The sequence below is a fragment of the Drosophila melanogaster genome, chromosome 3L (genome assembly GCF_000001215.4).
Source record: "Drosophila melanogaster chromosome 3L".
NCBI classification, from domain to species: Eukaryota; Metazoa; Arthropoda; class Insecta; order Diptera; family Drosophilidae; genus Drosophila; species Drosophila melanogaster.
Window position 1 is genome coordinate 27,963,231 of NT_037436.4, and position 72,089 is coordinate 28,035,319.

Here is a 72,089-nt window from a genome sequence, read left to right on the forward strand (position 1 = left end):
TATGAAGAAATTGCGTGGTTTTAAAAAATATCAAATTGGATTAAAAATAAAAAATAAAACTGAAAAACAACTGAATGAACAAAATAAAAATTTTATAAAAATAATACGTAGTAGAAAATAAAAATTTATAAAATAAATCAATTCTGATCGAAGAAACGAATTTACACATTTGGTGAGTTTTGGCCAATTTCGTAGCAATATGATGAAATTGCGCGCTTTTTAAAAATATCGAATTGAAATATTTTTAAAAAACAAAAAAAAAAACTGAAACCGAAACCGAAAAACAACTGAATCTAATATGCATTTTAAATAATATATTAAGTGAAATTACTTAATAAATATACTAAATAATTAAAGCAAATACGAAGGAAATTATTATAACTACTGTAATTTGAAACATAAATTTTCCAAAAAGAAGACATTACATTGAGAAATAAATATTTCATAAAAATAATACGAAGTAGAAAAAAAAATTTATAAAATACAAAAAAAGAAATATTCTATTGTCTTTGCTTTCGTCATTTCTTGAGGCACGAAGAGCGGACACAAGCACTCAACAATCATTTCCTTATTAATTTTTCACACGCCGCAAGATGAATACTTTAATGGCAAATTTTCTAATATAAAGTCATTTTTGAAGTTTATTTTCTGATAATATGTACATAGATTTGGCTATTTTTAATCTATTTTGAAATAATAATAACGTTAAGGCAATGCAAAACAAGAATTTTTCGCATGGTGTTAATCGATCAAAAATAATATAGATTTAAAGTCTAAGAACTTCTAAGGTGAAGGGCAAAGGTCAAATTTACAATGCATGAGCATACGTGTGCACACATACAGTTGTCTGCTATCACGGTATGCGTAGAAAAGAGCTGTTCGCTGTAGCGCTCTCCGCTTTCGCGCTCTCGAACAAAAATTCTTGAGAGCCTGGAGCTACCTCTAGAGCCACGGCGAAAAAATCACATCTTGTTATTCTAGTGTCTTTGCTCATACTATGAACTTAGACACTGATAGTTCCATTAAGGCAGTGAGGTCTGTTATATCGTAATTCCACTCCCGACTTATCGCTGACCAAGGTCGTAGTTTTCGGCATTCCGTGATTTCTGCTCAGCACAGAAAATGGATATACATTTAATTGCCACAGTCATGTCAATGGCCAGGTGGAGCGAGTCATAAGTACTCTGAAGTCCATGCTGACCGTAGTTAAAACTGGCCCGGGATCTTGTCAGGATTCTTTAGATGAGATTCCGCTGGCGCTTAATAGCACACCCAATGAATTACTAAAGTCAGTCCATTAGAGATACTTATTTGCAAAGAAGCAACGCCCTTTAATCTTACACCTGTTGTAAATGAAGAAAATATTGTCGATGTTGGCTTAGTTAGAGGAATGGCAAAACGTAACACGGTAAACGATGCCAAAATTGATAAAGATTCGATAAAAATAAAGCTTCTATTTTAAGAAGCATATTTTGCTTAAAATGAAGAGCGTCATCAGACCTAACTATATCCTAATTTAAAAGGTACATTTGTAGCGGCCAAGGTAGACCAGGAGATCGATATAAACTCAAAACATTAAATAATAATCGAACTTATAAATATTCTCATGAATCTTTGTGATATATGCCTGAGAAGAACCACAGTGTTTGAAGATGAAGGCGCAGAAGACGCCAGTGAGGGCTGTGATCTTGAGAATGACTAAGAATTCGAAAACCTCCAGACCTATTCCAAATGCGACTTTCTCTACCTAATGGGTGCCCCAGTTATTTGGTTCGCCATTTTGTTGCAGTTAAGTTTAAATTTGGTAACTGTTGGTGGTGTGAGTTCGTTGGCCGGCTTATAGACTGCGTCATCTGGATCCCACGTATGTTGACCGGATTGTCGAGTTGTAAGCTAGGCTAACAAAAGATGGACTGGGCGGTTTGAAAAACTGTGCGCTTATAGAAAAATGTATTGAAAATCAAGAAGAAGATAAAATTATGAGTGATTGATTGAAAGTTGTTGGTAATCCGCATCTCATGGCTTAAATGTAAAAAGTGAAATATTTTAAATATTTGTGTTGGTTTGCTTTGAAAGCATAAAGAATGAAGAACAACTTTATATTTTGAAAAAAAAGAAAAGAGAATAAGCCTTTGAAAAATTCTGTTTAATTTTTCTTTGAAATGAAAAAAAGGGGTTATAATAAATTAATAACGATGACCGATATTAAGGGATTGCTAGCACACGATGATGTGTGATAGGTCAGGAAGGCCGCGTCGCAGGTCATTTACATTTAACATTTCTAGCAATTGCGTGGTTCTGCTTGGCACGCGCCTTTTCTGTTCTTTTGATGAGCGGCAGAGAACCGTTAGAGTTTCTGCCGAACGTAGTCTGTTCGCGGGTAGGAGCGGGGGAAGTAGATGTCTGCACGAATAACGGAAGCGTACAGAAAAATGCAGTTTGCATTAGTATTGGTGTATGCGGACTAGAATAGGTCTCCAAAATGTGTTGATATTGCGTGTAGAGTTGAGAACTACGCATAATTCTGATTTTGTGAAAAGAGATTTTCGATCATTGCGCAGAACAGACATGCTTCGCTTACACGCCAGAAAACGTTGCACAGACAATAACGAGAGTAATGAAGAGGAAGAAGGGCATCCTGATGACTCTTCGACATGTACTTTTCAAGGCTCTTGCTGAGTCGTTGCAAGAGTCGTCGACGTCTTCTTCATCTTTTTCCGTTTAGCGGCTGCTGTTGTTTTTTTAATTGGCCGCGCTTTGGCTCACGCAGCCGTTCTACACCGCTCGTGGTCTTTACTTTTCAGATTTTACCTGATAAACTTTTTAGCGCGTTTTTGTCGTACGTGTGTGCGTTGTACTGGAAACTGTTATCCGTGCTGCGCTTCTCTAGTTCCGTTAGTTCTACTTCTACTTTTTTTTACTGCGCCTTTTCGGCGAAATTGCTGTTCTACGTTTTGCTTTTGTGTGGTCACTCCTCCTGCCTGGGTGAATGTCCTTTTTGCCTCTGCTACTGGGGAATCCACGTCAGCACTCCAAAGGTTTTCTACGGGCAATGCTTTTGCATTTTCCTCTTTCGGAAAATCAATTTTTTTCAAACAGTTTTACTATATTGCCGACCGTGATTTTTTTTGTTTTTTATTAACTCACGGGAATTTCTTGGGCACAATTTAACCAACGGATTTTTTTTTTCCAAAATTATGATTTTGCTCTGCGACTTTTGTCTGTCGTTCGCGTTTATTTGTTGGTCCCTGTTCGGGCGCCGAACAGTTACAGTTATTTTCCTTTAGTTTTGTAGATCGCAAGCGACCGTTTATTGTAACTGATCATTTGAAACTGAAACTAACATACCAAATATATTCCAAACTCCCTAGCAATCATGTGGAGGCGTCAGCAGCGTCGCAGCGGAGAAGTGCTGATGTCGCACTTTAACCGTTCGTTGGCGTTAATGGCAGCGGAGACTATGCAGACCTCTGGTCAGCATTTTGAGCACTTGTGTTTACCCAGAAACAATGCTGAAACGCTAGATGTGGGGCAATCACTTGAAGGGCAATAACTTATATATACCATGTCATCACAGTTTTAACAACCACTAACCTTTTGGAGCTTACTTTCTTCGTAAGTTAGGGCTTCAGAAATAATCTTAACTGATGTCATCTAGACTGCCTTTAGTAAAGCATTTGACTCTGTTAATCATTCTCTTCTAGTTTACCTGATAATCTTTTAAATTGGATTTTAAGTATCTGAATTGCAGGATGCAACGGGTTTTAAAAGTTATCTTTCTTGTATTCTCCGAGTCACATACGATGTTCTACAAGGGATCCACCTTGGTCCGCTCCTTTTTACCTAACTAATTAACGAGAAAGGCCGTTACATTCGCGTGTACGCTCCATATGTACATGTGGACGAACATCAAATATATATCTTTTCGTTTTCAACCAACAACTTATTAAGACTACTTACCCAAAATTATATACAATGTATAATATAAAATATTGAATTGTATTGCTTTTTTTAATTTTTACTTTATTTACAAAAAATTTGAAATACAGCTATTTTTTAAGAGTTCAAGATATTTTTGGAACGATTTTAAGAAAAATTGGTTATGATTGCAGAGTGTCATCCAATTCTTCTTCTTTTATAATAGATTGTGAAGATGTGCGTTTTAAAACTTTCAAAACTACGTCATTTAATGAGTCTCTAGCACCAGATTCTAACAGACCTGAAATTTTTAAAAAGCTCGTATCGTCAGATCTTAATCTCAAAATGGAAATTAATGCTAGTTCTGAATTTGATTTCACATAACCATTTTTTTCTTTAGTTCCATTTACCAGCATAGGCACCAAATATTTCAAAACATCAATGCTACTTTGATTTGCTGCCAAATTTTTAGAAAGGTAGGTACAACTTTGTGCAACAAGCTGTTTAACATCGTTGCTAGAATGATTCATTGCCCTAGATAACGCCATTACAATTTTAATAGGGGGTTCATTTTGATTGACAAGGTAATAGTCCAAAAGGTAAGTGGCAGCTCTTACAGCATTGGAGGCAATTGGCACTTTTTCTGATAAAATATTGATTAATACATAAGATGTAATCTTTTCAGGCAAATCTAACACAAGTACTTCGGTGGGGCATTCTTTTAGTGCAACAAACAATACTATTGTGTGTCCATGTTTCACTATTAGATCATCTGTATTATTCGTCAGTATAATATTATTAAACAAATCATATACATGTCCCGAAGCTATGTACTTTAATATTGCTCCCAAGCATCCTCCTACTGCGCTTCGAGTAGCGTCTTCGTGATGTCCGATCATACTCAATAAGGTAACATAAATTTGTTTTTTTATTGGTTCCGACATTTTGTCTCCAGATCGACTGACAATACTTCGAAGTGCATGGAGCATTGTCTCTCTGACAGAAGAATCATCTGAGTTTTTAATTCCATTATGAATTTCATTAAATAATGGCTCTGCTCTAGAATGAATTGCCACTAACTCAGACAATGCTTTTCCAGCTTTCATTCTAACGTTTCGATTTTGATCATGTAATGCCTTAAGAAAAGTGGTCTGAAGCTGTGGTAAAAACTGTTTTAACATAACACCAACTTTATGAAGTAAAATTGACAACGTTTCCAATACTGCAGCCTTAACTGCTGCGTTGAAACGGTCTCCTAGTATTCGAATCAATGGACCTGTTATGTGTACTACTGAAGGCTGCAACGATTTTGCGTTAGTTAGAAAAATAACTTCACCGAGTCCTTGTGCCGCGTTTTCTTTTTCCTCTGGTAATCCATTTAAAATAGCTTCCCGAAAAACCGGTAATAGTGGAGTAATTCCTTTTGGAAGACAAAATCCAGGAAGCTCTGTTCCTTCAAGTTCGCTTGCTGCAAACCTAACGGCCTGGCGAACATCAGATACGTGACATATTTGTTGCGCAGCATTCATGCCTTTAATTACAGCGTTAAGAGCCTCCCAAGATTTCTGTAGTATATCTTTATCACTTTCTACTAACAACTTAAGTAAACATCTTAAAAGTTGAGGAATGTATTCATAGTAATTTCCGGGTGAATGAATACAAAAAGCGGATAGTAAGCTTGCCGCAGACTTCCGAGTGCATAGGTCAGAGGAATTCGCTGAAATAAGCAATGTATCCATTATTGTCCTAATTCCAGTTTCATCTGTTACTGACAATATAACCGTTTGGCAGTACTCATTTTCTTGTGGTTCATTAGGATATCCGTAGGCGTCTGATAGAGCCTCCAATAATGATGATAATATTTTAGGCAAATATTTGATTAACGCTTCTCCGGCGACAGAGACTAGTATAGATAAGGCTTTTGTATTCACTGGTGGGGATGTTAGTTGCGGCACAAGATATGGCAAAACAACTTTTGATTTAATAGACATTACCTGTCTAAGACCGTCTAAAGTATTCTCAGCAACAAAGGGGTCGGCATCTGAAAGACCTTGCAGCATAAATGGTAGAATTTCATCTAACGCTCGAGATCCCACTGTGCTATGTAAAGACTCGAATGTTTTTGCTGCTGCTTCTCGAACTTCTGGTAAGGGATCGCACAAAGCCTTTCGGACTGTAGGGACCAGACTGTCAATAAACGTAAGTACCATTTCTTTTGATGTAGAACCCATTATTTCAGACAAACCAATGCATACTCCCTGACGTTGATCAGGATGATCAGAGTTTAGACCATTTTCAAGAATAGGAATTATTTCTGGTAAAACTCGTTCCCCAAGTTTTCTCACCAAGTCTCCCAAAGTTCGAGCCGCCACTTGTCTCTTATCATAACTTGTGCTTGCCAAACATCCAAGTAGTAAACCGAACAGTGTTGGTAGAATCTCACGCAGAGTCCGCGGAGTATTTGTCACAACAACTTTCCATACATGCAGTGCAGCCTGTCGCACCATCAATGAAACGTCACTACGTCCCATGTAAAGCCCTGACAATACTCTATTTCTACGTTCATCGCCCAAAAAGTGAATAATAGCTGTATGTGAATGTTCCGTACCAAAATTATCATCTTCGCTTGCTGTTTCCGTAGTCATTTTTCCAGATACTCCAGATATTCGATACAACAGGTCTCCAAGTAATTGAACAGAACTATATCGAATCCTCCAATTATCATCGAATAGCCCTTTTTCAAGCTCCGGAAGTAAAAGTGCCACAGCAGTTTCTGCGTATAAATTAACAATACGTTGACCTGCCTTTAAAGCAGTATCACGAACGAATTCACTTTCGTCTGCCAAAGCTTTTAAAATCGGATTGATAATTTGTCCGATATAAGGTGTAAATTCTTCTTGGAAAGCTCCAGGCATATATATAAACATCATTATATATCCATCTTTAACATGTGCAGCGATGTCTACGCGTTCTGCAGTCGAAATTATTTCCGGCATAAGTTTATGCATCTTTTCAACGCCAAGTCCTCCAACTACTTCAGAGAGTCCTTGTGCTGCTCCACTGCGATCCACACTGCTAGACTCGGAAGTTAGAGTTTCCATAAGCCAGGGTAATAAATTTTCAAATGAACTTTCACCCATACCTTTAACCATAGCACCAAGCGCACGAGCTGACACAGCTCGCACTTCAGGGACTGGATCTAGTAATGATGATTTCAGGCCTGGAATTATACTTGGTAAGTAGGGCGCCAGATCTTTTTGATCTGTTAAGGAATACATATTTCCTATTATTTGTGCAGCCATTTTTCTAGTCTCTGTGGATCGGTCCATAAAGGCACGTTGCACCACTGGCATTATTAGAGCTAATGAGGGAGCATCAATAAAGTGAATAAACTTAGTTTTTAGCAAGCTTTGCAAACAAGTAGATGTATTGTTGGATGGATCCTCCAATGCATCCAAAAGCACGGGGACAATAGCTTGAATTTCAGGATTTTTTATAACAGATCCAATTACCTTAAGAGCTTCTCCACCCGATTCTTGTACTTTAGTGTGAGAATCTCCAAGGACTTGAATTAGTTTTGGAACTATACTTGGAAGGCAAGATGAAAGTTGCTTTGGTGCACAGAATGCCATTGCACCTAACAATTCAACTGATGCTGTTTTTGTTCTCCATGAATCTTCGTCAAGAGCTTCCAAAAGTGACGGAAGCACTAGCTTGACACCGTGTGCGGATAGTTTTCTCATAACTACTTTAGCTGTATCATCAGCTGCCTGTCTTACGTACTGCGATGGATCACCAAAACATTGTAACAAATGTGGCAAGACATGAACTATATAAGGTTCAAATAAACGACCAAGTGTACTACACAAAACTTCAAAAGCAAACAAAGCGCCTTCTCTGGACCTATAATTTTTTTTGTCTTGAATAAATGCGGTCAGCTTTGACATTATGTCTAGTTGCTTTAATGATAAAATCCCAAGACCTTTAACTATACCGGCAATGCCATACGCAGCTCCACGCCTTTCACCATATTTTTCAGACTTCGCCAATGAGTGTAAGAGTTTTTTTATCATTGAAGGGGCCTCATCCTTTACGGATGGCATAAGATGAGGTAAGCAATTCGAGACCGCTTCCTGAACTTGTTGTGATGGAGTAGACAGTGATGTTATTAACCTTTTAACAATTGGGTCAATTCGTTTGTCATCTTTTTCCAAATGACGTGCTAACGAACCCATTAATATCACAACAGCTTGACGTATGTTGTCGTAACTTTGGGATTTTGGCGCTTTATCGAGAAAATCTTCAAATACTGGTAGCAAATTTTCAATTGCTTTATTTCCGTGTAAATCAACTATCTTTAATGCCGTAGCTAACATTTCCTTATGTACAACATCTTCTCGGTCACCAAGTCCTTGTGATACCATAAAATTCATAATATCGTTTATATCTTCAATAGATAATAGGAAAGCGATAGTGGAGAATGCAATAGCAATACCTCTTCGCGGTTTCCACTGATCGATTGCAGGCTCAATTTCGCGGTCAAATTGATCCAATACCGGCGGTAATAGGGACAGCTTCGCTTTGTAAATAGAAAATAACTTTTTTATAACGCATTTTTTTAAAACTTCATCGCCAGCTAATAGCGGTATTAGGGATTCTGAAGCGGATTTTTGGATGCAGGTCTCGGAGTGTGTGATATCATTAATAATATCAACATATCCGGGTAAAGGAAATTTCGCAGTGTTCCACAAAAATAAAGCCAGTTCTCTGTTTTCTTCCTCTGGATCATGTTTGGCAACCCAAAATCGATTTATAATTACCTTTTCAAGACTGTTATCCACTTTTATGTGATTTACAATTCCATTAACCATTATTTTTAGAGATTGCAATGCCACTTTTCTTACAGCGTCAGAACAATGTTGCAATGCTTGCAGAAATATGCTTATAATATGGTTATCCGGACTAGAACAATTATCCCCATTTGAACACTTCGCAACTTGTAAGATGGCAGCTGAAGTTTGAGCCCACAGTTTATTGTTGTTCTTTAAAAGATCTAACAACATTTTAAACATACCAAATCGAGGCATAAACTGTGGCTTACAGCAAACACCTGCGCTTGTATGGAGTGCTAATATCTGTATTCCTTTAGAAATAAGATCAAAATCCGAATCGGTATTTAACAATAATAACGCCCGCTTTAAGAACTCGAAGGCATATGAAAAAGATGGCGAGTCAAGATAGTTTGATTTAACGTGATTGTCAAGGTCAATTATTATATCATTAATAGCTTGATTTACATTAAAAGCTTCAAATTCCTTCTTTAAAACGCAGGACGGGCTTTGAAGTTTGATTGTCGCTAATGCGATGGCACGTCCAAGTTTTGGCTGGAAAGTAAAGCACAGATTATGCAAAAATATGTACAGGTCAGTAAGAACTTCGGCACATAGGGGACTTTTAGAAGCATTCAATATGCCGTCTAATAAAGAATAAAAATGTTGGGCCATTTGTTCTCCATTCCCAGAACATGATGCTTTTAGTAAGCTTATTTTCGAAATAAGTTTTTCATAAAGCAGTGTAATTCTTAATTTTATATGTAGTTCTTTTTCCATTTGATTTTTAATTTGTTCTTCTTGCTTCTGAGTATACCTTATAGTTTTTAATTTGCCTTCTTTTTCCCTTTTATCGTCAATTTCACGCCGAAGTTGAATCTCTTCTAATTGTTCCTTGTAGCTGTAAACTTTATTTTCTCTTTTAAGTCGAACTGTTTCATATTGCGAGTCTATATGAGGTATTACACTTTTATCAAATAACTCTCCATCCGGAGTCAAAAATATTAAATATTCTTCATTAGAAACATTATAGTTTGAGAAGTTACTAAGATAGTTTTTTAAATTATTGACAACTGTTGGAACAATAAGATTCGGACAAATTCGAATCAATGCTGATATTGTATTCTCATATTGCGCACTAGCTATATAGTTGTCAATGTATTCATTAACAATTTCATTTGTTTTAGCTAGTATAACATTTTTTGCATCCAAGTTTAAATGCTTTTGTATGGTTGTTTCCCATAGGTATGGCTCATTCGATACAATTGCAGGGTGATGTGATATAAGAAGTAGATCTATAGCAACATCCACAGAATCTTCATATGTAATATGTTTTATGCTTGTTAAAGTGAGAAGTGCGTCTACATACACTTGATTCGAAGTCCCAAATTGATCAATTAAAGGCTCCCCGTCCGTTTCAATATTAACTAAATTAATACGTTTACCAAACTCGCATAAGGCTAATTTAACAAACTCAATTCCGCTTGATGAGTTTATTATTTGTTTGACCTGCTTAGCAGTATATACTCGAACTTTAACTGAATTACAACATAAGTTAGAAACTAAAGTTCGAGCTAAAGGTTCTAGTTTGCCTTTAATTTTTTCAGGATATGAATTTATCAATATTCTAGCCATTAATGATATATTGCATAACGTGGGAATCGGAGCTGTTGTAGTAAACTTTTCATTATAAAAAATTAGTTTTTTCATATCGAACACTGTGGTCCAAAAGAAGTTATAGTTTTCAGATGGTTTTTCCAAAATAAGCAATATACAAGCAATGCATGCAGCTTCAGACAAATAGCATGATTGTGATGAGTTTTGCAAAGCTTTAGTATAAAATGAAATAAGATCCTGTATAATAGAAATATGGTTATTAACCTCCGCATTTTGAATTGACAATAGAAGCCACTCGAGATAACTTTGCCGAATAATTTGATTTGTGGTTTTCAGCCGCATTCCAGATGTAAATATATTGATAACAACATCTGGTAAATTGTGTATAAATTTTTGAGTCCACAACCCAAACATCTCCAAAGTACAGCAAATAACTTTTTCTTGCGTTTCACACTCCAGTGCTTTCGAAAATAGGGTAACCGCTTCATTTAAAATATTGGGCATATGATCTTGATCTATATTGTTGAAGCTTAAATTTCCGGCTCCCTGAAATATAAAATGCAATAAACATTATAATGTTGGAAAGGGAGATAAAATGGCAACGAGGGTTTAAGGAACAATATTTATTGTTTGGGTGACCCACCAACACAAACTTAAATTATATGCTTTTCAACTGAACAATTGTTAAAGGTCCAGTTCTTTCCTACATTCTAGCGCGGAATTACCGTTTTGGGAAGACCTTTTAACTTCTAAAAACCAACAATTTCTAACTTTTTGCCACGCCCACTCTAACGACATAAAGCCGCCAAACCGGTCATGTCTACACTTCTAAGCACTTTTTTAAAAATTTTTCCCATTTTGTTCCCCAATATCTATTGATATCCCAGAAAAATGAAGAAATTTTGCGTTCGCATTTGTACGGGTATCGACTGTAGCATTCTCTATTGTTAATTAAGTAAAACGACGTCAACCCCATACACCAACTTATGCCAACAACGAGCGAGAGAGGGCGCGATATTGCTCACCATCGAAACCAACTATGACCCGAAGAGAACTGATGATACCCATCATAACCAACACGTCGACCTCGTTCATCACTGCATTACAAACAATAACAAATACTGCACGGAATCGGCCGTATGCACGGTGTGTCGACTGCAACGCTCGTTTCTGCTGAAAAACTAATAAAGCCAACAAAGCAAAAAGGATTGGATCGCTATAATTGAAAACGAAACAAAAATCAAACAGAACAATCAAAGTCACCGAATTGAGACCTAAGAGATCACCAGTAAATGTGGAATAAGGATGTGGATAAGGATAAGGATAATTTCCACAATTATGGCAAACTGCATTGAGGATTCTTAAAACTCCCCTCAAATCAGGGTGCAGGAGAGCTGCATAGAAACAGTGAAGAAGGCTGGAATGCGAAAGGAGTCAAGGGCAGCAAGGTCAAACGGCCGGCCAAGGGCACGGAGGGCAAACGGTAACGGTGTGGACTTTGGACGAGAACAGACAGGACGAACAGTGAACTAACGGTATTGTGGTTGAACTATGTACCCAGCGGGCCGTCACAAAAGGGGATATAACCGGATCCCCGCGGCCTATAAATTTTAGTAAGAGCACACGAGGTGCCATACGTACGCGAGGATATTAGAGGAGAGTGCATGCGCTAGTCGCGTATTCAGTACGCCGCCTCGGTCAGAAAAGTCAGTCAAAGCAAGCAAGGAGCCATGCGTACGCCTAGATAGTCGAGGAGAGTATGGACGCGAGTCGCGCAGTCACGAACGCCACTCGGGTCAGTGTGGTAGAACACGCAATTGAGAATGCTCAACAAGAGATCCGCGAGTCAGAACGCACAGCCAGTGAACAAGGAGTACATGTAGTCAGCCGTTAGAGAAGCAACCTCGAACAACCAGTTAGTGTGCACCTGGAACCGTAGTACGAGGACGGTTACTGCAAGTCGAGCAGGGCGGCGATCCACACGGCGAGGACAGAGAAAAATACGAGGACCTGGTGTGGTCAGAAGAGACAGTGAGTCTTTGGTCAGCAAAAGTGGTTCGGGGAAGAGCGCTGACTTGACCTAACATCTGCTACCATAACATTTTAAGCCCATTCGAGCCGGCACATGGTCCGCCGTCAAGAACGACGCGGGACAACAAAGGAAGGACGACGAAGGAGTTACGCCGCGCAGCAGACGGCGAGGACTTAAGGGGTTATTTATCAAAGTGGCCTGACAATAAAGTTAATCTAATCTGAAACCTTGTCTTCTCTTTGGTCGGGCAATCACACAAATCGTAAATTTGGTGGGACATAGGACAATTGCCGTTGCATTTCGTAGCAAAAAGAACGCAAGAAAACCGACTTCAAAAGCAGCAATTATTTCCGAGCAACGTCTGCACGCCCCCACAACGCACAGAATAAACCCTCACCTGCGATCACCTCCCATAACCTTCATATCGCCGCACCATCAACGCTATATTGAAACCATTATGCATACTTTGCAGCAGAATATGATTGAATTCCTGTCGTTCATTCGGACCATATGCAGAACCAACATCTCATGGAGATGCTAATATCACAACGATCCAAATAATCCACGGCTGCCCTATGAATATAATTGTGGATACATATGAATAAGGAATATAATCATGGCATAAAATATATATAACCAAATTCCATCATTACAATCATATTGACTTCACCTTTCTTCTGTACAACTTGCCAATAATCGGCTTTTTGTTCTACGTAACAAATCATTCACACACCTCATTAGAGGTGGAGAACTTGGCTACTACTACCGCGACAAGCCAGAAGACGATGGACCACATTGTCGTGCCATTGCAAAAGGCGAGAGTAAAGTCCCCAGCTCGATCCCCTCATCAGTCTGCGAAACTGACCACGAGTCTCCAGAGCGAGGACCTGGCAAGATAAAAATCCTGTTATTCGCAGTTGAGACTCAACGGCACCTCACAAAAGAGTCCAAGCGCGTAGTTTCTGAAAAAAAGCCTACCAAAAAGGCTTCCCACAATGCGCAGGTGCTAAAGGGGCACGTGCGCCCAAGCCGAGCAACCACACGACTTGTAGCAGCGGAGAAGGAAAGGCGAAATCTAGAGCAAACGAGACCAAGAATGTTAGCACGGGTGCAAAGTGGACCAAGTCGAAGCCTATGCGCCTTCGTAAAAAGCCTGAGGCACTAATGCTGAACGGCGGACGGAAGCCGGCGTTGAACAACGACAGGGTTAATTTATTGACGATATCTTTATCAGCAGAGGGCTTGTGGCTAACAATTACTAGATGGTCCATGGCGTCGTAACGCTGAGCGACCACGCTCTGATTTCAGTCTCTCTCCGGAGGGCACGCCTTGGAGACGGCAGAGAAGAACAGCCGGGCAAGCACGGGACACCAGGAAGATCGATGAGGACATGCTGGCATATCAAATCAATTTCCTGGTAATCCCAAATGGGGATGCAGAGAGTATGACGGCTGATCTCATGAATATGCTTGGTAGAATTTGCGACGCGAAACCATGCCAAGGAAGAAAAAAAATCTGACCCTGGGGTCCTGGCTAATATGGTAGGGGAGATATTTCTAAAGCAGACCACACAATGGCGGCCAACAGAAGTAGCCCCTGCCCCAGATTTCATACAGAATCTTCACAGAACTTCGTCGAGGCAGCCAAGCACATTTAACCCAATAAAGGCCCAGGACTAGATGGTATTCCTGGAGCAGTTGTTAAAGCATCTTCAGTGCCGAATCTGGACCGAATCTTTTCAACAAGGTGGCCAGAAACTAATTTGTTGCCAAAACGCAAGGTTCCAGTACATGCTGCAAACAAGCTACCGGCCCCTATGCCTACTGGATATAGTTAGAAAACTGTTCGTATCTTGTATACTTAAGTAGAGGCAATCAACAAGAGCATCAACGGCCTAGGAAGTTAGCAATATAGCTTCCGGAAGGGAAACGGTACCCTGGACGCTCTCTCGGCCGTCAGTAACATCGCCAAGACCGATCTTGCTGGTAATAGGAAGGAATACTGCGAAATAGTGACTCTGGATGTAAAGAACGCCTTCAACACCGCCAAATAGCCCGTAATCCTCAGAGCCATGGGATCCTGGAGAACCTGAGGATAGTCGTTGGCAGCTACTTTAGGGACCGTGTCCTATGGTACGATACGGAAGGTGGCCAAAAAAGATACCGAGTTTCAACAGGTGTTCTCCAAGGATCGGTACTTTGACCAATCCTGTGGAAAATCATGTACAATGGGATCTTCGGCATCAACAGGCACTTGGGAGTAGAGCTGCACTGTTTTGGAGACGATGTGGCAATTGCAGCAGTTGCCGAAACAATTGCAGAGTTGCAAGATAAATGTAGCCATACGATTGGCTCGAGAAAGCCTGGCTAGCAATAGCGTCGAACGAGACCGAGGCAGTTCTACTAAGCAGCATATAAAGGTGGAGACTATTCTGGTCTCCGTCAATAGACACAGGCGACCACACGAAAGTCCCTAAATTACCTGGGAGATATGATAGACCACAGACTATCGTTCAAGGACCACGTAAGTTACGCCAGCAAGAAGGTTCAGCCCTTGTGGCTTGTTCGCGGCTATGTTGGCGAACAGCGAGGCATGGGAGCTGGGACACAGTCTAATCATTAATCAGCGTTCCGGACTTGTCGTAAAAGGCGGCTAAAGGGTTAAAGGAGGAGCGCTCATGGCCTGCACTGAAGGCCAGTCATTCATTGACTGGCAGACTGCAAGACTGAAGAGAACACGGAGGATTTTGTTTTAGTAGATAGGCGTAATTCCACTAGGTGGTTGGTGGCATCTTTAGAAGATTTTAATTTTCCTACAGTAATTCCTAGATTCCTAGAATCTGCAGCAAACACTCCAAATAGCTTCATAGACCGCCAATCGCAAGGCAGAGATTGTGCATCACATAAACTTTCCAATGACCTTAAGCAATAAGATGAAAACAACGAACGTCGCTATATCGATCAACTATTAACATCCAGCAGTAAAAACTCGCTATGAAAAGCTCAACTTACTCAAGCTCAAACTTATCCACACCAGCACTAATTATCTCACCTTTAGGAAATATCGCAGGTGGATGGGTCCGAAGCGATAAAGACGGAGATATCACATTTGCAACGCCACTTAAACATGTGTTTCAACAGAACCCTGTTAAAAATTCGTTTGTACTAGCGACGGTAACAGCCAACGACCAGCACCACATGTTGAACATAAATTATAAATTATAAAAAATCAACTAAATCCGAAATAATCCGCAGGATGTGACCTAAAAACTCTGAAAAATTTCCCTGCAGCGTTATTTCCCTGCTCTTTAACTATCACAAAACTGGGGTACTTTACAAAGAGATGAAAAAGTCGATCATAGTAATGGACCATTTAGATTCTTCATCGTACAGACCCATTAGCCTATTGTCTTGTCTTGCCAGACTATTTGAAAAATACCTGATGACTACACAGCGATTTTAGGTCAATACAAATGTAAAAGCAACAACTCAACTCAATTCAAAATAATCGAAGAAAAATTTAAGCATGTAACATTCACACTCAACCGGCAAGACTGCCCCTCGATCAAAAGGACAACGAAGAATTCCGGATAGAGGATGGTAGACTCTACAAGATAACTGGGAACCGAAGAGACCAACAAAGAGGATGAAATGCAGCGAGAGCTCGAAGAAAACCATAGCACGGATGAGGCGGGCCACTTAGAAACCTTCAAAACACTGGAAAGAGTAAGGGACAGATATTTAGACAGAAAGAGCCGGGGAAAATTCTGATAAGAATTTCGGAAACCCTGTGCGTCGACTTTGTACGACCACTACCACGGACCAAACATGGGAACACTACTTTGGTGGTTGATAGCTTAGCTCTCAGTAGAGGAGCAAACTAATGCGCTGGCGTACAACAGCAGTACCTCGGAATCAACAAGGTACAGTCCAGTACTGCTCGTATTCGGTAGGGAACTACTACTACCGAATGCGCTGATTGATACCGTAACGCAGGGGAATAAAGGCGGAAAACGTAAAAGTGAGGTGAAAAATACTTGAAAACATACGCAAGGAGGCAACAGCGCACAAAAAGGATGCCACAGAACAGAAAAACACCATTATAATTTCCGGAAATCGGAGTGGAAACTTAACGTCGGTAATCTGATCTGGTGCAAGACGCACTTCCTATCAAAAGCGGCAGACAAAATTCAATGCCAAGCTGGCACCAAAATATGACGGCCCATGGAAGGTGTTTAAATTTATATTACCAGTGATAATCCCCGCAACAGACACAAAAACACGGTAAAGAAAACGAGCATGTATTAGGGACACAAAACCATATTTCGAAAGCCTAACATAGAGTTATAACCACAATAAAACCTGGAGGGTGACGTTCTCGCGCGCCAAACTAGTAATGAAGACACATTTCAATTTAAACAAGCCGTGCGCGGGTGCCTAGTACGTTAAGAGAGGGTCACACTGACCAAAAAGTGAATCGGGCACACTAATGTGGACAAAATGAGTAGAGAACCAGCGGAAAGGAATAGCAACTAAGGACCAGTGGTAAGGATAACTATCTAACTTTGGTAGACCTAATCGGCCTCGACACTGACAGATTGTCATAAGTGCAACAAAAGAACGTGGCGATCAAAAAGTTGGGCACAGCAACAACCTGCAAGCAACCGGCAAATAGTGTTGCCGACGAGAAGGTGGTATGTACTTCGACGGTCTGGTTGATACCAGCACTGGGACCAAATCGGAGGTGGTTCTGAAGATAAAACGAAAAGAGCATATGCATGTCTGGCCCCGCCAGGCGTGATTAGAAAAAAAGGATAAAGAAAAAGAGTTCTACGCGTTTTGTCCAAGAGATTTTTGTGATATTTTTTATCAACACGTCGACTTAAATTTAATAATACCGATCGTTAATCTAAATTATTATCTTCTCCAAATCTTCTCCGATTATCATCTTCAAATAATCTACATTTGGAAATTAAACACAACAAAATCGTTTTTTTAGTTCTCATATGCTAATGAGAACTTAAACACTATATGCAGCAAAAAGAACGCATTTTTAAAATATTTGATGCATACATGTATATCGGACGCATCGATGTTATTATTGAGTTTATAAGTCGTTAAGTACCATCATATATTCGGCATTCCACAGTCTTCGGGTGGAGACGTGTTTCTTTCAAGCTACGAATAGCAAGTTCTAAAAACTACAACAGTATAGTGAAAGTTAAACACAAAGTGTAAAGTGCAGTTTGCACAACTAACAATTATTGACTATAGTAATTATTTACTAAAATAAATAATTATTCCATATTGTTCTGGTAATTGTTATATGTGGACTTAGAACAATGAATCAAAACGACATACGTTCTCAGCGACAATGTGAACAAGACGAGCGCCGGCTCTCTTTACAACGCAACAATGCATACTTTTCTTTCGTCTCACCGCAAATCGGTGATCGAGCACCCTCACCTTCAACTAACTCGAAACTTTTGCCCTCAGCGAACGACAGACCGCGTTCTTGCTCTCCCTCTCTGCCTGCTTCGGCTCACAAGTCGTGGAGCGAAGAGACCGCCTCTCCTACCCCGCTCCTCTCGCAGCGCCAAACGACCGTCCCGGGTAACTGTAACACTGCAATAACGAGTGCAGTGACCTCACTGGCAACTGCCACAACATCAACTTCGTCAGCGGCCCAACTAATTATCGCTGTGCCAGCTGTAAATAATTCAGCAGCACTGACCGTTTGCAACAACAATAATGCACGTAAAGAAGAATCAAAACAAAAGCAGAAGTCGATTTCGACTGTGCAGACTGGCATGGATCGCTACATCCAAATCAAGAGAAAGCTCAGCCCTCAAAACAATAAGGCAGGTAATCAACCCAAAATCAATCGAACCAACAACGGCAATGAAAACTCTGCAGTAAATAATTCAAACCGATATGCTATCTTGGCTGATTCTGCGACCGAACAACCCAACGAAAAAACGGTAGGGGAACCAAAAAAGACCAGGCCTCCACCAATTTTCATACGAGAACAAAGTACAAATGCACTTGTAAATAAACTCGTTGCTTTGATTGGTGACAGCAAGTTCCACATTATCCCACTTAAAAAAGGAAATATTCATGAAATAAAACTACAGATCCAAACAGAAGCAGACCACCGTATAGTGACTAAATACCTAAATGATGCTGGTAAAAACTACTACACATACCAATTAAAAAGTTGCAAAGGGCTACAGGTAGTACTTAAGGGCATTGAAGCAACAGTGACACCAGCTGAGATAATTGAGGCTCTGAAGGCCAAAAACTTTTCTGCAAAGACAGCTATTAATATTTTAAACAAAGACAAAGTTCCGCAGCCACTATTCAAAATAGAACTCGAACCAGAGCTCCAGGCACTAAAGAAAAACGAAGTGCACCCAATATACAATTTACAGTACTTGCTACATCGGAGGATCACCGTGGAGGAGCCGCACAAACGTATCAATCCAGTTCAATGTACTAATTGCCAAGAATACGGCCACACCAAGGCATACTGCACCCTTAAGTCCGTATGTGTTGTCTGTAGCGAACCTCATACTACCGCAAACTGCCCCAAAAACAAGGACGATAAGTCTGTGAAGAAATGCAGTAACTGCGGGGAAAAACATACTGCAAACTACAGAGGCTGTGTGGTGTACAAAGAATTGAAGAGCCGCCTAAACAAACGTATTGCCACAGCACATACATACAACAAAGTCAATTTCTACTCTCCGCAACCGATTTTTCAACCACCCCTAACTGTCCCAAGCACTACTCCAACAATTTCTTTCGCTAGCGCCCTAAAATCCCGACTAGAAGTGCCCGCCCCACCGACAAGAACTGCTCATTCCGAACATACACCGACAAACATCCAACAAACACAACAAAGTGGCATCGAAGCTATGATGCTATCCCTACAGCAAAGCATGAAAGACTTCATGACGTTCATGCAAAATACTTTGCAAGAGCTCATGAAAAACCAAAATATCCTGATTCAACTTCTTGTATCTTCAAAATCCCCATAATGGCTTCCCTACGGATATCTCTGTGGAACGCAAATGGCGTTTCACGGCATACACAAGAGCTCACACAGTTCATTTACGAAAAAAACATCGACGTAATGCTACTATCAGAAACGCACCTCACAAATAAAAACAATTTTCATATACCAGGATACTTGTTCTATGGTACAAATCATCCAGATGGTAAAGCTCATGGAGGCACTGGAATACTCATCAGAAATCGCATAAAACACCACCACTTAAACAATTTTGACAAAAACTACTTACAATCTACGTCCATAGCCTTACAACTCAACAATGGTTCAACGACTCTAGCCGCAGTCTACTGCCCACCGCGCTTTCCAATCTCTGAGGATCAATTCATGGAATTCTTTAACACACTAGGTGACAGGTTCATCGCAGCGGGTGACTATAACGCCAAGCACACCCATTGGGGATCTCGACTTGTGTCGCCAAAGGGTAAGCAATTGTACAATGCGCTTACGAAGCCAGAAAACAAGCTAGACTATGTATCCCCGGGTAAGCCTACATACTGGCCAGCAGACCCAAGAAAAATCCCAGACCTGATCGATTTTGCAATTACTAAACATGTCCCCCGCAACATGGTCACCGCCGAAGCACTAGCAGATTTATCATCAGATCACTCACCTGTTTTTCTAAATATGCTAACTCGCCCCCACATCGTCGACCCACCGTATAGACTCACAAATTTTAGAACAAACTGGCCAAGGTATCAAAAGTATGTCTGTTCACACATAGAACTAACGACGGCATTATCTACAAAGGAGGATATAGACAAGTCAACGGAAACTCTTGAAAACATTTTAGTTTCGGCTGCAAAGGCTTCAACCCCGCCAGTGACGTATGCAAAACCAAACTACATCAAAACTAATCGCGAAATCGAGCGGCTGGTATTAGATAAACGACGCCTACGAAGGGATTGGCAGTCTAATAGATCACCAATTACAAAGCACATGCTTAAGATAGCCACACGCAGGCTTACCAATGCTCTCAAACAAGAGGAAAAAAACAGCCAACGTTCATATATCGAGCAACTCTCTCCCACCAGCACTAAGTACCCTCTTTGGAGAGCTCACAGAAACCTAAAGACTCCAATAGCGCCAATTATGCCACTACGAAGTCCCTCTGGCACCTGGTTTCGAAGTGATGAAGAAAGAGCCAGTGCTTTCGCTGACCATTTACAAAATGTATTCCGACCAAATCCCTCTACCAACACATTTATTCTCCCTCCTTTAATAGCAGCCAATCTAGATCCTCAAGAACCCTTTGAATTTCGACCATGTGAACTAGCAAAGGTTATCAAAGAGCAACTGAACCCAAGAAAATCGCCTGGCTACGACCTAATAACTCCAAGAATGCTCATTGAACTCCCAAAGTGTGCTATTCTTCACATCTGCCTGTTGTTCAACGCAATCGCCAAGCTTGGATACTTCCCTCAAAAATGGAAAAAGTCGACCATAGTAATGATTCCAAAGCCAGGAAAAGATAAAACGCAGCCATCATCATATAGACCGATAAGCTTACTAACATGTCTTTCAAAGCTGTTTGAAAAAATGCTACTCCTTCGGATTAGCCCTCATCTTAGAATAAACAACACACTTCCAACACATCAATTTGGCTTTAGAGAAAAACATGGAACCATCGAACAGGTCAACCGAATCACGTCAGAAATTCGTACTGCTTTTGAACATCGAGAATACTGCACAGCCATTTTTCTAGACGTCGCGCAGGCATTTGACAGAGTGTGGCTCGATGGACTTTTGTTTAAAATAATCAAGCTGTTGCCCCAAAACACACATAAGCTACTGAAGTCATACCTATATAACAGAGTGTTTGCAATAAGATGCGATACAAGCACTTCACGCGATTGCGCAATCGAAGCTGGAGTGCCGCAAGGCAGTGTACTGGGTCCAATCTTATACACCCTGTATACGGCGGATTTCCCCATAGACTACAATCTAACAACCTCCACGTTCGCTGATGATACCGCGATACTCAGTCGCTCGAAATGCCCAATAAAAGCCACGGCACTCCTATCCCGACACTTAACATCTGTAGAACGATGGCTTGCCGACTGGAGAATTTCAATAAATGTTCAAAAATGCAAGCAGGTTACCTTTACCTTAAACAAACAAACATGCCCACCACTGGTCTTGAATAACATATGCATTCTACAAGCCGACGAGGTAACATATCTGGGAGTTCATCTGGACAGGCGGCTCACTTGGCGCAAACATATAGAAGCCAAATCGAAACATCTTAAACTTAAAGCAAGGAACCTCCACTGGCTCATAAATGCTCGCTCTCCACTTAGTCTGGAGTTCAAAGCTCTTCTATACAACTCCGTCTTAAAACCTATCTGGACTTATGGCTCCGAGCTGTGGGGCAACGCATCCAGAAGTAACATAGACATTATTCAGCGAGCACAGTCAAGAATTCTGAGAATTATCACTGGAGCGCCGTGGTACCTTCGGAACGAAAACATACACAGAGACCTAAAAATCAAATTAGTAATCGAAGTAATAGCTGAGAAAAAAACGAAGTATAACGAAAAGCTGACCACCCATACAAATCCCCTCGCAAGAAAACTAATCCGAGTATGCAGTCAAAGCCGGCTGCACCGCAACGACCTCCCAGCCCAGCAATAAACTTATTAGGGCATTAATGAAAAAAAAAAACTATCACTAAGTGAAAGTTAATTAAGTTAGATTAAGATTTGAACACTTATTGTTAGTCTCTTAACACAAAGGGAAGATTCAATAAATAATAAAAATTAAAATAAAAAAAAAAAAAAAAAAAAAAAAAGTACCATCACTACTGAATCATTGTCCTGTCATCACTATCACTATCATCACTAATCATCACTAATGAAGAATCAGAACAAAGAAGTAAAAGATTAGTAAAATACCCGTTACTCATCTAGTGGGAAAGTTTTGGGCGGTTTATAGGCGTCAGAGGGGGCTTGGCAAAAAGTTTTTTAGCAAATACATAAAAATTTACAAGGCTAATAAAATGATGAAAAAAATTCTTAAAACGGTTCAAAAATGTGGGCATGGCTGTTTTGGACGGTTTAAAAATATTTTGTTTTCCAAATCAATATAAATTTACAAGACTAAAAGATATGAAAAATTATCAAAGCATTTTCCAAAAAACTGGGCGAGTGTGCTTGGCAAAAAGCATCTTAACTCTCTAGCTTCTATAGTTTCACGAACGTGATTTCATTCGTTGTTCTTTTTAATAAAGCTGGGTCAAAGACACGAGAATAACAAGATTCGTAACGCCAAACTATTTTTTATGCGTGGCTTTAGAGATGGCTTTAGGCTATCGAATTTTTTTTAAAGAGAGGAAAGCTATACAGCGAACAGCTCTTTTCTACGCATACAGTAACAGCCGACAACTGTATGGTATGCTCATGCATTGTAAATTTGACAATATATGCCCTTCTTAGACTTATATATACATACATGTATATGTATTATTTTTGATCAATTGGCACTATGTAAAAAATTCTTGTTTTGTATTGCCTTAACGTTATAATTATTTAAATGTATCTCAGAAATAGCCGAATCTATGTACACAATATCACAAAATAAATTTAAAAAAATGTTTTTATATTAGAATATTTGCGACGTGTGAAAAATTAATAAGGCAATGCTTGTGAGTGGTTATGTTCGCATTTCGTTCCTCAAGATATGACTTTTGCAATAAACAGTTTTCAAATTTTTATTTATGATATAACTTTTTATTTTCTAAAACGTATTATTTTTATGAAAAAATTTTTTTTTCAATGAAATGCCTTTTTTGGGGAAATTTATGTTTTAAGTTACAGTAGTTATAATAATTTCCTTTATATTTTGTCGTTTTGTTGCAATAGTAAAGTAGGGAAATATAAGCGCAAATAGTAAGTAAGTAGTAAAAAATAAACGCGAAAGTCATATAAATATAGGACCCATTACAATTGTAATGGCCTACCCATGGTGTTCCCTGGGTACCGAATTTTACTTATATTACAAATAATTAATTAATAACATAATTATAAATATGTAAACGGTAGCTAATTCGAGCGGCGATTTTAGTAAACGAATATTAGAAAACTTTAAAATTATATTAGTCACGGCGTGAATTTATTTCTAGCACAACGACACACACGTATACACGTTCTCGTCTATTGTTTGTACTCACACAAGCAAGCAAATTCTATTTTTAGATTTCTTACACTCTCAGCGTAAGCGAGCGGAGGGAGAGCAATTTTGGCCGTCACTAAAAAAGTGGATGCATAGTGCAAAACCAATATGTATGGCCGTTACGCATCTTGTTATTCTTGTGTCTTTGGCTGGGTTCTTAGTACAGACCAGAGAGACCAGAGAGACACTAATAATATTTAGTGGGCAAACGATCAAAATTAATTTAAAAGGGGATAGGCAAACAAAATTATTTTTTTTAAGAGGTGTCCAAACGAAAAAACTTTCTTTAAAGGATGGGGAAACGATAAAATCTAATTTTAAGAGATGGGCGACAAACGACAAAAACTTATTTTAAAGGGTGGGTAACAGTTTTTTATTGAAAATATTTATTTTTAATAAGTGTCCAAACGATATAAATTATTTTTAATAGTGAGCAAACGAAATAATTTATTTTATTTAAATAAAATAGTTTTTAAAGGAAAAAACGAAACAATTTTTAAACGTGCCTTAAGGGTTTTTTAAGGGTTTTATATTTTCTAGAGTATACATTTTTTCAAAATTCTAAAGGGTGTTTTTGGGTGTTTGACTTTCAAAAATGTTTGAACTTTTTCGAAAATTCAGATCTCAAAAACTGGACATGTGCAAAAAAAAAAAAATGGACAAACATAATGGCCAAACGATTCCAGCTTTCAAATTTAAAGAATTGATTTTTCCGGCCCCAGCTTCTTTGAGTTGAAAACTTATGTGATGCAGCTCACGTTTGCCTTAGTTTGTGGATTTCTCTCGATCATTTTATTTATATTTCATTTTCATTTTATATTTTGTAGATAAAATTGCATACTTGTTAAAACATGTACTTTTTAAAATTACCTGTAGGATATTTATTCTATATTCGATCACATTAATTTTGCCGTCGGATCCATTTAGAACAGAGAAAATACGTTCTAATAATTCCTTTACGATAATCCAATTAGAACATTTTGTTGACAAAAGCTTTAAAGATTCAAGTGACTCTTGTCGTGCTATGTCACCTTTACTATATAAATTTTTAATGAGAACTATTCCAACCTTTTGAGCATATCGACTGCAATCGAAGTTCAACATATTAAAAATTAATCCAATACTCTGAAGTGTATTTTCAGGGCTTCGCAATATAGACCTCTGTAAAGATGGATATATGTAAGAATCAAATTCAGCATCGGTGAGGGATTTCAATAATGGACTGCAAGCTATAATAAAGGACTTGTCAGGTTTGTGTTTGCATGAAATCATACTTTTCACGAAGTATTCTGAAAGCTTTTCTGTATATTGGTTTAATTTTAAAGCGTTACAGTTTTTATATTTAAATTGAAACATGGCCATACAAAAAATTGTAACATTACTAGTTGATTCCATTTGGAATAATGTGTCCATTGTTTCATTAAATATTTCAGTATTATTCCATAGATCGTACAATATTTTTGTTCTTGCGTCTGTAACTCTTTGGTTTGGTGATATTACTGTTATTTGATATAACAGTGTCTGATACTCAATCAATTTTTTTTTCTCGGTTTTAAAGATATTTGATTCACGTTGCGCTTGTTTTTGTATGATAGATATCCATCCCAATGCTATAACTGCCAATTTACACGATTTTTGAGGTGACACACTAGCGAATTCTTTATATATAAAGGCTTTAAAAACGTTTAACATATGTTCAATTGTTAAATCGTGATGAATAGTTACAAGGTCTACTATAAGATCTCTAACAATTCGTTGCGATGTAGGATCCTTATATTTCGTTATCGTAGTTCCAATCACCTTACATATGCCACGAATAATTGTTGAATTTATACCTAAAATAGAAAAATAATTATTACCAAACCAGCCAATTTAATTATTTCACAGAACAATGAACAATAATGAAGCACTTAATTGATTTCCATACTAAATGCCATCTGTGCAGTATGCGTAATTATAAACAAATCTTTGGCAACGACACTAAGCCATTCTTGAAAACAAATCTTAAACCCTGACGTAAGCAATTTTGCCTAAACAAATTCCAACCCCGTTTAATTTATTTCTTAAAAATTCAATTTCAGCGTTATCCTTATTCTATAAATACCAGCAATTAAATAGACTCAACAATAAATAATCGTAACCTATTGGAACGATATCGAAAAACTGACGCTTTTAGACATTCATGAGACGGTGTTAAGTTAATGCAGTGTCAACAGCGAACCAATTGTAAATCCAATTGGTTACTTTAAACCCCCACAAAAATAGATATAGTGTGAAAATAAAGTCTAAAATAAATTAAAGAATAAAGTAAAATTAATATTTAACCATATTGAATAAAATAAATAAACAAAGGAGAATACTATAGTAGAGTTGCCTGACCGTCAAATTCCCGTTACTCTGCTAGTGGGAATGTGAACGCGAAATTGCATTATTACACCAAAGACACTAGAATAACAAGATGCGTAACGCCATACGATTTTTTGGCACACGATTTTTTCGCCGTGGCTCTAGAGGTGGCTCCAGGCTCTCTCGAATTTTTGTTAGAGAGCGAGAGAGCGGAGAGCGCTACAGCGAACAGCTCTTTTCAACGCATAAAGTGATAGCAGACAACTGTATGTGTGCACACGTATGCTCATGCATTGTAAATTTGACAAAATATGCCCTTCACCTTAGAAGTTCTTAGACTTTAAATCTGTATTATTTTTTATCAATTGGCACCGTGCGAAAAATTCTTGTTTTGCATTGCCTTAACGTTATTATTATTTGAAAATAGATTAGAAATAGCCAAATCTATGTACATATTATCACAAAATAAATTTCAAAAATTACTTTGTATAAGAATATTTGTCATTAGAGTATTCATCTTATTTATATATTTATTTCTCAACGTAATGTCTTCTTTTTGGAAAATTTATGAAATTATGAAATAGTTTTAATAATTTCCATTGTACTTCCTTTATTTAGTATACTTATTAAGTCATTTGACTTAATATGATGTAACATTAACATTAAAAGCGGCGATTTTAACAAACGAATTTAAAAAGCTTTAAAATTATAATAGTCAGGGCGCGAATTTTTAAAAATTATTTTATTTTATCATATTGCTACGAAATTGGCAAAAAAAAAACTACCCTAATATGTACAATGTAAATTCATTTCTTCGATCAGAATTGATTTCGGCCCGAAAATCGTCTTCTAGCACAACACGCACACATATACGCGTTCTCGTCTCTTGTTTTTACTATCACAAGCAAGCAAATTCTATTTTTAGATTTCTTACGTTCTCAGCGTGAGCGAGCGGAAAGAGAGCAATTTTGGCCGTCACCAAAAAAGTGGCTGCATAGTGCCAAACCAATGTATGGCCGTTACGCATCTTGTTATTCTAGTGTCTTTGGTATGATACTTTATCGGTCCAGGGCTTTTTCATTTTGCTTTTGCTACTGAATTTTCTATTTTGAATCAAAGCATGTAGCAGATGGGGAGAGTGAATCGATGAATCGTTATACTCTGTTTAAGAATGTCAAAAGAGTAGTCAGACAAAGATAAGGCAAACTCTTCGGCTATATTAAATGATCCAGTTAGATATATTTGAACGGTGTGGGAGAGATGCCCGCAAGGCGTTTTATATCGGACCAGACTTTTTTTGTGGAGGATGCTGGGTAGATTTTGGACGTACATTTTTCAAGGAAGTTACGCTTGAACGAAAGTACGCCTCTTTGGTAAAGGGCTTTTCCTTTTTAGTACATATCTGATGGCGTTTATATAATTTTGATTTGTTTATTGCAAAAGTCATATCCTGAGGCACGAAGTGTGGACACAAGCACGCAACAATGCCTTATTAATTTTTCACCCGTCGCAAGCTGAATATTTTAATGACAAATATTCTAATATGAAGTCATTTTTGAAATTTATTTTGTGATATTATGATTCGGCTATTACTATTTGTAAGCTATATTTAAATAATAATATGGTGCCAATTGATCAAAAATAATATAGATTTAAAGTCTAAGAACTTCTTAGGTGAAGGGCATATTTTGTCAAATTTACAATGAATGAGCATACGTGTGCACACATACAGTTGTCTGCTATCACGGTATGCGTAGAAAAGAGCTGTTCGCTGTAGCGCTCTCCGCTCTCTCGCTCTCGAACAAAAATTCGAAAGAACCTGTAGCCACCTCGGCGAAAAAATCGTTGCTTTTAAAAGAAATCATAGCACGATAGACGCGTTATTGCCTATCCAACACTTCGCGTCGAACGCTCTTTCGTCCAAAATTAACGTCTCTATCTTGGCGACGGATTTTGAAAGAGCACTCTGGCATTGGTCCAAGTCTTTTTAACCTAATTTAAGCCTTTATGAACAATCGATCCTTCAGGGTTAGAATAAACAGTGTCCCATCGAACTCCCACATTTTACACAATGGAATTCTGCAAAGCTCGCCACTTTCGGTGGTTTTATTTACGATACTAATTGAAGAAATAAATTGCATAGTAAATCACATCTCACTTTACTCAAACGACGCCATCTCTACAAAAATAAAAAATATTAATACAGTCTTAGCAACATTTCCCAACATTGGGAATAACCAAGAAATTAAAGCAACCTCTGGGGCCTTTCTTGCCATTGAAAAATGCCAACTATTACATATTTGTCGGAAACAACGTTGTAACCTTTCCGACATTGACTTTAAAAGCCGCACAATAAAAGATGTAAACTTTATAAAAATCTTGGGGATAGCTTTCGACTTCATTTCCCACATCTCCAGTAGCGTGCACATTCGCAAATTCCGGTCTACATCAAGCAACTAGACCTCCCTCTGCCTAACCCCAGAAGGTTCTTCAAACGCCAGCGCATTGGGGTTCCAAACAGCCTAATATAAACCTTCAAATCTACAATGCTACTAAAAAGAATACATCAAACGTTTTTTGAGTGCAAAGAAAGATCTTGGTGAGAAAACCTGGATTTACACCGATGGTTCTAAAGTTACCGACTCAACCTCGTTTGCGATCTTTGACTACAACCGTTAAATAATTGCAGAAGTTATGCTCCCGTCATACAAATCCATATTCACAGCCGAAGCTTTCGCCCCACACACATAAACAGACAGACTCTCCTCTCTTTCCGCTATACGCAACTGGAATTATAATGACCCCACAACACAAGAAGTTACTCACATTCTAAGTTCTCATCCAACGAAAATCATCTTACGCTGGGTTCCCAGTCATCAAGGAATTCATGGAAATGAACTCGCTGACAAAGCCGCCCAAGAGATGAGATTGACACCATCAATCCTTCTCACTCCGTTTATTTAAGTGCAAGGATATCCAAAGTCGAATCAGCTATACTTCAAAGACAAGAAACTCTCCGAATGGGCACTTTTCATGCACAGTTACCAGATTATTAACCCAAATTGCATCATGTCTAAGCCAACACCGAACGAACATAAACGGGAATGCGCGACCTACGCATCGGGTGCACAAAATCCACACATCAACATATACTGACGAGAACGGCGCGACCAACATGCCAACTATGCGGATACGAGCTCACCGTTGACCATATTCTCGACGCCTGCAATCGATTGCACTTAATTAGATCTATATTATTTGGTACACGTAGTCTTTCAAATTGTTTAGGTAACCCCTCTTGTAAAATAAATCTCAAAAATTAACAAATTTGTCTAAAAAGCTCAGTTTATTATATAATGTAATAACCCATAAGTCTCGATTCGGAGGGCCCCGTAGCTAGTACTCAATAAATTTTATTAGGTCTTGTAGTGTATACTAGATTTAATTTTGCTAAATAAATAAAATTTAATAGAAACAATTATCTTTTTAATATTGTAACAGTATACTGTTAATTAAAAATGCATTCATAAAGGCATACAAATTACACAATAAATGCTTACTACAAAATTTTGGCAGCAGGGCTGATTATTTATAATCAATTAAAAAAAGAAAGGAAGAAAAGGCACCATAAACTGTAAAACCATAAATTGTAAAAAAAAAAACAATATGCCAATTGATGTATGAATGATTAGGGATATAATTTGAGAATGTTTAACATAAATAATGAACAAAATATTAAAATAAAACAAAACAATAAAAAAGGAGAAGAGAATATACGGTTAAAGAAGCATATTCACTAGGGACAACAAGAATATTAGTAACAGAATATTAAGCGATATAAATTGACTGGAAGACATTAATAAAAGATCTTAAAGAGACGAAATCGACATTTGATAAGTCATACAATTGTCTCACACAAAATAGACAGGTACACAAAGGCATGTATATAACCATGCCTGTATATTGGTAGAATGCTTTAGCGAAGCACGCCAATTATTACATAACATAACAGCAACTAGATAGATCAAACCTAACACGGGCAGCGAAGTTACTAAACAGTCTTCGCAAATTTTCTTACTATAAAACTCAGATATAATTTAAACATAACTATCGAAATAGATGAACCCGAAGATTAATTAGAAGAGGATTTCAAAGAAAAAGATCTACACGATCTAACAATACCAGCGATAATAGAGTTAACAGAAATAGAAGAGGAATCTTCTGAAAGGATATCATTCTCCCTTTAGCACAACATGACTTTATTAACGGCTTGCGCGACTTATCGTTGTCGCAAGTTAATTATATTCGAAACTCTCTTGGTCGACTGTTGGATCTATGTCTTGTAAAAGTAACAAATCCTGAAAGTGTGTCTCTGTCCAGGGTAGCACCTCTTACTCAACCTGAAGATCCATATCATCCTACTTTCGAGGTGGCAATCGACATATGTACGGTATTAAAAGTAAATTCAGAGAAGTCAAATAGAGATACAGAGGAAACCAAAACAGATACAACAGGAATGCCGTCAGAAACATTCATGGCAGTTCAACATTGTTTTCATCGAGCTCCGTATAAAATCACTTGATTTAGCGAAGTAAATAGTTAATAACATAAAATATATACACAAATTGAAAGCGAAAGAGACGCTATTGGCAATGTTAAATTGCTATACTATAAAATTTTCTGTGTGTGGAATAATAAAGTAAAACCAAAAAACATATAGACAAAGAACAAATTACAATCGTGGATTCGCATTCGAGATTCGCGGACGTGTTTCTTTCAAGCTACGAATAGCAAGTTCTAAAAACTACAACAGTATAGTGAAAGTTAAACACAAAGTGTAAAGTGCAGTTTGCACAACTAACAATTATTGACTATAGTAATTATTTACTAAAATAAATAATTATTCCATATTGTTCTGGTAATTGTTATATGTGGACTTAGAACAATGAATCAAAACGACATACGTTCTCAGCGACAATGTGAACAAGACGAGCGCCGGCTCTCTTTACAACGCAACAATGCATACTTTTCTTTCGTCTCACCGCAAATCGGTGATCGAGCAGCCTCACCTTCAACTAACTCGAAACTTTTGCCCTCAGAGAACGTCAGACCGCGTTCTTGCTCTCCCTCTCTGCCTGCTTCGGCTCACAAGTCGTGGAGCGAAGAGACCGCCTCTCCTACCCCGCTCCTCTCGCAGCGCCAAACGACCGTCCCGGGTCGTAACACTGCAATAACGAGTGCAGTGACCTCACTGGCAACTGCCACTGCTACCACAACATCAACTTCGTCAGCGGCCCAACTAATTATCGCTGTGCCAGCTGTAAATAATTCAGCAGCACTGACCGTTTGTTTGCAACAACAATAATGCACGTAAAGAAGAATCAAAACAAAAGCAGAAGTCGATTTCGACTGTGCAGACTGGCATGGATCGCTACATCCAAATCAAGAGAAAGCTCAGCCCTCAAAACAATAAGGCAGGTAATCAACCCAAAATCAATCGAACCAACAACGGCAATGAAAACTCTGCAGTAAATAATTCAAACCGATATGCTATCTTGGCTGATTCTGCGACCGAACAACCCAACGAAAAAACGGTAGGGGAACCAAAAAAGACCAGGCCTCCACCAATTTTCATACGAGAACAAAGTACAAATGCACTTGTAAATAAACTCGTTGCTTTGATTGGTGACAGCAAATTCCACATTATCCCACTTAAAAAAGGAAATATTCATGAAATAAAACTACAGATCCAAACAGAAGCAGACCACCGTATAGTGACTAAATACCTAAATGATGCTGGTAAAAACTACTACACATACCAATTAAAAAGTTGCAAAGGGCTACAGGTAGTACTTAAGGGCATTGAAGCAACAGTGACACCAGCTGAGATAATTGAGGCTCTGAAGGCCAAAAACTTTTCTGCAAAGACAGCTATTAATATTTTAAACAAAGACAAAGTTCCGCAGCCACTATTCAAAATAGAACTCGAACCAGAGCTCCAGGCACTAAAGAAAAACGAAGTGCACCCAATATACAATTTACAGTACTTGCTACATCGAAGGATCACCGTGGAGGAGCCGCACAAACGTATCAATCCAGTTCAATGTACTAATTGCCAAGAATACGGCCACACCAAGGCATACTGCACCCTTAAGTCCGTATGTGTTGTCTGTAGCGAACCTCATACTACCGCAAACTGCCCCAAAAACAAGGACGATAAGTCTGTGAAGAAATGCAGTAACTGCGGGGAAAAACATACTGCAAACTACAGAGGCTGTGTGGTGTACAAAGAATTGAAGAGCCGCCTAAACAAACGTATTGCCACAGCACATACATACAACAAAGTCAATTTCTACTCTCCGCAACCGATTTTTCAACCACCCCTAACTGTCCCAAGCACTACTCCAACAATTTCTTTCGCTAGCGCCCTAAAATCCGGACTAGAAGTGCCCGCCCCACCGACAAGAACTGCTCATTCTGAACATACACCGACAAACATCCAACAAACACAACAAAGTGGCATCGAAGCTATGATGCTATCCCTACAGCAAAGCATGAAAGACTTTATGACGTTCATGCAAAATACTTTGCAAGAGCTCATGAAAAACCAAAATATCCTGATTCAACTTCTTGTATCTTCAAAATCCCCATAATGGCTTCCCTACGGATATCTCTGTGGAACGCAAATGGCGTTTCACGGCATACACAAGAGCTCACACAGTTCATTTACGAAAAAAACATCGACGTAATGCTACTATCAGAAACGCACCTCACAAATAAAAACAATTTTCATATACCAGGATACTTGTTCTATGGTACAAATCATCCAGATGGTAAAGCTCATGGAGGCACTGGAATACTCATCAGAAATCGCATAAAACACCACCACTTAAACAATTTTGACAAAAACTACTTACAATCTACGTCCATAGCCTTACAACTCAACAATGGTTCAACGACTCTAGCCGCAGTCTACTGCCCACCGCGCTTTCCAATCTCAGAGGATCAATTCATGGAATTCTTTAACACACTAGGTGACAGGTTCATCGCAGCGGGTGACTATAACGCCAAGCACACCCATTGGGGATCTCGACTTGTGACGCCAAAGGGTAAGCAATTGTACAATGCGCTTACGAAGCCAGAAAACAAGCTAGACTATGTATCCCCGGGTAAGCCTACATACTGGCCAGCAGACCCAAGAAAAATCCCAGACCTGATCGATTTTGCAATTACTAAACATGTCCCCCGCAACATGGTCACCGCCGAAGCACTAGCAGATTTATCATCAGATCACTCACCTGTTTTTCTAAATATGCTAACTCGCCCCCACATCGTCGACCCACCGTATAGACTCACAAATTTTAGAACAAACTGGCCAAGGTATCAAAAGTATGTCTGTTCACACATAGAACTAACGACGGCATTATCTACAAAGGAGGATATAGACAAGTCAACGGAAACTCTTGAAAACATTTTAGTTTCGGCTGCAAAGGCTTCAACCCCGCCAGTGACGTATGCAAAACCAAACTACATCAAAACTAATCGCGAAATCGAGCGGCTGGTATTAGATAAACGACGCCTACGAAGGGATTGGCAGTCTAATAGATCACCAATTACAAAGCACATGCTTAAGATAGCCACACGCAGGCTTACCAATGCTCTCAAACAAGAGGAAAAAAACAGCCAACGTTCATATATCGAGCAACTCTCTCCCACCAGCACTAAGTACCCTCTTTGGAGAGCTCACAGAAACCTAAAGACTCCAATAGCGCCAATTATGCCACTACGAAGTCCCTCTGGCACCTGGTTTCGAAGTGATGAAGAAAGAGCCAGTGCTTTCGCTGACCATTTACAAAATGTATTCCGACCAAATCCCTCTACCAACACATTTATTCTCCCTCCTTTAATAGCAGCCAATCTAGATCCTCAAGAACCCTTTGAATTTCGACCATGTGAACTAGCAAAGGTTATCAAAGAGCAACTGAACCCAAGAAAATCGCCTGGCTACGACCTAATAACTCCAAGAATGCTCATTGAACTCCCAAAGTGTGCTATTCTTCACATCTGCCTGTTGTTCAACGCAATCGCCAAGCTTGGATACTTCCCTCAAAAATGGAAAAAGTCGACCATAGTAATGATTCCAAAGCCAGGAAAAGATAAAACGCAGCCATCATCATATAGACCGATAAGCTTACTAACATGTCTTTCAAAGCTGTTTGAAAAAATGCTACTCCTTCGGATTAGCCCTCATCTTAGAATAAACAACACACTTCCAACACATCAATTTGGCTTTAGAGAAAAACATGGAACCATCGAACAGGTCAACCGAATCACGTCAGAAATTCGTACTGCTTTTGAACATCGAGAATACTGCACAGCCATTTTTCTAGACGTCGCGCAGGCATTTGACAGAGTGTGGCTCGATGGACTTTTGTTTAAAATAATCAAGCTGTTGCCCTAAAACACACATAAGCTACTGAAGTCATACCTATATAACAGAGTGTTTGCAATAAGATGCGATACAAGCACTTCACGCGATTGCGCAATCGAAGCTGGAGTGCCGCAAGGCAGTGTACTGGGTCCAATCTTATACACCCTGTATACGGCGGATTTCCCCATAGACTACAATCTAACAACCTCCACGTTCGCTGATGATACCGCGATACTCAGTCGCTCCAAATGCCCAATAAAAGCCACGGCACTCCTATCCCGACACTTAACATCTGTAGAACGATGGCTTGCCGACTGGAGAATTTCAATAAATGTTCAAAAATGCAAGCAGGTTACCTTTACCTTAAACAAACAAACATGCCCACCACTGGTCTTGAATAACATATGCATTCCACAAGCCGACGAGGTAACATATCTGGGTGTTCATCTGGACAGGCGGCTCACTTGGCGCAAACATATAGAAGCCAAATCGAAACATCTTAAACTTAAAGCAAGGAACCTCCACTGGCTCATAAATGCTCGCTCTCCACTTAGTCTGGAGTTCAAATTATCACTGGAGAATTATCACTGGAGCGCCGTGGTACCTTCGGAACGAAAACATACACAGAGACCTAAAAATCAAATTAGTAATCGAAGTAATAGCTGAGAAAAAAACGAAGTATAACGAAAAGCTGACCACCCATACAAATCCCCTCGCAAGAAAACTAATCCGAGTATGCAGTCAAAGCCGGCTGCACCGCAACGACCTCCCAGCCCAGCAATAAACTTATTAGGGCATTAATGAAAAAAAAAAAAACTATCACTAAGTGAAAGTTAATTAAGTTAGATTAAGATTTGAACACTTATTGTTAGTCTCTTAACACAAAGAGAAGATTCAATAAATAATAAAAATTAAAAAAAAAAAAAAAAAAAAAAAAAACAAATCGATCGTTATAAAATGAGCCAATGCGAATTGCGCGTTCAGCGGCAAAAAGAGCAAGACGAGCGCCGACTCTCTTTGCACCAGAACAATCCATACTTCACCGTCGTGTCTGACGCCCGCGAGTGCCAAATCATCCACCAGGTCAATGACCTAGCACCTGCAGAATGCAAACGATCGCGGTCTTGCTCACCATAGCTTATGACTGCACGAAATGAACCCGATCGCACTGAGAGCGTATCTCTCAAGCCCTCCCCATTCCAAACGGTGTCAAGTTCTTTAGCTACCAGCACAGCAATCACGATATCCACTGCAACTGCACCTTTAGCAACAATAACTGCAATAACAACTGCAACAGCACCAACACCAACTCTATGCTCAAAACCGACAGCGGTGTACAATTCCGCTGTACCAACATCAACGAAAGCGAGAGCACTCACACCGACTCTTGAAAGCGGAAGCGGACAAGAACAAAAACAAAAAAAATAACTTTGTCAAACAGGGCTGGATCGCTACATCCAAATAAAGCGAAAGCTAAGTCCACAACTCAAGGCTGGTAATCAGCCGAAAATAAATCGAGCCAACGCCTCCAATGACTCAAGATCAAATAGGTTTGCAATATTGGATGACTGCGAAGTGCAGGAGCAGGGACAGAAGAAGATAAAGCCGCCACCAATATATGTATATACGTGAGAAAATATCACGTGCGCTGGTTAACAAACTAGCTGCAATTATCGGAGAAAACAAGTTCCATGTTATACCTCTTACTAAGGGTAACATACAAGAAACGATGAGTCTAGCCACTGATCAGTGACCAAGTACCTGGACTAAGCTGGGAAAAGTTACTACACCTACCAGCTGAAAAGTGCCAAAGGATTGCAGGTTGTCATTAAAGGAATAGAGTCATCAGTGACAGCATCCGAAATTATCGCGGCACTAAAGGAGAAGAACTTCAACGCCAAAACGGTGATCAACATTCTCAACAGGAACAAAGATGCGCAGCCACTCTTTAAAGTCGAACTGGAGCCATCGAGTCAGAAAAACAACAAAAATTAAGTACATCCTATATATAAGCTACAGTATTTACTGCACCGAAGAATAACCGTAGAAGAGCCACACAAGCGCAGGCAACCTGTGCAGTGCACCAACTGCCAAGAATATGGCCACACCAAAGCGTACTGCACCCTAAAATCCATCTGCGTCGTTTGCAGCGATGCCCACAGTACTGTAACTGTCCTTAGGAGAAAAACGACAATTCAATTAAGTTATGCAGCAACTGTGGCGAAAAACACACAGCCAACTGGCGAGGATGCATTGTTTACAAGGAACTCAAGAGTCGCCTAAACAAACGAGTGGATTCAGCTCGAGATCGTATCACACCAACAGCTCACAAAGTAATAGAACCGACTACAACTAACATCCCTTCGTCTGCCAGCCACCGAACAATGCCAAATTCTTCCTTTGCCAGTGTACTAAAATCAGGGATCCAAGAACCGACAGCAGTCACCTCCAGCGTCCAGCATAAAATTCACCAAATAAACACAAATAAACACACAGAACATGCAACAGCAGCCTATTGGCGTTGAAGCGATTATGCTCTCGATGCAGCAAACCATGAAAGACTTCATGACCTTCATGCAAGAAACTATGCAAGAGCTTATGAGGAACCAAAACATCCTTATTAAAATACTCCCTTAATAATAGCTACCTGGAACACTAATGGCGTTTCGCAGCACAATCTAGAACTTGCTCAGTTCTTAGCCGACAGAAACATTGACGTTATGCTACTCTCAGAGACTCATCTTACTGAAAAGTACAACTTCCAAATACCAGGATATAAATTTTAGTTTACGAGTCACCCGGATGGCAAGGCCCACGGAGGCACTGTGATACTAATACGATTGCGAATTAAGCACCACTTTCTTGGTAATTGGCGAGAAGACTGCTTACAATGTACCTCTATAAACCTCCAATGCCATAAGGATGCTCTCACTCTGGCTGCTGTCTATTGCCCACCTCGCTTCACAATCTCTGAGGAAAAATTCACAACACTTTTTGACTCGTTTGGTGAAAGGTTTGTTGCTGCTGGCGATTGGAATGCCAAGCACATGTACTGGGGATCTCGGATAGCGAACCCTAAAGGAAAACAGCTGTACAACGCTATCATCAAACCGCAACACAAACTTAAATATGTTTCCCCGGTAGCGCCTACATACTGGCCAGCAGATCCCATGAAGCTTCCAGATTTGATTGACTTTGCCATCGCAAAAAGGATATTCCAATCAATGATTACATCTGAGGCACTTCCAGAACTCTCATCTGATCACTGGTCCGGTGCTCTTTCATCTTTTGTACCAGCTACAACACATCGAGCGACCGTGTAGGCTTACAAGCAATAGGACCAAGTGGGCGAGGTACAAAAAATATGTTTGTTCCCATACCGGCTTTTCTAGCCCCCTGAACACCGAGCAAGACATTGATCAGTATGCTGGTGACATAGAATCAATACTTGTCGCAGCAGCAAAAGCGTAATTCCACAAGATGCAGCACAAAGTTTAACAAGACAAGCAGAGATATTGAACTGATTGTGCAGGCACAAAGACACACTCCATCGCACCAATTTGGTTTTCGGACATAACATGGAGCCATTGAACAGGTTAACCGCATCACAACAGAAATTCGTACTGCCTTTGAACACCGTGAATACTGCACAGCTCTCTTCTTAGACGTTGCACAAGCATTCGATAGAGTATGGCTGGATGGACTTATGTTTAAAATAATCAAACTGCTGCCTCAAAACATACATAAGCTTCTAAAGTCTTACCTCTATAAAAGAGTGTTCGCGGTCAGATGCAGTTCAAGCACTTCAAGCGATTGTACTATAGAAGCCGGAGTGCCTCAAGGAAGTGTCCTGGGCCCAATACTATACACCCTATACACGGCGAACATCCCAACAAACTACCACCTAACGATATCCACATTCGCTGATGACACTGCAATACTAAGTCGATCCAGATGCCCAGTAAAAGCTACGATCCAACTTGCACGCCATATAACTTGTGTAGAACATTGGCTTGCAAATTGGCGCATACGAGTAAACGAAGGAAAGTGCCAACAGGTAACATTTACCCTAAACAAAGCTGCACGCCCTTGGTAATGAACCGCACACGCATCCCACAAGCCAATAACGTAACATACTTAGGTATTCATCTGGACAAGCGGCTCACCTGGCGGAAACACATAGAGGCCAAGACGACGCGCACCTCAGACTAAAAGCAAGGGATCTACACTGGCTTATAAACGTTCGCTCTCCCCTAAGACTTGAGTACAAAGTCCTCTTATATAACTGCGTTTTGAAACCCATATGGACCTATGGCTCCGAGCTATGGGGCAACGCATCGAGAAGCAACATCGACATAGTACAGCGAGCACTGTCTAGGATTCTGAGAATCAGAGCTGGAGCTCCATGGTATCTTCGGAACGAGAATATACACAGAGACTTACAAATAAAACTTGTCATTGGGACAATAGCAGAGAAGAAAGTAAAATACAATGAAAAACTAGCCTCACATCCAAATCCTCTTGCAAGAAAACTTATTCGAGTATGCAGCCAAAGCTGACTGCACCGGAACGAACAACCAGCCCGGCCACACAGCACGAAGCATTTCATAAAATGATATTTAGTTAGTTTAGAATAAGATTTGAAAACTTATTGTTAGTCTCTTAAGTAAAGGGGAAGATTCAATAAAAAAGCAAAACATGAAAAAAAAAACAAAATAATTTTTTTAGTAAATAAACTTCCCACCTGCAGTAGTGCTATTATTTTAACCGCAGCTGTATGTTACTAATTAATTATCAACATAAATATAAATATGTAAATGGTAGCTAATTCGAGCGGCAATTTTAACTAACGAATTTAAAAAAAAAAACTTTAAAATTATAATAGTCAGGGCGTGAACTTTTAGTTATTATTTCATTTTACCATATGGCTACAAAATTGGCCAAAACTACCCAAATATGTAAATTCGTTTCTTTGATCAGAATTGATTTCGGCCCTTAATATGATATCAATATGATGAAATAAAATAATAATTAAAAATTCACGCCGTGATTATTAAATTTTTAAGTTTTAAAATATTCGTTTGCTAAAATCGCCGATCGAATTAGCTACCGTTTACATATTTTATGTTAATAATTAATTATATGAAATAAATATATACGTAATAATCGGTACTCAGGGAACACCACGGGAAGGTCATTACAACTGTAATGGGTCCGGTCCTATATTTATATGACTTTCGAGTTTATTTTTTACTACTTGTCGCAATTACTATTTCCGTACTTTACTATTGCAACAAAACGACAAAATACAAAGGAAATTATTATGACTTCTGTAATTTAAAACACAAATTTTACAAAAAGAAGACATTACATTGATAAATAAATATTTCATAAAAAAAAACGTAGAAGAAAAAAAATTTATAAAATAAATAAAAATATAAAAACTGTTTATTGCAAAAGTCATATCCTGAGGCACGAAGTGTGGACACAAGCACACAACAATGCCTTATTAATTTTTCACCCGTCGCAAGCTGAATATTTTAATGACAAATATTCTAAGACGGGTGAAAAATTAATAAGGCATTGTTGCGTGCTTGTGTCCACACTTCGTGCCTCAGGATATGACTTTTGCAATAAACAGTTTTTATATTTTTATTTATTTTATATAAAGTCATTTTTGAAATTTATTTTGTGATGTTATGATTCGGCTATTACTATTTGTAAGCTATATTTAAATAATAATAACGTTAAGGCATTGCAAAAGTAGAATTTTTCGCTTGGTGCCAATTGATCAAAAATAATATCTAAAAACTTCTAAGATGAAGGGCATATGTTTTCAAATTTACAATGCATGAGCAAACGTGTGCACACATACAGTTGTCGGCTGTCACTGTATGCGTAAAAAAGAGCTGTTCGCTCTCTCGCCCTTGAACAAAAATTCGAGAGAGCCTGGATCTACCTCTAGAGCCGCGCCGAAAAAATCGTGTGCCAAATAATCTTATAGCGTAAAGCTTTTTATGAGCTATTAGGGGTTCAGTGTTAAACAGCTGTTTAAGAGAAGGCACTTCCCAGTAAATTATTTGCTTAATTTTGCACGTAGTCCGATTGTTAATACGCATCAATAAATTATAGTAAAATATGTAAAATAAAAGCCAAGGTATGTTGTTTTTAACGTATGTAGTTAATATATGTGTAGTTGTCCTGTTTTTGCGTTGTGTAACATCCAATTTATGTATATTTTAACAGAAATTTTTAACGTGTCCCTTGTGTTTCGTGGATTATAACTCATTTTCTGACAATTTCTCACAAAAGTTAAAAACGTCAGTTTGTACCTTTAACTATTGTTTTTGACGGTAAAGTAATATCTTTGGCCCATTTTTGCTCGTTTTCTAAAAATTTGATTTTATATAGGCAAGTTCGAGTTCAGACATAGGGACGTCCTGGACATTTGGATTCTGCAAATAAGTTATGTTTTAGATGACGTTTATTCCGCAATCAACAACAATAATCTGGGATCGAAAAGGACAGAAGAGATAGACAAAAAAAAAAACATGCACATTTGGAAATATTCATTAAAAGAAAACTGCCCGAGTGTATCAGACAACTAGACAGATTTATTTCCAAACATACTAAGTGGATGGCGTCTAAGATAACAATTCTTGTTAGTGATTTTGAAAACTCCAAGACGCCACAGCAAATGGGACGCCGAAACTTATATTACCAAAATGCCAATATTACCAAAAGTGATCACGACACAAGTCTTTTGATTCTTGCAACAACTGTTTCTGTAGAAAAGAATGCAAGAGGGAGGCTGCCTCTGTTCTTAAAGAAACTTTAAAAACACGAGAATTTTCAACCGAATCGGGGATGCAAATTCAATTGCAAGCACCAACTCCTCTTTCACCAGATTAAGAGTGTTACTTCAGGCTCTACTCTCTTGTGAACAAATTGAAGGCCTTGCTACTTTTCAGTTGGTAAGTTTAGTAGTTTTCGGGTTTATTCGCTTAAATATTTTCAAGAGTACCAAAGCACCATTCGGTTTTTACTTGGACCTTAGTTTCTTGGATGATGCCCTTTGGATAATACCCATTGGTGTATTATGTGGAAGTTATCCTTTTTAACAAGTTCAATTATTTTCGATACTCAAGCTTTTCTCCCGGATGTATATTGGTGTGGGCTTTGACGTATTTATGCACTCTTAATCAGTGCTGTTGGTTCCAGTATTTCAATTTGGGGACTTAGATTTTTACGCTTAATCTATGTTTTCTTTCTCGTCGAATCATCAGTTATCTTTTTATTTGGAAGTAGTTGACGTTTTCTTTGAATTAGAAGAGTACAACAAAAATCAATTTGTAAAACTATTTTAAAAGTTTATTTTACATCGCATTTAGCGTTTATTCGCTTAATATACATTTTTCTGGAAATATAGTGTATATTTCTGGAGCACAGAGAATACACACTAGCTAGTTTATAAATATCAACGGGAAGATATTATTGTGTTTAGTAGCACCCAATGGAATTCACGCAAAACCATGAAGAAATTATTATAATAAGAAACGAATCAGTGACAGTGACTACAATAAATTTTAATTCTGTAGAAATACTTAAGATAGACAAGCCCTTCAGAATTACTGGTAGTGAAGCACCCTTGTTACTTATATAACAAAGATACACATGGTGAATGGGCAAATCATAGCAGTAAGTGCCGAAATCATAGTCTTTAGTAGAAAACGTGAAGTTTTCTTAAGTTTTTAGAAATTTCAGACTTTTACAGTGTGAGAAATTTTATAAGCCAATCAGATTAGTCAAAAAACTACATGAGAACCAAAAATTATTAAACTTCTTATCTGTACATTATGAATTAAAATTATTATTCTCTTGGGTGCTCTTATTCTCTATGACGAATTCTAAGAAAAAAAAACAATTATTATCACAAATGTTGGAATCATCTGTATAGACAGCGCTTAATCAAGCTTCAATTTTCGAAACAAAAGTTAGGGAATATTTCGTACAGATAAACGGCTTAAAGGTCCCATACAGTTGTCACAAAAAATGTCTATGGTAGAGGAAATAAAATTAGACGAAAGTGTAAATCTTTGCTTTGTCAGGAAACAGGATAATTATGTCACTTGACGAAAGGCAGACATCCAATTTTGGACATCCAGCATGATAAACAAAATAAATAACGAAAAAATGGTGTATGAAGTCGACACAAGATACAGAACAGGCCCCTACAGAAAGGCACAGTAGAAAATCTCATCTACCAACTAATTACTAATAGAAATACCCAATTCAAACAAGAGAGAATGCCATAATCGAGTTCCCCGAATACCAGGTACCCGTTAATCAGGTAGTGAAAATGCAAACGCGAAATTTATTTATTTTTCTGGCATATCGATAGATATTGGGGAATAAAATGAGAAAATATTGTTTCAAATTAATCAAAAGTGTGGGCGTGACTGTTTTGACGTTTTGTAGTTGTAGGAGGGGGCGTGGCCAGGTGTTTTTAATATACTGAAAGGAATTGGCAAGACAAACAGTAAAACGTAGAAAAATAAACACATTTTTCAAACGTGTGGGTGTGGAATACCTTTAGAATAATTTACGCTGCGTCTATGTCTCTGTAAGCTACATGTTTAATCTCGCGTATGGACGAACATGGCCAGACTCGGCTATTGATCCTGATCAAGAATAGGTAGAAACGCTTTCTACTGCATGTTACATACTTTTCAACGAATCTAGTATACCCTTTTACTCTACGATTACAAAATTATAATTGAGAATAAATTATTATAGATATCGGCTCCCCATATACACATATTAATATTTAATAATTATTAAAGTACTCGGGAATACCTAGATCGGAGATTTGCCGGATCGAGGGCCGGACAATTTTACCACTAATAACAACATCCAATAACATCCTCGGACCCAAATCATGGCTATATCACGATCCGACCCAGTTATCGACCTTACTAACATTTCTTAATTTGTAATCAAAAAACAAATTGACTTCACCTGAGAGGATAAGTCGAAGAATGCAAACTCGTACGCGCAAAAAAAACTTTCGAGACTAAAATCTACTCAATCTACTCCAATGACCTGAGAAGAATAGCCGAAAGTATAATCCTAAGGCAACTTGCGATTTTAAAAACAGAAAACGATAATCTCAACGAATGATTGGAAGAACCCTAATCAAAATTTGCTAACACTGCGAAGACGTGTACAAGCACAAACTGTAGCGAAGATCAACCCACACAGCTCTATAAACAGAATTTGCCCAATTCCACAAGAATTGATAGTAATCAAAACCACAAACAAATGCGACAAGAAAACTGGACTTACAATCCTTATAATAAATTACCAAAAACGGACCACAAATCAGCAACAACACTAACCAAAACGCAGAACCTCATCTTTTCAACGAACAAGAGTACTACACTGATCTTAGTTCTTCCTTACTTTTACCTAACCAAAACCAAACCCCGAGCAAATCCTCCCCATCAATACATCTAAAAGCATGATCGCAATAAGACATATAAAACAAATCAAAACAATGCAGGGGACGCGTCTAGCGACTCTTGAATCATGGAAACTAACTAAACTTACCAACCCATATGTACTCACACTAAACTATTTTATTGCTAAATATATTACAATGGAACAATAAAAGTTATAGGGACAGTTACTCCTAACCCCAGATACTAATTAAAAAATTTAGACACACATCTTTGCCCTTAGGGAGACCCACATAACCCACACCTCATCCCTCCCTATCACCACAAACTTTAAAATTACTGCAGCTTTTGTTCGAATTCATTCGGTGGCACAACTATTTTAGTGCACAAATCTTTTTCTCAAACACAACACAACAACTAACTTTACCTTAATTTCTTCCTACATCTCACCTAAACATCGATTCTTCCTTTACAACCAACAAAACGTCCTTTCCCGCAATAATTTATGCGCCCTAGTCCTTGAAGACTTTAACAGCTGACATCCTTAAACAATTTCAAATTTGTTTCAAAATTGACCTGACCGGTTCGACTACTTTAGGGCGTTAGAGTTGGCGTGGCAAAAAGTTATTTCGTAAATCGCTAGAAATTTACACTACTAATAAAATCATGGAAAAAAATTAACGAAATTAAAACTATCGAAAAGTGGTTTACAAATTTGGGCGTGGCAGTTTTCGACGGTTGTCGGGCGTTAGAAAGGGCATGTCAAAATTTTTTTTTTAAATCAATAGAAAATTACAAGACTAATAAAAATTTTAAACAATATCAAAACGTTTACATAAGTATGGCAGTTTTTTTTTGCGACAGACGGACATGGCTAGATCGACTCGTCTACTGATCCTTATCAAGAATATATATACCTTGCCGGAAATGCTTTCTTCTGTCTATTACAAACTTTTCAACGAATAAAGTATACCCTTTTACTCCAGTCTCAGCCTAGCCTTCGTTGCATAAGGAAAAGAAAAGCTAGAGGAGATGAAAAAAATAGCTGGAACCCTTGCAACAATTCGCACGCAGATACTAAACACCCTCAATGTCTTCACTTAATAATAACAGTACGGTTACTTTAGCATCGGTGTATCTCCCACGCAGTGAGCGGTTGATAAAAGCTTATATTGAGTCACTGTTTGTAAATCTTGGTAGCAAATTTATAGCAGGTGGAGACTACAATGCCAAACATCATTGGTGGGGAAACTCAAGAGCCTGCGCTAGAGCCAAACTCATACAGGATGTAGTCGAAAACGGCTACTACCAAATTTTGGCAACTGGAGAGCCAACATTTTTCTCCTCCATCACACATCTGCATTAGATTTTTTTTTAACCAAGGGCTACTCAATGAACATATTCAACATCCGAACTCTGCACGATCTTTCATCAGACCACACCCCCTCCTGGCTGATCGACAAGCCATGCCACTGAAGAAGCCTCTACGCTCCCGTTTCCTAGCTTCTGGTACTCAGCTCAAAGAAGCTGGGTTCGGAAAAATCGAATTTTTGAAATTTGAAAGCTTGAATCGTTTGCCCATTTTTTGCCCATGTTTGCCCACTAATTAGTTTTTTTTGCCCACGTCCAGTTTTTGGGATATGAATTTTCGAAAAAGTTCGAAAATTTTCGAAAATCAAAAATTTCGATTTTTTCAAATTTTTTTTTTAAATCGCAATAACATCGTTTGCCTACGTTTGCCCACCCTTTAGAATTTTGAAAAAATTTATACTTTAGAAAATATAAGGCTCTTAAGTTTTCCTCGGTCTAATCAGAGAGTAAATCGTTTGCCCATCTCTTAAAACCAAATATTATCAACAAAAAACGTTTGCCCAACCATTATTATTAGTTTTTATCGTTTGCCCACCCTTTAAAAAACCTTTAACAAACATTTTTTTTCGATTGCCCACACTTAAAATACAACCAATTTCGTTAGCCCACCTCTTAAAAAAAAAAATTCCAATAAAAAACGTTTGCCCACCATTTAAAAATAAACAATTTCGATTGTCCACCTTTTAAAACTAAATAATTTCGTTTGCCCATCCTTTAAAATTCATTTTTAACGTTTGCCCACCCTTTAAAAATAAATTATTTCGTTTGCCCACCCTTTAAAATTTGTTTTTTTCGTTTGCCCACTCTTAAAACTAAATAATTTCGATTTCGAGCAACTCCATAGAGTTGTCAATTTTGCACTAGAAGCCCTAGAAAGGAAAGAGTATGCGGTAGCAGCTTTTCTAGACATTAAACAAACTTTTGACGAGTGTGGCATCCTGGACTTCTACATAAAGCAAAGAAAATTTTAACACCCAAGCTATTTCAGCTTGTGAAGAGCTTTTTGCTAGGACGTACTTTCTGTGTGACGACCGATGGATGCACTTCGTCTATTAAAGCCATCGAAGCTGGAGTACCTCAAGGAAGTGTGCTAGGCCCTACTGTATATTCCATATTTTCCGCGGACAGCATCCAGACAGCAGTCACTGGATTAGACCGTAAAGATGTGCTGACGACACAGCGGTACTGACAAAAAGCAACAGAATTATCGAGGCCTCAGACGCACTGCAAGAGTACTTGGACGCATTCCAGAATTAGGCAGAGTTGTGGAACATCTGCATCAATGCCGATAAATGTGCAAACGTCACCTTCACAAAGCGCATAGGTAGTTGCCATTCTGTCTCACTTAAAGGAAGAGTGCTTGACCGCAAGTCATCATACAAATATCTTGGAGTGATTTTAGATAGAAGCTTAACCTTCGGAAAGCATATCACTGCTATACAGCGTATGGAATCGCTGCCAAAACGCACCTGAATAAAATTCGGGTTCTTCAGGCAAAAACTCTGAGGAAGATTACAGGCGCTCCTTGGTACATGAGGACCAGAGATATCGAACGAGATCTGAATGTGACAAAAATTGCAGACAGGATTCAGGAAATAGCGAAAAAATACAATGGCAGACTAGAATCTCATCCTAATAGTCTAGCTAGACGACTAAGTATCGCAGCCCAAAGCCATCGGACAAGTTCGAGAAGAAATTTAAAACGCCACCACCCTCAAGACCTGACTGACCGGAACTCGACATATATCCTACTTAATTCAAATTTTTTAAATATTACTGCCTAAACATTCCATTTCATTAATACTCTTAATCATATAATATTTGTAAATAACTTAGATAATAAGAATCGTTAAAACTGATACCGATTAGATTAAGTTGTCCAAGATGGGTAATAGTACGCTAGTCAATTAAATAAAATAATTTTATTAACAAACAACAAAAAATAACTCATTAGCAATAAAATCTCACATTTCAATTCAAATACCCTACTCTGCAACAGTAACGTTTTAAAAAAATATTAATATACGCTCAAACTTCAATTCCACAAAAAACAACTTTCCCCCTACCCCGTACAGTTCCGTGGTGGATCCTGGACCCTTCTTTACTGAAAACAAGAGGGAATGCTTTAGTCGAGTTCCCCGACTATCAGATACCCGTTACTCATATGTGAACGCGAACGCAAAATTTCATCATTTATCTGGGATATTGACAGATTTTGGGGAATAAAATGAGACAAAATTATAAAAATTTTAAAAGTGTGGGTGTGGCCGTGTTGGTAAAATGAGGGGCTTGGTTACAGTTTTTTTTTGGTATACCGATAAATTGGGCAAGACAAACAATACAACGAAGAAAACACAAAATAATATTTCAAAAGTGTGGGTGTGGCAGTTTAGGGAGTGGAAAAAAGTTTTTTGGCAAATCGATAGAAGTTTAAAACACTAATAATATTATGAAAATATCTCAATACATTTTTCAAAAGTGTGGGCGTCTCTGGATATCTATTCTCTGAATATTTATTCTCGACGTTCATACGGACGGACAGGGCTACATCAAAGACACTAGACACTATTCTAGTGTCTTTGGCTAGAACGACTCGGCTATTGATCCTAATCAAGAATATACATACTTTTTATAGTCGGAATCGCTTCCTTCCGCCTGTTACATACTTTTCAATGAATTTAGTATACCCTTTTACTCTACGAGAAACAGGTATATTTAAATTTAAATTATTTATTAAGTTTTTTATAGAGATTTTTCTGTATTTACAGGAATTATTACAATTTTTACAGGTATTATCCGTGCACCACCCTCAAGACCTGATTGAACGGGACTTGGCATAAATCCTACTTAATTATAATCTTCTAAATATTGTTGCCCAAACATTCCCTTTCTTTAGTACTCATAATCATATAAACTTTGTAAATAACTTATAAATTAAGAACCGTTTAAATTGATACCGATTAGATTAAGTTGTCCAAGAAGGGTAATAGTAGTCAATATTAATCATCCAGAGGAAATAGAGAATATCATTTTTTCGATATTCCCCAGGAATCCTGAGCCTATTCCTTGGCAATATCGAATACCTCTCCACGAACGTATGTTGTAGAAAAAATCGACGCTTTTTATGGAGAATTCTCCGGGGTTCCTTAAAGATTTCTGGGACTCCCTAGGAATTCCTTCAATTTTACGCTAGCGGAGAGAGAACAATTTTGGACGGTACTACCAATGCAGGGTCGTTAGTTTGCTAAAGATTTAAATAATTAGTATGAATACGAAAGAATATTTCTGATCTAAATTTTTGAATATTTGATTGAATATTTCAATTAAACCACCATAACATATATTACCCAAGGTTAATTTAAATATATAAATTGCTGCTCGGTTAAATTTTTCAAAAAAAATATCTACACCTACTATTTTCGATATGATTATAAGACGGCATTACTGTTTACTGATATTAAAAATGAATTTAATTTTTTGATTTTAAACTAACGCAATGATTGGATATGACCATATAGTTGTATCATTATATCCAAGCTCTTGAAGCCTACGGGCCAAGCATGTCGGAGGTCACGTCGTGGTTGAGACTGTACCGCATGCCTCTGGCGTGGACAACCTAGTTCTTATCGACGCCAAAATGCACCTTCAAAAAAGTCTGAACCTTTGGTAAGTGTTAAATATTTTTTTTGAGTCTAAGAATAAGAAAAGGGGTAAATTTTTTTCTTGGTCTTTGTTCTTATTTTGGCAACAAATTAATGTGAACTTATCGCAGTGTTATCACATATGATACAAAAGCACTGCATTGTAAAAAAAATGTAAATTAAATGTGTATGATACGATTATAATAAAATTTAATACATCTGATTAAATCTGAACAGAAAAATTAGAAGATTAACTAATCCCTTACCAGAATTTTTTAAAACTGAGGATACATTTTGAAATAAATGTTGTCGTTCTTCGACAGGCACGTTTAGAACTCTGCCTGGTAAGTCTCGCAAAGCTGCAGATAACTAGGTAAATGAAACGGTAATCAATTGTTACTCAATTAATAATTAATAATAACCTGTTCGTCCACCATATTTTAGAAACGTGTTTTCCAATGAGTTAGATGTACTTCTTATAAATGTTAACGGGGTAACAACAACAGAAGCATCAAAAATGTTGAAATAGACATATATGTTAAATATGGAACTTTGATACTAGAACAATACTGCTTGCATACTTTTCCCATACTTTTACGCAAAATGCACACTCACATCTGAGCATGATAAAAGATAATAATTTACACAAGGAATATCACTTTATATTTTCGGTCATATTTTTCGCTATTTCAGCATTATTCGAATCCTTGAGCAGCTGCGAGAATTGTTCGGCCTCGCCACATATAAACAGGCTTACACCATCTCATTCAGTTCTATTTTTGGATTAAACTAATTTAAACGTGAGCTTAAAACAGCTCGAAAGTATTTTAAAATCATAGTGAAGAATAAAATTTAAAAATTCTGTTACAATTATTAATTTATTATTATTATTTAATATCTTTCTAATTTTCTTAGTCAAAATTGAGGTGAGGTCAGAAAAAAATTGTATACAAAATAACTACGTGGTATACATATTACCACTCTGTAAACTATTTTTCCCTTAGTAAATAAGATCTTATTTTATATAAAAAATGGCATTCACTTTTCATTTTGTCAAAAAAAAAAATTCTTATGAATTCGAAAACCGGAGGACCGATTTTGCGGTTCAAATCGAAATCGGAAAATTCTTACGAATCCGATTACCGGAAAATGCCGGAACATACACATACAGGAGAACCCAACAGAACTCACCACGAAAAGTGGTCACATGACCGACGCCAAGATGAGCCAGATCGAGAGAGCGCAAGATCACGCCACCAAATCATTCCCGAAAATTTGTCAGGCGCCCACGGGATAGACAGAGAGGGAACGATTTCGCCAGAAACTTCTAAAGGTAGTCGAAAACTCGGCAAGAAGTTTGCCGTGGCCAAAGGGAGGAGAGAAGTGTTTTGGTACCGGGTGAAGGACGACGTTTTGATACATATCTCCGCTCGCGTAAAGTTGAGAGCGTAAAAAATTGAAGAATAGAATTTGCTTGCTTGTGTGAGCAAAACCATTAAAAGAGAACGTGTACATTTGTGCTAGAAGACGATTTTCGCGCCGAAATATTTTTTGATCTAAGAAAAGAATTTATATTTTTGAAGCTTTTGCCGATTTCGTGGCAATATGATGTAATAAAATAATAATTTAAAATTGATGACGTAAATATTAGAGTTTTAAAAAAGTTTTTTGATATTTGTACGTTTAAATCGCCGCTCGAATTACAAATGTATATTAATGTTGATTATTAATAATATGTCAAATATGTAATACTCGGTACTCAGTGAACACCACGGGAAGGTCATTACATTTGTATTTAAAGGAGAGAAAAAACAGTTGGCGCACTTTTCTTCCCACCCACAATTGCGCGCTTTTAAAAAATTTCAAATTGAAATAAAAAAAAAATTCAACTGAATCTTGTTTGCGTTTTAAATACTTAAAATGTGCCATTTATATGTAGTAATTAGACTTAATAAATGAATGAAACTTATACTGTAGACCACGGTACCAATAGATTTTTTCAATGACAACACTTGTATTTGTCGCAGATCACTTAAATGTAACGGCATTTCTAGTAATTGCGCGTTTCTGCTTGGCAGGCGCAATGCAGGCGCCTTTTCTATTCTTTTGATGCGCGGCAGAGAACCGCTAGAGTTTCTGCCGAACGTAGTCTGGTCGCGGGTAAGAGCGGGGGAAGTAGATGTCTGCAGGAATAACGAAGCGTACAGAAAAATGCGGTGAGCATTAGTTTTGATGTGTGTGGACTGGAGTGGGTCTCCAAAATGTGTTGGCAATGCGTGTAGAGTAAAGAACTACGCGTAATTCGGATTTTGTGAAGATAGATTGAGTCAGTCAGTGATCGATCGTTGAGCAGAACAGAAATGCCTCGCTCACGCGCCAGAAAACGTTATGCAGACAACGAGAATAGTAAAGAGGAAGAAGAGCGTCCTGATGACTCGTCGACATCAGAAGTGGGATCGGGTCCTATACCTTCAACAGTAGATGGACCATGGCGTACTATTATGGAAACACAAAATACAAATTTATTTGAATTTGTGCGGCCCATATAAACAACGGCATCTGATGCAGTCCATGCAAGCCGCATGGTAACAGAACTAACGACGAAATGGCGCCAAATGGAAACGGAAGAAATTCCTGTGTCCGTCACTCTCGCGTTGCTGGCAAATGTTGATAACCGTTTGCAGCGTTTAAGTTTTACGTCAAATGTTCGAACCAGAGGCGATTTACAGTCCGAATTGAAAGCGTTCACTTTTAATAAACGGAAAATGGTTCCACGGAGCAACAAAATTTCAAAAATTTCAAAATTTCATTTTCATTTCTGCGGGAAATTTGGACACAAAATTATTGAATGCAGACAACAAAAGACGACATGACAGACACGATGGTCATCAACGCGGAAAATCAAGTGTAACTTGCTACAACAGGGTCACATATCTACCCAATGTACAAAGAAGCAATCTGATGGGAGCAAAACATTCAACCGAGAAAAGCCAGTGGAGGTTGCAGTACCTAAGGGATTCATAAATCATAGAGGCCAAATTTTTGAAATATAATAATAAAATAAATAGGCGTAGGCAATAATGGAATATGTAGTACTGTACAGGTTTTAAGTAACGTAAAAATTGACGATTATTGCATTGAAATTTTGTTATTTTTCGCGAAATATTAAATCAGGGTTTTGATATTGTCATTTCGTCAGACCGATTTAAAATTTCGAGAACCAAAATAATTAATTTGTGTACCAGCAGTGATTCAGCCGATATTGAAACTGAACTTGATGAACAAGATAAAATAAAACTACAATCATTGTTGGCAAGGTACTCGAATTCTCTTATAAAGGGTATCCTTTATTCTAAGGTTGTACTAAGGTTAAAGTTGGCGAAATGAAAATAAGATTATTTGATCCAAGAAAGACAGTTCAAAGAAGGCCATATCGATTAAGCCCATGCGAGCGAGATTTAGTTCGAGAAAAAATTGACGAATTTGTGAAATGCAATATAATTAGACCAAGCTGTTCACCTTATGCAAGCCCTATATTGCTGGTAAAGAAAAAAAAATGGTTCGGATAGGCTTTGTGTTGACTATAGGGAGTTAAATTCAAACACAGTCGCTGATAAATACCCTCTGACACTTATACAGGATCAAATAAGTAGACTTCGAGGAGCTTATTATTTTACATGTTTAGATATGGCTAGTGGTTATTACCAAATTCCCTTAAATGCGGATTCAATTGAGTATACAGCGTTTGTGACACCCCATGGTCAGTATGAGTTTTTATCTATGCCTTTCGGGCTTAAAAATGCGCCGTCGGTATTTCAACGAATAATAATGCAAGTGCTCGGGGATCTTGCAAATGCTTATGTTATCGTCTATATGGACGACATCATGATAACTGCATCAACACAGTGTGAGGCGTTAGAAAGATTAAAAATTGTTCTAGATGTTCTGACAGAGGCCGGGTTTTCATTCAATATTACGAAGTGTTCCTTCTTGAAAACATCGGTTCAATATTTAGGCTACAATGTTAGTGCTGGCGAAATTCGCCCACAACCCTCAGAAAATTGTTGCGTTGACTGCTCTTCCGCCTCCAGTCAGTCACATCGCTTAGGCGATTTATTGGATTAGCAACTTATTTCAAACAGTTTATTAAGGGAATTTTACAGTTGATGAAACCGTTATATTTTTTAACGTCAGACAAAAATAAATTTATTTGGAAAGCGGAACATTAACAGATACGGAAAAAGGTTATTTTTACTCTTACTGATAAACCAGTCCTTGTTATTTCTGACGCAAAATATACAATTGAGTTGCAGTGGCTATGGTGCAATTTTATTACACCAAATTAACGACAAGCCCCAGATAATAGAATACTATAGCAAAGCTACTACACCTGCAGAGTCAAGATACCACTAGACGAGCTGGAAACTTTAGCTGTTGTAAACTCCATCAAATATTTTCGGCATTATTTGTTGGGTAGGAACTTTACTGTTTTTACTGACTGTAACTCTTTAAAGACGTCAAGAAATAAACAAGATTTGACTCCTAGAGCCCAACATTGGTGGGCTTATTTGCAATCATTTACATTTGAAATTCAGTATAGAGAAGAGAAACGAATGGCACATGTTGACTTTTTGACTAGAAATCCTACCTCACCGAAGTCTACTAGTGCTGTAAAGGTGATTGAAGAGAAGACAGTTAACTTAGCCGAAATTTCAAGCAATTGCTGAACAGCGTCGATACTCCGACATAGCCAAAATCGTGAGCAAATTCAAAGATGGTTCTCTTGCTGAAGATATTGCGAAAACCTATGAACTAAGCAGAAGTTCTCTACCGAAAAATACAGAGAAATGGCAGAACACGCTGTTTGCCAGTGGTACCGCGTTCATTCTAATGATCTGTTATAAGCCAGGTGCATGAGTCGATAATGCATTTAGGTTGGGAAAAGGCACTAGATAAAGTTTAGGATTTTTATTGGTTTGACAATATGTCAAAATATGTTGACAATTGTATCACCTGCAAAATGTCCAAATCAAACTCACGAAAAATTCAGGCCGAACTGCATCCAATCCCAAAAGTCAATATTCCTTGGCACACTATCCACATCGATATAACAGGGAAATTAAGTGGCAAAAGTGATCAGAAGGAGTATGTTCAAGTATACGCCTTTACCAGGTATGTCTATCTTAGTCATAGCCTTAAGTTATACAGTGAGAGTTGCATAAAAGCTGTTCAATCGGCCGATTCGTTGTTTGGAGTACGAAACAGAATAATAGCTGACCAGGGAAGGTGTAACGGGTGCAAAGTTTAGTCAATTCTGCTTAGATCAGAAAATAAACTTGCATTTGATTGTCATATTGAAAAATATGTTATCGGCGGTTAAAACTGGAACGCAGTCTTGGCAGGACGTGTTAGGGGAGGTGCAGTTGGCAATCAATTGTACCGTGTGATGAAGGCAAGTCCTCTTGAAATGTTATTGGGAAAGATAGCACGCCCATTAGGATGGTGACATAGAAAATGATGATAATCTGTCAAATGTAAGAGCACAAGTTGAAAAGAATGTTTTAGCCACGGCAGTTTATGACAAAGAACGATTTGATAAAAATAAGGCAAAAGTTCTTAGACACAAAGTAGGAGATTTTGTGCTACTTAAAAGCGAAGAGAGGCATCAAACCAAGTTGAGGCCAAAATTCAAGGGGCCTTTTGAATTAATACAGGTTCTGGAGGTTGATGATGTTGATCTGTCAAATGTAGGAGCACAAGCTGAAAAGAATGTTATAGCCACGGAAGTTTATGACAAAGAACGATTTGATAAAAATAAGGCAAAAGTTCTTAGACACAAAGTAGGAGATTTTGTGCTTTTTAAAAGGGAAGAGAGGCCAAAATTCAAGGGGCCTTTTGAATTAATACAGGTTTTGGAGGGTGACAGGTACACTTTAAAGTCCTTAACCAATAAAATAAATTATAAAAATGCACATGAAGATTTGAGAAAAATTCCAGAGGAATTCTTACGAATTCGAAAACCGGAGGACCAATTTTGCGGTTTCAAATCGAAATCGTAAAATTCTTACGAGTCCGATTACCGGAAAATGCCGGAACACACACATATGAACAGACGATTTTCGTGCCAAAATTTTTTTGATCGAAGAAATGAATTTACATTTTTGACGCTTTGGCCGATTTCGTGGCAATATGATGTAATAAAGTAATAATTTAAAATTGATGACGTAAATATTAGAATTTTAAAAAAAGTATTTTTTGACAAATGTATATTAATGTTGATTATTAATAATATTTTAAATATGTAATACTCGGTACTCAGTGAACACCACGGGAAGGTCATTAAAATTGTATTTAAAGGAGAAAAAAACAGTTGGCGCACTTTTCTTCCCACACTGTATGTTTTTAATAATTTCTTAGGTATCATGAATAAAATATTTTTATCCTATCCCTGTGGACTTCTTGTTTTTATGCTTTTTACCTGAAACAGGTTTACAGCGCTGTTATTGGATTTCACTATTTTAAACGTGAACTTAAAACAGCTTAAAAGGATTTTAAAATCATAGTGAACAATATAATTAGAAACAATTCTGTTCTGTTACAATTATTTGTTATTATTTAATATTTTTCTGGTTACTTAAATTTATTAATCTAGCACATTTTATCGATGTATATGTTTTGAAAAAAAAAAAAAAACAATTTACGTCATTGATCAGTTTTATCTCTTACTAGAAAACCTTTTAATTCAATTTGGGTCACGGGGGAGACAGAGAGGAAACGATCGCGCCAGAAACTTCTGAAGGTAGTCGAAAACTCGGCGAGAAAATTGACGACTTGGGAACCGCACGGGGTGGCTGACGCATGTGCTTCATGAAGTCTTGGCGAGCCTTGATGCGGTATCACCTTAGAGCATGGTCAGATCACCGACATTAGAATATCAAGATGCGTATCGGCCATACATTGGTTTTGCACATTGCAGCTACCTTTTGGTGACGGCCAAAATTGTCTTCACTCCGCTCGCGTAAAATGGAGAGCGTAACAAATCGAAGAATAGAATTTGCTTGCTTGTGTGAGCAATAACATTAAAAGAGAACGTGTACATTTGTTCGTGCACATTTGTGGTAGAACACGATTTTCGGGACGAAATTAATTTTGATCTACGAACGAATTAAAATTTTTGAACTTTTGGCCGATTTTGTGGCAATATGATATTGTTGCAAATGTCCATATGTGTGTGCTTGTATACGAATACATGAAGATGACATGGACATAAGCAAAGGCCTCATTGATCCGTTAGAGCAAAGAATATGACCGATAAGTTAATAGATTCGTATTTGGCTTTTCTACAGACTAAACAGTCGCTTACAATAATGGCTACTAACAGTGACATTTTGGAAAAAAAATAATTTTGTAAAATCTGTTTTACATTCTCCTGTGCTGCCCTATGTGCTCTGTTATGCTCGATGGTTACTATTTCCCTTTGTTCGTCTTTGTTATAAATGTCGTTGACAATTTTTTTAGTATGTCGGAATGTCGTTCCAGGAATCTCTTCCACAAGTCTTTTGTATGAATGCCAATACGGGCAGTTCGCAGTATATTGAATTCGTTACAACCTGTTATGGCTTATAGAAAATGTTAGCGTTATGTTCGTCTATAAACGCCTTCCACCTTTTAATTTTTGCGTTTGGGTTTTTATCTGAAACGGCAAACATTAGCGGCTGGTGACCCGTATAAATGTTCAGATTAATTGATCCAAGAAAGACAGTTCAAAGAAGGCCATATCGATTAAGCCCATTCGAGCTAGATTTAGTTCGAGAAAAAATTGACGAATTTCTGAAATGCAATATAATTAGACCAAGCTGTTCACCTTATGCAAGCCCTATATTGCTGGTAAAGAAAAAAAATGGTTCGGATAGGCTTTGTGTTGACTATAGGGAGTTAAATTCAAACACAGTCGCTGATAAATACCCTCTGACACTTATACAGGATCAAATAAGTAGACTTCGAGGAGCTTATTATTTTACATGTTTAGATATGGCTAGTGGTTATTACCAAATTCCCTTAAATGCGGATTCAATTGAGTATACAGCGTTTGTGACACCCCATGGTCAGTATGAGTTTTTATCTATGCCTTTCGGGCTTAAAAATGCGCCGTCGGTATTTCAACGAATAATAATGCAAGTGCTCGGGGATCTTGCAAATGCTTATGTTATCGTCTATATGGACGACATCATGATAACTGCATCAACACAGTGTGAGGCGTTAGAAAGATTAAAAATTGTTCTAGATGTTCTGACAGAGGCCGGGTTTTCATTCAATATTACGAAGTGTTCCTTCTTGAAAACATCGGTTCAATATTTAGGCTACAATGTTAGTGCTGGCGAAATTCGCACACAACCCTCAGAAAATTGTTGCGTTGACTGCTCTTCCGCCTCCAGTCAGTCACATCGCTTAGGCAATTTATTGGATTAGCAACTTATTTCAAACAGTTTATTAAGGGAATTTTACAGTTGATGAAACCGTTATATTTTTTAACGTCAGACAAAAATAAATTTATTTGGAAAGCGGAACATTAACAGATACGGAAAAAGGTTATTTTTACTCTTACTGATAAACCAGTCCTTGTTATTTCTGACGCAAAATATACAATTGAGTTGCAGTGGCTATGGTGCAATTTTATTACACCAAATTAACGACAAGCCCCAGATAATAGAATACTATAGCAAAGCTACTACACCTGCAGAGTCAAGATACCACTAGACGAGCTGGAAACTTTAGCTGTTGTAAACTCCATCAAATATTTTCGGCATTATTTGTTGGGTAGGAACTTTACTGTTTTTACTGACTGTAACTCTTTAAAGACGTCAAGAAATAAACAAGATTTGACTCCTAGAGCCCAACATTGGTGGGCTTATTTGCAATCATTTACATTTGAAATTCAGTATAGAGAAGAGAAACGAATGGCACATGTTGACTTTTTGACTAGAAATCCTACCTCACCGAAGTCTACTAGTGCTGTAAAGGTGATTGAAGAGAAGACAGTTAACTTAGCCGAAATTTCAAGCAATTGCTGAACAGCGTCGATACTCCGACATAGCCAAAATCGTGAGCAAATTCAAAGATGGTTCTCTTGCTGAAGATATTGCGAAAACCTATGAACTAAGCAGAAGTTCTCTACCGAAAAATACAGAGAAATGGCAGAACACGCTGTTTACCAGTGGTACCGCGTTCATTCTAATGATCTGTTATAAGCCAGGTGCATGAGTCAAAAATGCATTTAGGTTGGGAAAAGGCACTAGATAAAGTTTAGGATTTTTATTGGTTTGACAATATGTCAAAATATGTTGACAATTGTATCACCTGCAAAATGTCCAAATCAAACTCACGAAAAATTCAGGCCGAACTGCATCCAATCCCAAAAGTCAATATTCCTTGGCACACTATCCACATCGATATAACAGGGAAATTAAGTGGCAAAAGTGATCAGAAGGAGTATGTTCAAGTATACGCCTTTACCAGGTATGTCTATCTTAGTCATAGCCTTAAGTTATACAGTGAGAGTTGCATAAAAGCTGTTCAATCGGCCGATTCGTTGTTTGGAGTACGAAACAGAATAATAGCTGACCAGGGAAGGTGTAACGGGTGCAAAGCACAAGTTGAAAAGAATGTTTTAGCCACGGCAGTTTATGACAAAGAACGATTTGATAAAAATAGGGCAAAAGTTCTTAGACACAAAGTAGGAGATTTTGTGCTACTTAAAAGCGAAGAGAGGCATCAAACCAAGTTGAGGCCAAAATTCAAGGGGCCTTTTGAATTAATACAGGTTCTGGAGGTTGATGATGTTGATCTGTCAAATGTAAGAGCACAAGTTGAAAAGAATGTTATAGCCACGGAAGTTTATGACAAAGAACGATTTGATAAAAATAAGGCAAAAGTTCTTAGACACAAAGTAGGAGATTTTGTGCTTTTTAAAAGGGAAGAGAGGCCAAAATTCAAGGGGCCTTTTGAATTAATACAGGTTTTGGAGGGCGACAGGTACACTTTAAAGTCCTTAACCAATAAAAGAAATTATAAAAATGCACATGAAGATTTGAGAAAAATTCCAGAGGAATTCTTACGAATTCGAAAACCGGAGGACCAATTTTGCGGTTTCAAATCGAAATCGTAAAATTCTTACGAGTCCGATTACCGGAAAATGCCGGAACACACACATATGAACAGACGATTTTCGTGCCAAAATTTTTTTTGATCGAAGAAATGAATTTACATTTTTGACGCTTTGGCCGATTTCGTGGCAATATGATGTAATAAAATAATAATTTAAAATTGATGACGTAAATATTAGAATTTTAAAAAAAGTATTTTTTGACAAATGTATATTAATGTTGATTATTAATAATATTTTAAATATGTAATACTCGGTACTCAGTGAACACCACGGGAAGGTCATTACAATTGTATTTAAAGGAGAAAAAAACAGTTGGCGCACTTTTCTTCCCACACTGTATGTTTTTAATAATTTTTTAGGTATCATGAATAAAATATTTTTATCCTATCCCTGTGGACTTCTTGTTTTTATGCTTTTTACCTGAAACAGGTTTACAGCGCTGTTATTGGATTTCACTATTTTAAACGTGAACTTAAAACAGCTTAAAAGGATTTTAAAATCATAGTGAACAATATAATTAGAAACAATTCTGTTCTGTTACAATTATTTGTTATTATTTAATATTTTTCTGGTTACTTAAATTTATTAATCTAGCACATTTTATCGATGTATATGTTTTGAAAAAAAAAAAAAAACAATTTACGTCATTGATCAGTTTCATCTCTTACTAGAAAACCTTTTAATTCAATTTGGGTCACGGGGGAGACAGAGAGGAAACGATCGCGCCAGAAACTTCTGAAGGTAGTCGAAAACTCGGCGAGAAAATTGACGACTTGGGAACCGCACGGGGTGGCTGACGCATGTGCTTCATGAAGTCTTGGCGAGCCTTGATGCGGTATCACCTTAGAGCATGGTCAGATCACCGACATTAGAATATCAAGATGCGTATCGGCCATACATTGGTTTTGCACATTGCAGCTACCTTTTGGTGACGGCCAAAATTGTCTTCTCTCCGCTCGCGTAAAATGGAGAGCGTAACAAATCGAAGAATAGAATTTGCTTGCTTGTGTGAGCAATAACATTAAAAGAGAACGTGTACATTTGTTCGTGCACATTTGTGGTAGAACACGATTTTCGGGACGAAATTAATTTTGATCTACGAACGAATTAAAATTTTTGAACTTTTGGCCGATTTTGTGGCAATATGATATTGTTGCAAATGTCCATATGTGTGTGCTTGTATACGAATACATGAAGATGACATGGACATAAGCAAAGGCCTCATTGATCCGTTAGAGCAAAGAATATGACCGATAAGTTAATAGATTCGTATTTGGCTTTTCTACAGACTAAACAGTCGCTTACAATAATGGCTACTAACAGTGACATTTTGGAAAAAAAATAATTTTGTAAAATCTGTTTTACATTCTCCTGTGCTGCCCTATGTGCTCTGTTATGCTCGATGGTTACTATTTCCCTTTGTTCGTCTTTGTTATAAATGTCGTTGACAATTTTTTTAGTATGTCGGAATGTCGTTCCAGGAATCTCTTCCACAAGTCTTTTGTATGAATGCCAATACGGGCAGTTCGCAGTATATTGAATTCGTTACAACCTGTTATGGCTTATAGAAAATGTTAGCGTTATGTTCGTCTATAAACGCCTTCCACCTTTTAATTTTTGCGTTTGGGTTTTTATCTGAAACGGCAAACATTAGCGGCTGGTGACCCGTATAAATGTTCAGATTAATTGATCCAAGAAAGACAGTTCAAAGAAGGCCATATCGATTAAGCCCATGCGAGCTAGATTTAGTTCGAGAAAAAATTGACGAATTTCTGAAATGCAATATAATTAGACCAAGCTGTTCACCTTATGCAAGCCCTATATTGCTGGTAAAGAAAAAAAAATGGTTCGGATAGGCTTTGTGTTGACTATAGTTAGTTAAATTCAAACACAGTCGCTGATAAATACCCTCTGACACTTATACAGGATCAAATAAGTAGACTTCGAGGAGCTTATTATTTTACATGTTTAGATATGGCTAGTGGTTATTACCAAATTCCCTTAAATGCGGATTCAATTGAGTATACAGCGTTTGTGACACCCCATGGTCAGTATGAGTTTTTATCTATGCCTTTCGGGCTTAAAAATGCGCCGTCGGTATTTCAACGAATAATAATGCAAGTGCTCGGGGATCTTGCAAATGCTTATGTTATCGTCTATATGGACGACATCATGATAACTGCATCAACACAGTGTGAGGCGTTAGAAAGATTAAAAATTGTTCTAGATGTTCTGACAGAGGCCGGGTTTTCATTCAATATTACGAAGTGTTCCTTCTTGAAAACATCGGTTCAATATTTAGGCTACAATGTTAGTGCTGGCGAAATTCGCACACAACCCTCAGAAAATTGTTGCGTTGACTGCTCTTCCGCCTCCAGTCAGTCACATCGCTTAGGCAATTTATTGGATTAGCAACTTATTTCAAACAGTTTATTAAGGGAATTTTACAGTTGATGAAACCGTTATATTTTTTAACGTCAGACAAAAATAAATTTATTTGGAAAGCGGAACATTAACAGATACGGAAAAAGGTTATTTTTACTCTTACTGATAAACCAGTCCTTGTTATTTCTGACGCAAAATATACAATTGAGTTGCAGTGGCTATGGTGCAATTTTATTACACCAAATTAACGACAAGCCCCAGATAATAGAATACTATAGCAAAGCTACTACACCTGCAGAGTCAAGATACCACTAGACGAGCTGGAAACTTTAGCTGTTGTAAACTCCATCAAATATTTTCGGCATTATTTGTTGGGTAGGAACTTTACTGTTTTTACTGACTGTAACTCTTTAAAGACGTCAAGAAATAAACAAGATTTGACTCCTAGAGCCCAACATTGGTGGGCTTATTTGCAATCATTTACATTTGAAATTCAGTATAGAGAAGAGAAACGAATGGCACATGTTGACTTTTTGACAAGAAATCCTACCTCACCGAAGTCTACTAGTGCTGTAAAGGTGATTGAAGAGAAGACAGTTAACTTAGCCGAAATTTCAAGCAATTGCTGAACAGCGTCGATACTCCGACATAGCCAAAATCGTGAGCAAATTCAAAGATGGTTCTCTTGCTGAAGATATTGCGAAAACCTATGAACTAAGCAGAAGTTCTCTACCGAAAAATACAGAGAAATGGCAGAACACGCTGTTTACCAGTGGTACCGCGTTCATTCTAATGATCTGTTATAAGCCAGGTGCATGAGTCAAAAATGCATTTAGGTTGGGAAAAGGCACTAGATAAAGTTTAGGATTTTTATTGGTTTGACAATATGTCAAAATATGTTGACAATTGTATCACCTGCAAAATGTCCAAATCAAACTCACGAAAAATTCAGGCCGAACTGCATCCAATCCCAAAAGTCAATATTCCTTGGCACACTATCCACATCGATATAACAGGGAAATTAAGTGGCAAAAGTGATCAGAAGGAGTATGTTCAAGTATACGCCTTTACCAGGTATGTCTATCTTAGTCATAGCCTTAAGTTATACAGTGAGAGTTGCATAAAAGCTGTTCAATCGGCCGATTCGTTGTTTGGAGTACGAAACAGAATAATAGCTGACCAGGGAAGGTGTAACGGGTGCAAAGCACAAGTTGAAAAGAATGTTTTAGCCACGGCAGTTTATGACAAAGAACGATTTGATAAAAATAGGGCAAAAGTTCTTAGACACAAAGTAGGAGATTTTGTGCTACTTAAAAGCGAAGAGAGGCATCAAACCAAGTTGAGGCCAAAATTCAAGGGGCCTTTTGAATTAATACAGGTTCTGGAGGTTGATGATGTTGATCTGTCAAATGTAAGAGCACAAGTTGAAAAGAATGTTATAGCCACGGAAGTTTATGACAAAGAACGATTTGATAAAAATAAGGCAAAAGTTCTTAGACACAAAGTAGGAGATTTTGTGCTTTTTAAAAGGGAAGAGAGGCCAAAATTCAAGGGGCCTTTTGAATTAATACAGGTTTTGGAGGGCGACAGGTACACTTTAAAGTCCTTAACCAATAAAAGAAATTATAAAAATGCACATGAAGATTTGAGAAAAATTCCAGAGGAATTCTTACGAATTCGAAAACCGGAGGACCAATTTTGCGGTTTCAAATCGAAATCGTAAAATTCTTACGAGTCCGATTACCGGAAATGAAGAAATGAATTTACATTTTTGACGCTTTGGCCGATTTCGTGGCAATATGATGTAATAAAATAATAATTTAAAATTGATGACGTAAATATTAGAATTTTAAAAAAAGTATTTTTTGACAAATGTATATTAATGTTGATTATTAATAATATTTTAAATATGTAATACTCGGTACTCAGTGAACACCACGGGAAGGTCATTACAATTGTATTTAAAGGAGAAAAAAACAGTTGGCGCACTTTTCTTCCCACACTGTATGTTTTTAATAATTTTTTAGGTATCATGAATAAAATATTTTTATCCTATCCCTGTGGACTTCTTGTTTTTATGCTTTTTACCTGAAACAGGTTTACAGCGCTGTTATTGGATTTCACTATTTTAAACGTGAACTTAAAACAGCTTAAAAGGATTTTAAAATCATAGTGAACAATATAATTAGAAACAATTCTGTTCTGTTACAATTATTTGTTATTATTTAATATTTTTCTGGTTACTTAAATTTATTAATCTAGCACATTTTATCGATGTATATGTTTTGAAAAAAAAAAAAAAACAATTTACGTCATTGATCAGTTTCATCTCTTACTAGAAAACCTTTTAATTCAATTTGGGTCACGGGGGAGACAGAGAGGAAACGATCGCGCCAGAAACTTCTGAAGGTAGTCGAAAACTCGGCGAGAAAATTGACGACTTGGGAACCGCACGGGGTGGCTGACGCATGTGCTTCATGAAGTCTTGGCGAGCCTTGATGCGGTATCACCTTAGAGCATGGTCAGATCACCGACATTAGAATATCAAGATGCGTATCGGCCATACATTGGTTTTGCACATTGCAGCTACCTTTTGGTGACGGCCAAAATTGTCTTCTCTCCGCTCGCGTAAAATGGAGAGCGTAACAAATCGAAGAATAGAATTTGCTTGCTTGTGTGAGCAATAACATTAAAAGAGAACGTGTACATTTGTTCGTGCACATTTGTGGTAGAACACGATTTTCGGGACGAAATTAATTTTGATCTACGAACGAATTAAAATTTTTGAACTTTTGGCCGATTTTGTGGCAATATGATATTGTTGCAAATGTCCATATGTGTGTGCTTGTATACGAATACATGAAGATGACATGGACATAAGCAAAGGCCTCATTGATCCGTTAGAGCAAAGAATATGACCGATAAGTTAATAGATTCGTATTTGGCTTTTCTACAGACTAAACAGTCGCTTACAATAATGGCTACTAACAGTGACATTTTGGAAAAAAAATAATTTTGTAAAATCTGTTTTACATTCTCCTGTGCTGCCCTATGTGCTCTGTTATGCTCGATGGTTACTATTTCCCTTTGTTCGTCTTTGTTATAAATGTCGTTGACAATTTTTTTAGTATGTCGGAATGTCGTTCCAGGAATCTCTTCCACAAGTCTTTTGTATGAATGCCAATACGGGCAGTTCGCAGTATATTGAATTCGTTACAACCTGTTATGGCTTATAGAAAATGTTAGCGTTATGTTCGTCTATAAACGCCTTCCACCTTTTAATTTTTGCGTTTGGGTTTTTATCTGAAACGGCAAACATTAGCGGCTGGTGACCCGTATAAATGTTCAGATTAATTGATCCAAGAAAGACAGTTCAAAGAAGGCCATATCGATTAAGCCCATGCGAGCTAGATTTAGTTCGAGAAAAAATTGACGAATTTCTGAAATGCAATATAATTAGACCAAGCTGTTCACCTTATGCAAGCCCTATATTGCTGGTAAAGAAAAAAAAATGGTTCGGATAGGCTTTGTGTTGACTATAGGGAGTTAAATTCAAACACAGTCGCTGATAAATACCCTCTGACACTTATACAGGATCAAATAAGTAGACTTCGAGGAGCTTATTATTTTACATGTTTAGATATGGCTAGTGGTTATTACCAAATTCCCTTAAATGCGGATTCAATTGAGTATACAGCGTTTGTGACACCCCATGGTCAGTATGAGTTTTTATCTATGCCTTTCGGGCTTAAAAATGCGCCGTCGGTATTTCAACGAATAATAATGCAAGTGCTCGGGGATCTTGCAAATGCTTATGTTATCGTCTATATGGACGACATCATGATAACTGCATCAACACAGTGTGAGGCGTTAGAAAGATTAAAAATTGTTCTAGATGTTCTGACAGAGGCCGGGTTTTCATTCAATATTACGAAGTGTTCCTTCTTGAAAACATCGGTTCAATATTTAGGCTACAATGTTAGTGCTGGCGAAATTCGCCCACAACCCTCAGAAAATTGTTGCGTTGACTGCTCTTCCGCCTCCAGTCAGTCACATCGCTTAGGCGATTTATTGGATTAGCAACTTATTTCAAACAGTTTATTAAGGGAATTTTACAGTTGATGAAACCGTTATATTTTTTAACGTCAGACAAAAATAAATTTATTTGGAAAGCGGAACATTAACAGATACGGAAAAAGGTTATTTTTACTCTTACTGATAAACCAGTCCTTGTTATTTCTGACGCAAAATATACAATTGAGTTGCAGTGGCTATGGTGCAATTTTATTACACCAAATTAACGACAAGCCCCAGATAATAGAATACTATAGCAAAGCTACTACACCTGCAGAGTCAAGATACCACTAGACGAGCTGGAAACTTTAGCTGTTGTAAACTCCATCAAATATTTTCGGCATTATTTGTTGGGTAGGAACTTTACTGTTTTTACTGACTGTAACTCTTTAAAGACGTCAAGAAATAAACAAGATTTGACTCCTAGAGCCCAACATTGGTGGGCTTATTTGCAATCATTTACATTTGAAATTCAGTATAGAGAAGAGAAACGAATGGCACATGTTGACTTTTTGACAAGAAATCCTACCTCACCGAAGTCTACTAGTGCTGTAAAGGTGATTGAAGAGAAGACAGTTAACTTAGCCGAAATTTCAAGCAATTGCTGAACAGCGTCGATACTCCGACATAGCCAAAATCGTGAGCAAATTCTAAGATGGTTCTCTTGCTGAAGATATTGCGAAAACCTATGAACTAAGCAGAAGTTCTCTACCGAAAAATACAGAGAAATGGCAGAACACGCTGTTTGCCAGTGGTACCGCGTTCATTCTAATGATCTGTTATAAGCCAGGTGCATGAGTCGATAATGCATTTAGGTTGGGAAAAGGCACTAGATAAAGTTTAGGATTTTTATTGGTTTGACAATATGTCAAAATATGTTGACAATTGTATCACCTGCAAAATGTCCAAATCAAACTCACGAAAAATTCAGGTCGAACTGCATCCAATCCCAAAAGTCAATATTCCTTGGCACACTATCCACATCGATATAACAGGGAAATTAAGTGGCAAAAGTGATCAGAAGGAGTATGTTCAAGTATACGCCTTTACCAGGTATGTCTATCTTAGTCATAGCCTTAAGTTATACAGTGAGAGTTGCATAAAAGCTGTTCAATCGGCCGATTCGTTGTTTGGAGTACGAAACAGAATAATAGCTGACCAGGGAAGGTGTAACGGGTGCAAAGTTTAGTCAATTCTGCTTAGATCAGAAAATAAACTTGCATTTGATTGTCATATTGAAAAATATGTTATCGGCGGTTAAAACTGGAACGCAGTCTTGGCAGGACGTGTTAGGGGAGGTGCAGTTGGCAATCAATTGTACCGTGTGATGAAGGCAAGTCCTCTTGAAATGTTATTGGGAAAGATAGCACGCCCATTAGGATGGTGACATAGAAAATGATGATAATCTGTCAAATGTAAGAGCACAAGTTGAAAAGAATGTTTTAGCCACGGCAGTTTATGACAAAGAACGATTTGATAAAAATAAGGCAAAAGTTCTTAGACACAAAGTAGGAGATTTTGTGCTTTTTAAAAGGGAAGAGAGGCCAAAATTCAAGGGGCCTTTTGAATTAATACAGGTTTTGGAGGGCGACAGGTACACTTTAAAGTCCTTAACCAATAAAAGAAATTATAAAAATGCACATGAAGATTTGAGAAAAATTCCAGAGGAATTCTTACGAATTCGAAAACCGGAGGACCAATTTTGCGGTTTCAAATCGAAATCGTAAAATTCTTACGAGTCCGATTACCGGAAATGAAGAAATGAATTTACATTTTTGACGCTTTGGCCGATTTCGTGGCAATATGATGTAATAAAATAATAATTTAAAATTGATGACGTAAATATTAGAATTTTAAAAAAAGTATTTTTTGACAAATGTATATTAATGTTGATTATTAATAATATTTTAAATATGTAATACTCGGTACTCAGTGAACACCACGGGAAGGTCATTACAATTGTATTTAAAGGAGAAAAAAACAGTTGGCGCACTTTTCTTCCCACACTGTATGTTTTTAATAATTTCTTAGGTATCATGAATAAAATATTTTTATCCTATCCCTGTGGACTTCTTGTTTTTATGCTTTTTACCTGAAACAGGTTTACAGCGCTGTTATTGGATTTCACTATTTTAAACGTGAACTTAAAACAGCTTAAAAGGATTTTAAAATCATAGTGAACAATATAATTAGAAACAATTCTGTTCTGTTACAATTATTTGTTATTATTTAATATTTTTCTGGTTACTTAAATGTATTAATCTAGCACATTTTATCGATGTATATGTTTTGAAAAAAAAAAAAACAATTTACGTCATTGATCAGTTTTATCTCTTACTAGAAAACCTTTTAATTCAATTTGGGTCACGGGGGAGACAGAGAGGAAACGATCGCGCCAGAAACTTCTGAAGGTAGTCGAAAACTCGGCGAGAAAATTGACGACTTGGGAACCGCACGGGGTGGCTGACGCATGTGCTTCATGAAGTCTTGGCGAGCCTTGATGCGGTATCACCTTAGAGCATGGTCAGATCACCGACATTAGAATATCAAGATGCGTATCGGCCATACATTGGTTTTGCACATTGCAGCTACCTTTTGGTGACGGCCAAAATTGTCTTCACTCCGCTCGCGTAAAATGGAGAGCGTAACAAATCGAAGAATAGAATTTGCTTGCTTGTGTGAGCAATAACATTAAAAGAGAACGTGTACATTTGTTCGTGCACATTTGTGGTAGAACACGATTTTCGGGACGAAATTAATTTTGATCTACGAACGAATTAAAATTTTTGAACTTTTGGCCGATTTTGTGGCAATATGATATTGTTGCAAATGTCCATATGTGTGTGCTTGTATACGAATACATGAAGATGACATGGACATAAGCAAAGGCCTCATTGATCCGTTAGAGCAAAGAATATGACCGATAAGTTAATAGATTCGTATTTGGCTTTTCTACAGACTAAACAGTCGCTTACAATAATGGCTACTAACAGTGACATTTTGGAAAAAAAATAATTTTGTAAAATCTGTTTTACATTCTCCTGTGCTGCCCTATGTGCTCTGTTATGCTCGATGGTTACTATTTCCCTTTGTTCGTCTTTGTTATAAATGTCGTTGACAATTTTTTTAGTATGTCGGAATGTCGTTCCAGGAATCTCTTCCACAAGTCTTTTGTATGAATGCCAATACGGGCAGTTCGCAGTATATTGAATTCGTTACAACCTGTTATGGCTTATAGAAAATGTTAGCGTTATGTTCGTCTATAAACGCCTTCCACCTTTTAATTTTTGCGTTTCGGTTTTTATCTGAAACGGCAAACATTAGCGGCTGGTGACCCGTATAAATGTTCAGATTAATTGATCCAAGAAAGACAGTTCAAAGAAGGCCATATCGATTAAGCCCATGCGAGCTAGATTTAGTTCGAGAAAAAATTGACGAATTTCTGAAATGCAATATAATTAGACCAAGCTGTTCACCTTATGCAAGCCCTATATTGCTGGTAAAGAAAAAAAAATGGTTCGGATAGGCTTTGTGTTGACTATAGGGAGTTAAATTCAAACACAGTCGCTGATAAATACCCTCTGACACTTATACAGGATCAAATAAGTAGACTTCGAGGAGCTTATTATTTTACATGTTTAGATATGGCTAGTGGTTATTACCAAATTCCCTTAAATGCGGATTCAATTGAGTATACAGCGTTTGTGACACCCCATGGTCAGTATGAGTTTTTATCTATGCCTTTCGGGCTTAAAAATGCGCCGTCGGTATTTCAACGAATAATAATGCAAGTGCTCGGGGATCTTGCAAATGCTTATGTTATCGTCTATATGGACGACATCATGATAACTGCATCAACACAGTGTGAGGCGTTAGAAAGATTAAAAATTGTTCTAGATGTTCTGACAGAGGCCGGGTTTTCATTCAATATTACGAAGTGTTCCTTCTTGAAAACATCGGTTCAATATTTAGGCTACAATGTTAGTGCTGGCGAAATTCGCACACAACCCTCAGAAAATTGTTGCGTTGACTGCTCTTCCGCCTCCAGTCAGTCACATCGCTTAGGCAATTTATTGGATTAGCAACTTATTTCAAACAGTTTATTAAGGGAATTTTACAGTTGATGAAACCGTTATATTTTTTAACGTCAGACAAAAATAAATTTATTTGGAAAGCGGAACATTAACAGATACGGAAAAAGGTTATTTTTACTCTTACTGATAAACCAGTCCTTGTTATTTCTGACGCAAAATATACAATTGAGTTGCAGTGGCTATGGTGCAATTTTATTACACCAAATTAACGACAAGCCCCAGATAATAGAATACTATAGCAAAGCTACTACACCTGCAGAGTCAAGATACCACTAGACGAGCTGGAAACTTTAGCTGTTGTAAACTCCATCAAATATTTTCGGCATTATTTGTTGGGTAGGAACTTTACTGTTTTTACTGACTGTAACTCTTTAAAGACGTCAAGAAATAAACAAGATTTGACTCCTAGAGCCCAACATTGGTGGGCTTATTTGCAATCATTTACATTTGAAATAGATAGAGAAGAGAAGAGAAACGAATGGCACATGTTGACTTTTTGACAAGAAATCCTACCTCACCGAAGTCTACTAGTGCTGTAAAGGTGATTGAAGAGAAGACAGTTAACTTAGCCGAAATTTCAAGCAATTGCTGAACAGCGTCGATACTCCGACATAGCCAAAATCGTGAGCAAATTCAAAGATGGTTCTCTTGCTGAAGATATTGCGAAAACCTATGAACTAAGCAGAAGTTCTCTACCGAAAAATACAGAGAAATGGCAGAACACGCTGTTTACCAGTGGTACCGCGTTCATTCTAATGATCTGTTATAAGCCAGGTGCATGAGTCGATAATGCATTTAGGTTGGGAAAAGGCACTAGATAAAGTTTAGGATTTTTATTGGTTTGACAATATGTCAAAATATGTTGACAATTGTATCACCTGCAAAATGTCCAAATCAAACTCACGAAAAATTCAGGCCGAACTGCATCCAATCCCAAAAGTCAATATTCCTTGGAACACTATCCACATCGATATAACAGGGAAATTAAGTGGCAAAAGTGATCAGAAGGAGTATGTTCAAGTATACGCCTTTACCAGGTATGTCTATCTTAGTCATAGCCTTAAGTTATACAGTGAGAGTTGCATAAAAGCTGTTCAATCGGCCGATTCGTTGTTTGGAGTACGAAACAGAATAATAGCTGACCAGGGAAGGTGTAACGGGTGCAAAGCACAAGTTGAAAAGAATGTTTTAGCCACGGCAGTTTATGACAAAGAACGATTTGATAAAAATAGGGCAAAAGTTCTTAGACACAAAGTAGGAGATTTTGTGCTACTTAAAAGCGAAGAGAGGCATCAAACCAAGTTGAGGCCAAAATTCAAGGGGCCTTTTGAATTAATACAGGTTCTGGAGGTTGATGATGTTGATCTGTCAAATGTAAGAGCACAAGTTGAAAAGAATGTTATAGCCACGGAAGTTTATGACAAAGAACGATTTGATAAAAATAAGGCAAAAGTTCTTAGACACAAAGTAGGAGATTTTGTGCTTTTTAAAAGGGAAGAGAGGCCAAAATTCAAGGGGCCTTTTGAATTAATACAGGTTTTGGAGGGCGACAGGTACACTTTAAAGTCCTTAACCAATAAAAGAAATTATAAAAATGCACATGAAGATTTGAGAAAAATTTCAGAGGAATTCTTACGAATTCGAAAACCGGAGGACCAATTTTGCGGTTTCAAATCGAAATCGTAAAATTCTTACGAGTCCGATTACCGGAAAATGCCGGAACACACACATATGAACAGACGATTTTCGTGCCAAAATTTTTTTTGATCGAAGAAATGAATTTACATTTTTGACGCTTTGGCCGATTTCGTGGCAATATGATGTAATAAAATAATAATTTAAAATTGATGACGTAAATATTAGAATTTTAAAAAAAGTATTTTTTGACAAATGTATATTAATGTTGATTATTAATAATATTTTAAATATGTAATACTCGGTACTCAGTGAACACCACGGGAAGGTCATTACAATTGTATTTAAAGGAGAAAAAAACAGTTGGCGCACTTTTCTTCCCACACTGTATGTTTTTAATAATTTTTTAGGTATCATGAATAAAATATTTTTATCCTATCCCTGTGGACTTCTTGTTTTTATGCTTTTTACCTGAAACAGGTTTACAGCGCTGTTATTGGATTTCACTATTTTAAACGTGAACTTAAAACAGCTTAAAAGGATTTTAAAATCATAGTGAACAATATAATTAGAAACAATTCTGTTCTGTTACAATTATTTGTTATTATTTAATATTTTTCTGGTTACTTAAATTTATTAATCTAGCACATTTTATCGATGTATATGTTTTGAAAAAAAAAAAAAACAATTTACGTCATTGATCAGTTTCATCTCTTACTAGAAAACCTTTTAATTCAATTTGGGTCACGGGGGAGACAGAGAGGAAACGATCGCGCCAGAAACTTCTGAAGGTAGTCGAAAACTCGGCGAGAAAATTGACGACTTGGGAACCGCACGGGGTGGCTGACGCAT

The 72,089-nt window shown here is 37.7% G+C and overlaps 1 protein-coding gene across 2 annotated transcripts, besides 1 other annotated feature; it reads right to left on the bottom strand.

Moving 5' to 3' along the window:
- Positions 1 to 4,013: 4,013 nt before the first annotated feature.
- l(3)80Fj (lethal (3) 80Fj) lies at positions 4,014 to 49,369 on the bottom strand. 2 transcript variants are annotated; one of them, NM_001015316.3, is made up of 4 exons: positions 49,307 to 49,369; positions 49,151 to 49,253; positions 24,508 to 25,472; positions 4,014 to 10,910 (listed from the first exon to the last, which is right to left on the bottom strand). In NM_001015316.3, the coding sequence occupies exons 1-4, from the start codon at positions 49,319 to 49,321 to the stop codon at positions 4,101 to 4,103; spliced, it is 7,893 nt and encodes a 2,630-aa protein (NP_001015316.1). In that variant the 5' UTR covers positions 49,322 to 49,369; the 3' UTR covers positions 4,014 to 4,100. The 2 variants fall into 2 exon arrangements, with proteins under 2 accessions (NP_001015316.1, NP_001163842.2); NM_001170371.2 differs by lacking the exons at positions 4,014 to 10,910; positions 24,508 to 25,472 and adding an exon at positions 48,113 to 48,487.
- Positions 26,075 to 27,031: a mobile genetic element.
- Positions 49,370 to 72,089: the final 22,720 nt, after the last annotated feature.